We start from the raw sequence: 72,089 nt of genomic DNA, 5'->3' as shown, positions 1-72,089 counted from the left end.
CTGCCTCAATATTCTTTGTAGAAGAAAGCAAGATGCTTATGAGAACACGTGAATGAGAAATGTAGGAAACAGAGATGGTGAAGGGCTTTAAGTGTTAATTAAAACATTAATTATGTAGATAAAAGATGTATGGTGATTTAGATAAAAAATGTATGGGTGTTTATGCAGATAAAATTGATTAAACATTAATTATGTAGATTAAATAAAATTATTGTATTAATAATTATTCTCAGGAAGAACCTAGGTACGATTGAATTTCCTTTTTTTATGCAAGTGAGGAATTGTAAAAATAATTCATTGGTTTTAAAATATAGAAAAATAAATCCTGAATAGTTGAAAGAAAATAATCTTTAGAACTTTTGTGCATTTTCATTCTAATGCTTCGAATGAACCCATATTTTTATTGAATATTCTTTTCCGTGACTTATATAAGGTTAACATTTGTTGCTTTCTTTTTTATTATTTCTTGAATTATCTGTTTTATTTGAAAGCATATAAAAAAAAAGAAAATAAGAAAAGCTTTCATTTCAATACCTTTCTACTTTTTCCATTTTAATATTGTAATTTCGGCTTGAAAGTAACATAAAACGTTTCTGACCACCTGACGCATTGTGTGACTTTCCTGTGTTCCGTATATGAATGAAGTAGCTGGACCGTAGATTCAAAAGAGTCAAATAATAACAATAATATTTCGGTTCTCCCCTTTGCTTTAATCGTGTCAATCAAATATGGCCTCCAACTCATGTTTACGTTGATTTCTTTTTTAAAAATCATGTATATATGCTTTAATCATGTGTTTGAAGTTGATTTTCAAACTTGGGAACTACGATAGTAAACAGATATATCAGGTGCAGAACTTATAATGTATCTCTTATAATTTACTATTTATATTATAATAAACTTTCGTTTGCAATTGAATTTATTTTTTTAATTAAAAATTCTTAATTTAAAGTTTCAGTTCGCAAGTTGCATTAATATTAACTACACTTTATTATTTTGTTAGTTAACTGATTTAATATTATCTACAAAATAATATTTAATTAATAATCTCATTATTATTCCCTATTTTCATAATTTATATTTTTATTTGGTTAATATAATATTTGATATATATATAATACTTTTTAAGCGTATTTTTATTTAATATATCAAATTATTCAACGCATATATTTCTTGTAATGAATTTAAGATATATTTGTTTGTAAACGAATTCATTTTAATTTGGTTTCTGGAATATTTTTAAATTTCAGTCAATTAGTTGAAATTATTTTAATTATTGTTAATAATTTTAATTTTTTTAACTGTATTAATATTCATTTAAAAATTTATTTAAAAACTTGCAAATCAATGCATATATTATTTTTACCTGTATTATTAATGTTATTTCATTATTTTTCTTAGATGGAGAAGCTTTTGTTAGTACTTTTCCTTGCAACAGTTGGCGCAGCCATACTTTTCCCGATAAATGTATGTTATTTTATTTTTCTCATATAAGATAAAGTTACAAGGTTAGACACACAATACTTTACAAACATTTTTTTTATTTCATGTATATATCATTAATTAGTATTTTAATTTTGAATTTTATGCAATATATTAGTATACAAAATGTATAGTATAATCTGTTTAAATAACTCAAAAAGAAATAAAATGTATAAATAAAAAAGATTGCATAATATATTGAAATTTAGCATATATAATTAAAACATATAAGTACTGAGATTAAAAAAAAATTGCAAAAAGTGTGGTTACAAATTAAAAGTTAAAATTTAACTTCCTTTATATTTTTTCAAAAAGTATGATCTTAAATTACTTCTTTAAATTATTGCATTAAATTGATTTTTCTATGCAATATCTAATTTTATAAGAATCTGATAGAAAATAAAAAAATAAGATAAGCGAAAGAAAAAATTCCTGAACTATCTCTGTTAGCAATTTTAATGCTTTGGTTATTAAATAAAGTAATTATAAATATTAAAATTTTCATTCAACGATAGCAATAAAAGGTTCGCTAAAATTCTTTAACACCCTCGCTCTATTAATTTTTCTTACACAAAATAACAATTACCTTTTGTTTCGATTCCCCAAATATTTTCCGAATTATACTGACATGTCGTGTATTTATAAATATTTTAACTCAAAATAAAAGTGCAAGATTTCAACAGTTCCTTTTAGGCTTGCAATTAAAATTTAACGTTTAATTAAAGAAAAACGGCAACAACAGAGGATGCTATTTAAAAATTTAGAGAAACAAAAATCTGAAAAAACTCATATTTAATAGCTTCAATATTTTTTTTTGAAAAAATTTACAACAGTATGATATATTTAGCATCTTTATCCATCGAATTGTCTCCATGCAGTCTTCGAAGATGATTGCCAACACTCTTTGGCGGTAATCCAAAAAATGTGCAATTTTAACAAAAGATCTAAACAGAAGAAAAGGGGAATACAAAAGAATTATCAAGACCGAGAAACAGAGTGCCATGGATTATGCTATCAGGAACTCTATTCTCCTAGTGAAATTCTACAAGCGAAGATTACTGCTACAATCATTTTCTTTTTTTATACTCACAAGCATTGAAAATCACGTTTTTTTTCTCATATTTGTTAATGAAATGCCAATTTAAACAAAAAAGCTTATAAGGCAGCATTAAACAGAAACATAATAAATTAAGGAACTCACGGCTTAAATCAACGATAAATTGTATATAAAATGAAAAAAAATGATGAAATTTTCTTATTATACCCGAATTATTAATGTATAATTATTTCAAAATTTTAGTTGCTAAATAAAAAAAAATCATTGAGTATTTTATAGTTGATGTACTAATTTATAAATAAAATCTTTATTTATTATCTACTAGGAACCGAATTGAGTTACTGGATATGATATTCCAGTGTATATAAAGCCTAAATTCACTTTTGTATCCATTGAATTCAAGTGAAATGGGAATTATTAGTTATTTGTAATCAAAATTATAACTAGTATTCAATAACGGATAAAATATGTTTACATTAACCGACTGAATGGGGCATGCAAATTAATGATTATTTGCAATAAAATAGTATAAGAGTGGAAATGCACAATATAAATTACGCTATTTAATTACACTTTTTTATTTAATAATACTAAAAAATAACATTAATTAAAAACTTTTTATGAAATCATCAATTTAATTGTTCAATCTTTCTAATGAATAAATTTATTTTCAATCATACGTATCTAAAAGGATTAGATCATAAGTAGAATGTAATAGCTGAACTACAAAGAAATTTAATAATTTGTGCTATACTATTTAGTATAATTCCAAATAAAGTTAAATTTTTTTTAAAAACTGAATGATCTGAAGACTGAAGCATGTGCAAGCACTGCTCATCTTAGAAAAAGAACAAACTGCACTTGTTAGCTTCATATTTCCTTATAAATTTATTATATAGAATTGAACTTATAAAAATTGACTAAGTGAATATTTTTTAACATAATGAAGCAACATTCTATAATTTTTACAGTTTATAAAATCTGTTGTATTTTTAATATAAACATAATAATTATTTATTGTATTTTAAATCGATAAGTAATAATTATTTATAGAATTTAAAATATATAAAATGATGTATTTCTCTCAAACCTTTTTTGTTTATACTGTCTCTCAACTATCAGTATGTTACCAATTTCTATTTTTATTAAGAAGGTCATTAAGCAACCTACAAAGTTTTCAAATAAACTTTTCCTATGAAAATTGAAAGCAATGAAATATATATTTATATGTAATTCTTTTTGTTCAACAAATATTTGAATAGTATTTCTAATCTAATCATAATAATGTATTCCTAGTCAGTTATTTTTATAAAATATTATCGATTTAAAATTTTATTACATAGGTCTTTCAGAAATCTATGTTTTGAAATAGATTTTGTAGATGACATTACAAAACATATTTTTGTATTTTGAAAAAAAGTCATTTTCAAAATCGAAATAAAAGGGTATTCAAACAATGTATATTTACACTGCTTCCATTTATTGATCATTTGATTTGATTTGATTGTTTTTCAGTTAAATTTAAAAAATAATCAAAGAGTGATGAACGTGTGCATCTACTCTGTTGATCCTTCAAGATATATGGTAAGCTTTCTTTTATCCTTTAAGTTTTTCATATATATATATATATATATATATATATATATATATATATATATATATATATATATATATCTGTGTGTGTGTGTGAATATATAATTTAACTCATTTTTATTTTCTAGACAGCATTGCAATAATTAAAAATTTTCGGAACTTATTTATAAGCTATTAAATTTCAGTTAAGATAAGAATAAAATATAACCTAAAGCCAAAAATAAAATATAAGAATAAAAGAATTATGGTTTTTAATGAAAGTGCACTTATAAAAACTATGTTTTTTTCCAATTGAAGACGTTGAATATATTTAATTTCATCAAAGGGAATTTTCTTATTGCCTTTAAGAAAATTTATTGACAACTCAGAATCAATAAAAGGAAACAAAATAACTCTCTTTTTTTTTTCTTCTCGTTACTGGATCAGATTTTCTGCCGATATGTTAATATGCAATTATTTGCTATCAGAAGCAAATTTTTCTCAGTTTTAATTATATTATTATATTGTTAAAAATTATAAGATATTGCATATACTAGGCTGTAAATGGAAGATTTTATTTCTTCTTAGATAAAATATTTTATGGAAAGGAGTGTTTCAAAAATTTAAAGCTTTTTAGCGTAACTTATCTTAATTTCAACGAAAAAAAGTTATTCCTTCTAGCATAACTGTTTTTTTTTACAGCCCAATTATTTTTTTTAAAAAAAAATATTATTCTTTCTAATATGCAAATCTATATTTTTTTTCAGCCAAAATGTTTCCTTTGCCCAACTGATTCTTATGCTAGTGTGGTAAGTTTGAATGGATGTAAGAAATTAATTACTTTGAATTCCTCTAAGTTACACAAACTTTGTTAAATATATACAGCGGAACAAAAATAACCTTTTAGAAAAATGTAAATTTATTTATTTTCCTAATGTACAGTTTACACTTGAGTCCATGAATTTTAAAATCAATTAAAAAGTTTTTCATGATTTTAAAAATAGTAATAAATCAATAATAAAGTAGATTGTCGCATTATACTTTTTCCTTTCGCATTTGACAATAAATAATTAAATATAATTTTAAAAACTACTTTTTAAATGAATCAATAATAACAACTTCACTTGTTTCTTGCTTTATATTCGATCCTTGATTGTAATTATTGCGAACTTTAAATTTTTGTAAACAAAAGTAATAGTAACATTCTGGATAAAATAAAAATGTTCGGAAGATTTACTACTTTATAATCAAGAAATTTATTCGTGATATTTTACAGCATAATGTGCATATATTTAATGAATATTTCTAAACAATTGTACTATTGCAACAAAAATTCAGAAATGTAAAAATAAAAAGAACTAAACATACCAACAATTATCTTTTTATCACCATTCCGACCTAATTTCATGAATCATCCGGTATATTAACAGTAAAAAATATAATAATAGATTATGATCAATTTTCATTTAAGCCAATATGTTGGATTCAAGTTTTGGTGACAGATAAAAATTTATGCATATTCAGCTGCTGTTGATTCAAGCTGTCATTCCTTTCTTTTGTATTCATTTCTCTCTTTCATGGTAATAGATGCAATTTCAGGTGAATATGAAATCGGACATTTTTTTGCATTAGTTTCAAGTATGAGCAATATATCTGTACATAAATCTACGTAGTAATTATTTGTACACTGTTTATAAATTAAGGAATTCCTTGCTGTCCAAGGATTCGATTCAATAATTTCCACACCTTCACAATACCTATTTTCAAGCTTTTCCTTCACCTCAATACTATACAGATCAAACCGTATTTTGTCGGTTGTTATTAACTAACTTGCCACATTTAGAGACTTGTTTAATAGCCCGCTTATAGACTTTTTATGCAGTACAACAATTAATACCGTTTTTTTTTTTAATTTGTCAGCGTATTTTTTAATACAACTGAGATACATCATTTAATCTAATCAATCTGCTTCAAATTATTGAGATTCAAATTTTTAAAAAAAATGTATACACTGCGAAATAAGTGCAGAAATGAAAATCCTATTTCGAAGTTAATGTCCAAAAAATGCAATTTTTTAAAACGAATTTTAACATAGGCAAAAACATGCGATCGAGTGTTTTGATGAAAGAATTTGAATTTTTCCATAATATTGCTTCAGACTGAAACCGAAGAAAATTTAAAAAATATATATTAAAAGAAATAAAATATTGCACGAAAATAAAGCTGATATTATTAAAAAGTTAGTTTTTTTGAGTTTTGTGATAATGTAAAAGCTTTTGCACTACAAGAAAATTTTTGGAAATCTACGGTACTGTATAAACAGAAAGCTATAAACGTTTTCGCATAATACAAGCATATTTACATAACGAGTGCAATATATATTTTATTAGTTCAAATGCAAAATATTAATTTAATTAGTGATGTAATAATATTGCGAATTATGAGATTATATGTTATGAATATATGAATTAATTGTCCCCTTACTTAAGTTCCAATTCTTATGTAAGTCTGTCTTGCCTTTGCATTATATCCCACTCCTTGTATGGGGAATAAAATTAAAGTTATAATACTATACAAAGTTTAACAAAAAAATTTAAAACAATATTCCAATTTTATTAATAAATTGAATAATTATGTATTGAACAATAAAGCAATCTAACAATTATTTCTCTTAATAATTACAAATCTCTCATATATAGTGTGTTATTTTTCATAAATCACATTTCATTCTTTTGCTCAATTACCGAATAAAAGTTAAATTTTTAAATTTTTAAAAGTATATATTTTTTTTCTTTCAATGAAGTCTCCGTTGTTTATGTTCAGATTGTAAAGAAACAATTATATGTGCAACAATATTTGTTTGTTTTATTCTAATTTCTGAATATATGTGTTGATTAAGCTGTTCTTGTAATTAAACACATTGATAGTCCTTAAGCTATTTCAGATAAAGTGCTTTTATATTTGTTATTTTAATCAATTATTTAAAATTTATTAATAATTTATTTTTATAATTTTCAGCTACAAACATGCGTCCAAGCTGTAAGTATAATTTTAATATTCTTCAGTCAGAGCTCTTGATTTTAATATAAAATATTGTATGTGGAAGATAAATGAGAACTGGGATACAAAAATTTATTGAAATAATGCATATAAAAATCTCTATAAAATGCATGTCGTGAAAAACATTTTTTAATCTAATTTTAAAATAAGATTATAAAATCAAATTCTAAAATTAATATATTTTACTGTATATCAGTATATTTCATTTTCAAAATTTTGAGAAATACTGCTATTTTTATAATCTAGCATTTTATTTAAAAAATCCATGAAACCCTTAAATGCATATCTGGATCCCTTGCAACAATTTATAACAAATAAAATATGAATTCTTATTTTACACAATTAACGACTCAAGAGTGCGAATTGCTCAATAATTTTTATTAACATTCTTAAATGATTCCTATACTAGATTCCTGTAAATATATCATCATATGTTAAGTACGAAAATAGGTTTAAAAAAATATTATTTTTATATTTGCAATTTTATTCTCTTAAAGAAGTCTGTGTAACTTAAAGGTAAAAACAGGAACATGACTGTGCAGCCTGCATTAACGTATACTTATCTCATAGATCTCTTACTTAAAGGCTTAAATAAACACATTTATAAAAAACGTACTTATAGGTAAATAAAAAAAGTTGTCAATTTTTATTATTTATTTATTCCTAAGTTTCTGCAAGAATATTTTTTGATCTATCAGATTGATGAATTGTGTCAATACAGGATTCTTTTTTTTATTTTTGATAAATATACAATAGTTTTGATAAATTGTGTACAAGTAGGCTGCCTATTAACATTTATATATTACTACTCTTTATAAGGCGCAACTATGATCGACGTAAGCCCAGAAAAAAATTATAAATCTGATTAATATTTATTGCTCATAACGCACTGAAACTTTTGTGAGCGTAGATTGTGATCGATTACTCTGATATTTTTTATCAGCTTTAGTATGGGAGTAATTTCTAAATGCGAAATTTACTAGAAATGAAAACTTATAATTACAATAAGAATAAAAAGAATTAAAAATCAGCTTAGTATGATGATGGTATGTTTGAATGTTTAGTAACGTTTACAGTCGTTATGTAGCACTATAAAATATTATAACTTTAAACGAGCAAACTTTATAAAATTTTCAATTTAAATAAAGTTTTGCTTTTTAAGTTTATATCTAAGCTTTTTAAGTTCCTGAAGAAGCGAGATTTTATACACAAAAAAATATTTTCTAACTATTAGGGCTCTTTTCTATCTGCTCTCGTGCTAACAATGTCATTAAGAGCCATCTCGTACATTTTTGTGGTACTTGCATTGATGCTATTGGATGTTAACCTATTGGAGCCTCAAAACTTTGTGAGGTGACACTGATGAATGTGAGATGAATTAAAATTGAGAAATATCATATGTAATCAATATATGATTTGTATCTAAATATTTTCTCCGAAAAAACATGATTTTTCAAACCTTGCTTATTCTTGTGTTTAAATGTGAGTGAAACATTTCGCTACATCTTTGTAAGGACGTATAATTATACTTTAAAGGAAATTTTATATTTGCACCAATAACAGAAAAAAAATGTTATAAGAAAGCTTGGAAATAGAGAAATTATTACAGAAAAAAATACTCCAAAGACCAAAAGACTAAAAAAAAGTCAACATTTTAAGAACTTCCATTTAAAAGGTTTTTACAAATATTAATTACAAAAATGTCAAGTAATTGTTAATTTGTATGAATAGTAATAGCTATATACGCCAAAATAAATGAAGGCAATAGATATTTACAAATGTCTCTATTTAAAAAGTTAATATATTTAATTTAATTAAGCCGTTCCTTCATATAAAAATAATAATTCTTAGATATAGTACTATATTACAAGCTATAGATCAGGATTTAATTTTTTCAAAGATGTAAAAATTACATTGTTCTGATGATATGTTCCAGATATCCACCAAAGATTATTCCATCTAGTGTTATTTTATTTTCACCAACTCCATTATGGGGCATTTATTGCACCGAAAATGTCGCAATGCTCAGTATTGTTTTCATTTCATCCCTATTTGAAAAATATTTATGTCATTTTTTTGGCTCGCGAGAGTTTTCAGACATATATTCCTTTACTAAATAGATATGACCTTCAATAATTCAGGGAAATTACATAAAAAAAAATTGTAGCCAGTCTGCAATTCAGACGGTCAGATCATATCCAATAATTATTGTTATTCCGCTCCATTATGTCATTTTTTCGAAACAATTGTTATTGTATTACGGTGAATAAATGTTGCTTAATACAAAAAAGAGCTCCAGTGGATACAGGTAATGAGATCTTTTTATTAGTCATTCCGATTGCATTTGTATTTATATAGCAATTGTGTATTAATATAAAGCTAGAGAAACCTGGAGCATAATTTCCAGAGAAATATCAACGGCATGACTTATTTGTATATTGAAACTTATTTTATTACATAAGCCACCAGGTTTCATGTAAATGAAAAATACAGGGTAATTATTAAAAAAAAAACATCCCGACATATGAGACCAAACTATCATACCGTTCATAGGAAAGAAATAAAATTTTGGTTCAAGATATATTGAGGTGTACACTTAGGAATCATACGGAAAACAACAATTAAAGTCACAGTGTTAAAATTTAAAAAAATTTCAAATTCAAACATCAACACTTTTTATTGGGCTGAGTTTTCCGTAGCAAAAAACAATAAACAGCTTTGGAACGGAACTTGTAGTACGAAAGTCATCAGCACTAAACAGGCTAAGAGAAAATAACCTCAGGCAGTAGAGAAGCAACAGAAAGCAAACCATTTCATTGTGTTTCACAAATTTTCTACTTAACTTTCTGCAATCACGATGGCATTTTAGATGCGGCAGATGCTGCTTAGAACCGAAGCGCGTGCCATATCGAAGTGAATCTGTTGGATTTCACGTTTTTTTTCATACACCATAGTTATTTTCTCTCTTCTTTTTAGTCTGTCTAGAGCTGGTGATTTTCTTGCTATAGATACAATTTCAACGCTATTTATTGCTTCTTGCAACGAAGAAAAATAAAAGACAACAACACCAATAATTAAAAATAGTTGGTGTTGCCATTTCAGAATTTTGAAATTTTATCATTGTAACCGTAGAGTTTAACTGTTGTTTTCATATAATTGTTGAGCGCATATCTCAAAATACCTTGAAATAAAATTGTATCTCTCTTCTGTAAATGGTATGATAGTTACGACCTCATGTATCGAGACAGCGTTTTTAACAATAACCTTATATTTCGTTTAGTTTAGCTAGAATAATATGCAATTTAAGAATGTTTTAGTTTTTGTAACAAAGCTAAGATATAAGTAAAACGCATCTCAATAGTTGTAAGCAATATTCAAACTAAAAATTCTTGACTTATTTTAAGAGAATGGATATGTTATAAATTGACAAAAACGGTAAAATATCGAGGTAATGATCTTCAAATTCCGAAAACGACACCATACAACTAGACGAATGAATTGGTTTAAATGACAACAATTCGTAAAAGAAATTTCAAGCACTATTGAGCCTCGTGGCCAAGTTTTGGCTTCAGTGCAGAAAGTAAATTTTTAAAGGATCAATACTCATTTTGATAGTAAGATTGAAATATTAGAGGCAGGATACCTATTCATTTGTCATCCTCATCATCCATTCATGGTTCAATGTTATAAAGATAGTCCTATTATATTTTTGGAACCTTAGATGTTAACAAACTAAATCAGAAGTTATTCTATCTTAACTCGCTATCTAGTTATCCAATGTTAATCTAACTAATCATGCTAATATGTTATTAATTTTCGTATTTCAGTTTAGAAATCAAAATAATAGTGATTGATATATTTCCTTTTTGAATTATTCAATTGTTTTCAAGATTAATTCGTTATTTTCAGTTCCAAGAATCAAATGACTGTCTTTTTTTACAAAAAAGCGAAAAATGGCAAACTGGCAATTTAAAGAAATAGTTTATTCATTTTAGTAAATAATTCATTTTTACTAATTTTTTTTTTCTCTTTTCAGGCTGCAATTCCTTCTAATGTATCATATACCCAAGCAAACTGCATAGAACAAAATTGTGCGGTATGTTTATTTTTTTAAAATTTCAAACAATTATTTCAACTTTAATAATTATTATTTATTATAAGTTAAATTGAACATTTCTTTGTATTATTCTCAAAAAGTAATAAAATAAAAAGCAATGATAGATTTTATGAAAAAATTAATTTTGAGACATTATAAGACTTCAAAACTAGCTCTAAATTATTTAGAAACAAAAGTGAAAAAAAAATGCAATCTATAAAAAAAAGTCAATGTTTGTATATATATTCTTTAAATTATGATCATTTTTAGTCATTTAATCAAATATTAAAGAAAAATCAATCTTATTTAAGGTATCCGAATAAGTTCAAAGAGGAATTTTTGGAAAAACAAATATTTTAATATTTATATGATATGTAAGTATAAACTGATGAATAAAAGTGAAATTATTTAAAAATATATGTAAAAAAATCCTATTTTAATATGAATTTTACACATTTTTACAAAATCTAGAATTGTTCTAGAGTAAAAATTGTTACAGTTTTTTCCTTGTAACATTACATGTGTAACATATTTTAGAATATAACTAACTATTATCTAAGAATGATATTCAAAAATATTTTTTTTTGTGTAATATATGAAATTATCTATGAAATTTTTTCAATAATATTTACACTAAACAATTATAAATCCACTTCTAGAGTATTCAATATCATATCCATTGTTCATTATATTTTGCGTAATATAATTTAATTAATGAAAATTATAAATAATAATAAAAAATTTATTTAGATTGGTTGATTATTTTTTAGAAATAATGATGCTTATACAGTAGAATTATGAAAAAAAAGACTCATTCTTCTGAAAATGCATTCAAAGTTTTTAAATTTTCACAAATAAGTATCATTTACATGTCAATGATTTGCTATAAGTTGGCTTCTAATTTACATAGAGACAAATTTAAGATAATACTGGTCACAGAAACGTATCTCTTTTTTAAAACTGCAAATAAATTAATTAATAAAAATGCGAATTTTTATTTTAATTTGATCAAATATCTTAAGACCTTACATTAAGCGCGGTTTTAACTCTAAGCAGTAGGCTAATTTTTAATTTTTCTTTGTAACATTACATTTGTAACTTATCTTAGAGTGTAATTAACTATTATCTAAGAAACATATTAAAAAGTAACATTTTTTTTGTGTAATATAGGAAATTATCTATGAAATTTTAGAATTTTTTCAACAATATTTTTCATTAAACAATCATAAATCCACTTCTAGAGCATTCAACATTATATCTATAGTTCATTTCATTCTTTACAACATAACGAACAGTAATTATAAATTTCATTCAGATAGGTTGATTGTTTTTGTTTTTTTGAGATATGACGATACTCATACAGTAGAATTATGAAAAAAAAAAAAAAAACTAATTCTTCAGAAAATGAATTTACAGTTTTTAAATGCTCATAAATACTTATGTGCCAATTATTTGCAATAACTTGACTTCTAATTAACATAGAGACAAAATAAAGATACCACCTGGACACAGAAACGTATCTATTTTTTGACACCTTAAATAAATAATAAAAAAATTCTAGTTTTCATCCAAATTCATGTTTTTAACTTAGTCGGATATCTTAAGGCCTTACAATAAATACGGTATTAACCCTAAGAATTAGGCTTAAAACTTTTTGAGGTAACTCAAGGAATCGAAATTTCGACACTACTGAGTATAGCATTTGATAAACAGTTTCTTAAAAGAAAAAATCGTTTGATACCAATAAAATATTCTTTCATATGGCATCATATGAAAGAATGTTTGAATTTATTTAACAAAATTATATTCCACTGAAATCTGAGTAGTGTCTAAAAAATAAAATATCTATCATTTTTGTTTTATTATTACACAGCTCAATTCAGTCCCATAAATATAGTAGTCTTTTGTGGATGCGTTTTATACAAAGAATGACCTCCAAATACCTGCGTATGTTCTTCCTGTGGCTATTTACTGCAAATTATTCCACTAAGACATATTGTATTGTTTCTAATAGGAGAAAGGGTTGATTTATTTGTCTATCGAAATAGGAAGTCCTGCTCATTCTGTTTTATCTTCGCATCAAATGAATAAAAAAGCCTCTGAACAATCTGCATCGATGTATAAATGCGTAGGAGCTATATTTCAGAAATACAATAAAAATCTGTGACGATATTTCCGACACTATATTTTAACACCATGTTTATGAGTATGATTTCCACATAGCGCGGTGTTGTCCATGACAGCTGTAATAAAAATACTTCTTGTTTAAATTTTTAAGCTTTTTGGAAATTACATTATGAATAGATCCTTTATTTATAATATTTGTATTATTATTATGAGATTTTCAGTTCATTGGCTTACGACAGAAGAGCAGACTATGCTTAATATAAAGATCGGAAAAGGCCCAGTTGACTTACAACCATCTATAGCCTTCTTTTACATAGATATAATAAAACAGCAGTTCGAAAACAACATAATTCTATTAAAATCGCATGATATTTAATATTCTATATTTCTATCCAACTACAAAAAAGGAAAGAAATATGTTTCGAAGCATTGCAATCTTTTAGCATTGCAATTATATTTTGAGGCATATCGCAATTATTTAGTAGTACATGTTTATACAAACTTTGCATAAATGAATTTATCATTCATTAGAGGTATCTCATTTACTCAATTATTGAGATCAAATTTATTAAATTTAATAAACGTTTTTTAGAAACGTCATTTGCTATGAATAAAAATAAATAAATAAAATAAAAAATTAAGATATCTGGTATGCTTATTGTCAAGTAACTGTAGGGACCAACAAATATATTCATTTAATGATGTATGCATGATGTGATTCCAGACATGAAGATCAGCAAAATCGTTATATATCTATTAAAATTTATTTAACATATTGAAATTAAGATTTTTTTATTAAAATCTCTAATTTCATCTTCAGTCTATTTTTAAAAAAATGACAACATATATTTTGACATGTGTTCCTCTCTATTCTAATGTATATTCTAGAAAACAAATTCTGAATTATATTAAATTTAATTTTCATTTATACCAAATATATATTGTTTTATATAAATAAATATACATATCTGATTTATATTAAATTAAAATACTAGAGTTGTCTAATTTAATAAAATTAACAAAAGAAATAATAATACGAAAATTTAGCTGAGAATGCGTATTGAGAAATAGTACATAATAATTTATATAATACCTCTAACTTCAAAATTAAGGAGAAGGTGATAATGAAATCATTAATGCAGCTCTTTTAATAAAAATGATGATTTTATGCTTATAAAGTGATTGCATTTTAATGTTTATGCATACTCATTTCAGAAAAATCTAACTCATTTTTATAATATTGAAAGTGAGTAAATTGAAATTTAAGAAAATTAACTGAAGCTATGCATATATTAGAATGATCGTATAATTTTCCAATGGGTTTATATTTATCAAGCATTTTATGCCTCAAATATTTAAATATAATTATTGCATTAAAAATTGAACCTATTTAATAAAATTTTTTAAAACATTTAATAATTTCGAAGTAAAATATGTCAAGCAGATTATGTAAATATTCTGTAATAAATTCATTCAAAGTTAATTTAAATCTAGGAAAATATATATTATATCAAAATGTATTTTCTGTAAGATGGATTTAATTGGTTACTTTTAATTATTATTAAAAATCTTCATTAATTATTTATCAGTTGAAAATTACAAATCATTACAAATCAGTTGAAAATTTGTATTTAGAAACAGCACATAATATATTATATAACACTGCAAACTAACGAGAAGAGTAATGAGAATAGCATCTCCATTGACATTTTCTCATATTTAATGAGAATATGATAATGAAATCATTAATGAAGCTCTTTTAATAAAAATGATGCATTTTATGCTTATGATGTGATTGCATTTTAATTTTTATGTATACTCTTTTTTGGAACTCATTTTTATAGTATGAAAACTGAATAAATTGAAAGTTAGAAAATAAATTGTAGATAATCGTAAATTAGAATGATTAAAGAATATATAATTTTTCATTGGATTTATTCTTATCAAGAATTTTATTTCTCAACTATTTAAATATGGTTATTGTATTAAAAATCGAACGTATTTTATTAAAACCATTAAAATATTTAATAATTTCGAAGTGATATGTGTCAAGCAGATTATGCAAATATTTTGTAATAAATTCCTTCAAAATTAATTTAAATTGAGAGAGATAAATTTTATCAAAGCGTATTATATTGTAAAATGGATTTAATTGGTTACTTTTAATTATTATTAAAAATCGTCATTAATTATTTAAATTTTGTCATATCACTAATATTTTCGTTAATCTATAATTGAAAACAAGGGTTTTCTTTATATGATAAAGAATAAACACAGAGAACAATAGTTTATATATCCCGTTTCTTTATAACGCTCAAGAAAACAATTAAATGAAGTTAGCTTCTTCTAAATATAAAAAAGAAACGTAATATCTCGAGATATATTTAAGAGATTAATTTAACACCCTTTCGAGAAAACGAATTCCCACTTCTAGCCCATGGGAACCCATGAATCATACTTGCTGCCCCGACTGCTAAAAATAGCAACTAAGATATTACATTTTGTCCCCTTCATTTTTTTCCCACTCCAGATCCGGCGAGGGAAACGCAGCATCAATGATGAAGGAGCTGCAGATAATTCCTTCAATTTCTCTGAACCAAGTAGTCCTCTGATCGAAGGAGCACAGCTTCACCAACTAAATCCCAATGCATCGTTCTATTATGGTCCAAATAAGAAAAGCTATAACAAGGATTTGATTATCGAGGATACTGTGGAAGCCAATGCAATGGACTTCGATGACACGGAATTGTTACTGGAATATGATGTGGCTTAAAATGATGGATTTTATATCATGATTTTATTTTTTGTACTTAAAACCAGAGATGGCAGTTTTTGAAAGTTATTCTTGTATGCTTTATTAGCTGAAAATAATTTAGAATCTTAATTGTTGGTAACAAGAGTGATCGATTGTGTAATATAAATTTGTTTAATTTTTAGTATATTCATAGATAATTAATGTATGTATATATATAAATATATATGACAACATATTTAACCTTTGCATTTGTTTAATAAATAAAGTTTATTATATATCCTTAAATATTATTTGTGATATATTTTCATTTTGATGAGAACAAAGGTAGCATGATAAATTGCTTCATATTGCAATTTGTAAATTTTGAAGTAAAAACTATCAGCAGAGGAACATGTGGGATAATCCCTCTAATAAATAAAATATTCATTTCTGATTTTCTTGGCACTATAAATAAACTTACAGAAGCATCGTGAATCAGAAATTTTCAGTACATACAATTTTTTGCTAAATTATATTGTTTTAGAAAGAAAAAAAAATCTTGACATATTTACTTTATTAATCACATGTTGAATATATTCCATTCTTTAGGATGAAAAATTATAGAACCAAATCTGCATTTCGAGGGGATTAGAAATTTTACGTTCATAGAACTTTTTTTGTTTCTGAATGAAAGAAATTTTAGGCAAAATATTTCCTTTATTAATTTGTCATCCGAAAGAATAGAATGTATTGGCCCTACAATTAATAAAGGAATATTTGAATTGGCCCTACAATTAATAAAGGATATAGATCTATATCCTACAATTTGTACACTTCGTTAATAATATTATGTATTATCTATTTAAAATTTAAAAAAATATAATCAGCGTATGTGAATTATCTGTAGCTGTTTACAAAATGGTTGAAATATTTTGTTTATATTAAAGGATGTCTATGAAGGGAGAATAAAGTAAAAGCAAAAAGAGAAATTAAAATGATGGCACAGAGTTGCACAACAATGAAATATTCTTTTTTATAGAATATTTTTTTTGAATATTTTATAAATATTCTTTTTTACAGAATTTTATAGAATAAAGTGCATTTAAACAAAAGTATGCTAATTTTCAAACATTGAATATATTTCATTAAAAATAAAAGCCATATTTGTAGATATTTCAAAAATATTCCATTAAAAAGATTCCTATTTATTTTCATAATATTGTCAATGTTAAAGAGCTATTATATTAAGAGTGATTTATAGAAATAAATTTTCTTATTATTTTAATTCAATTGCATGTTGCATGACAATATAATTAAACACTCGAATAAAAAAAAAATAGTTTGCATTTAAAACAATTATTTCTCTCTAATTTTATTATCCTATTGTTTTGGTATAATATTAAATAATTACAACCATTTTTAACACTTTGATTTGCTATTGAGAATGTAAAAAATGTGCCAGCCTATATGTTTGTGACAATATTCCTACTCATTTTTTTTTTTAATTTTTCAATATTCTTTTTTTTTTCTATATTTTTTTGGCATAACAGAAAAATACAATTTTTAGAACATACTGTCCCAATTTAATCTAAAAAGGTAAACAAGAAACTGTTAAATGTCTTTCTGAACCTCCCTCGTATGCAATGGTTATCTTCATAAATCTGAATATGAGTGTCACAAAATTTAAAGATAAAGAATTTTTTTTTTTGTTTATGGTTTACATTAAATTATTATTTTATGGCGATGAATTTAAGGCAATAAAAGAAAATATTCTGAAATAAAAATTATATTTTATCAAACAAATATGAATATTATTGAAACAGTTCAAGAAATATGCAAAATTTTATTTAAATAGCAAATACATTTAACTATAGTTGAAAATTAATGAAAGAAACTTTTATTTCTAATTTCATCTCGGTTATTGTTCTTATAAAATATAAATTGAGATGAATACAGAAACATTTACAATTTGATCATCTATAAATTGAATTGTGTATTTCATTGAAATATTTTACTTCTGAATAAAGAGTAAAAAATGTTGAAAGAATAAAACACACATATTTAGACTTCAAATATTCATAAAAATATTATGAATTAGTTTTGCCATTTTGAAGTCTATGAATATCTTTTATTAATTTAAAATTGCAAATTCATCTACACATACGCAAAGTTGGTATCAAATGTATTTTTAATTTAGTTTGGAATAACTCTTACATAATGGCAGAAAAAATAATTTCAAAATTGGAAATAAAATCTTGTAGATGTGAAAATAATTAAATGATTATTCATGTGAACGTTTGAAATATAATTTTGAAATAATTATTATTTATGAAAATTTGCAGTGCAAGCCATCATTCATTATTGCTTTTTATAAAAATCCTTCACTTCAATTCCCAAAATTGGTTTTTTCCTATGTCAGTTCATTAACACGAAAAATTTGATTTTTTTTAGTAATAAGAATTCATTTACTGTAGCGAAATTTTATATAAATTTCCCATTTCTAATGAATAATTAGTGTAAAACATGAGAAAATCTTATTCAATCATTTAAATAATCTAAAAATTATTTATATTTCCAGAATTGTTCGACTAATAAAAAGTGTGGAAAACTTTCACAAATTTACAAATCTTAAATTAGCCCATAACGCTGAAACTGAGATTGTTATGAGGGCTTTTGCTAAGAAACCGCAAGCTTCTTATTCCAATATCTAGTATTATAAATTCGGGAGGATCCTATACAGGGTTAATATCATGAAAGTTTGTTTTGAGCTTCCCATATACTTAAAAAATGTATTGTGATCCGGTGACATATACCGGCCATCTTATTCCTCGAATAAGTTTTAGCTTCATAAGATTAGTCAAAAATTGAGACTTGAATAACCATATAAAAAAGAAAATGACACCAATGCTACTAGCGAACACTCAGGAAACTAATCTTTATAACCTTGTGAAGGTCAAAGACATGGAAAGGTGTATAGATCATCACATATCTTTTCATATCTTTTTTATATCTACATGATTCCTTCTCTCATAAGGATTACACTTCCACAATGGTAATTTATTATCTTCATAACAATAGAATTTTAGTGGGAACTAAACTCTCGAAAATCCTTCTAATTACCACGTTTTTTTTATTCACTAGGGAAGAGGATATGTTCTTTATCTATAGATTCCAAGAATAGCTTTTTTTGTTTCCCACACACACGCACTAAAAAAACAAACACATTTTTTTTTTCTCTATTTTGTTGTTGACGGACAATTATTGTTTTGAATTAAATTTTTTGAGTTTTCACCATTTGTAGAAACCGTAATTCTTTGGGGAACTTGGAAGGTTTCTTAGTGGTAATCCAAATAGTATATGTATTTAAGTTTGTAATATAGGTATCATAATTTGAACAGACTGCGATAAATGATTCAGATTGTTTCATTACGAAAATTAATAACCAATTGTCTAAATCAATTATCCAAGCTAACCAATATATTTTGACTGTAATTATTTAGCTGCGAGTTTATTCTTCTAAAAATATCATTTCCGTAGGAGAAAAAAACAGAAGAATAGAAGAAAAAAGTTTTAAGAAGAAAGAAGAAGAAAGTTACATAGAAGAATAAAATATATAATCAATTTCATATTTTTGGCATTTAAGTTCACGAAACATTATTTTTAAGAGCTAGAAATAACACCAAATATCAACTAGATGCAGATATTGCATTAACCGTTTTCTAAATTATAGACAAAGATCCTTTTTTAAATACTATTGATTGATATCTTGTATAATTAATGATTTAGGTATAGCTTTAAATAATTATAGCTTTAGCTGAATGGTATATGCAAGGAATATAACAATAAAATGATAGCTTTGGAATAGATCTCGTAATATTGAATCATAACCAAATGATGTGGTTGATGCTTGATCCAGCACTTTTTCTTTAATATTCTACAAACCAATACGTGTGAAGACATTTGGATCTCAGTAACAATTTTAATTTTATCTAAAGAAACCTATAAGACTTGGAATAATTGGCTATCGAAAACGAAACCCATCGGACCTTCAGCTGAATCCGTATCACCAGAACCTTGGGAAACTGAGGAAAATATTATTTTTATAGAAAGAAAATTAAACACCAATTGTTAAAAAATAAGAATACTTCGTTTCTTGGAAAAAGAATCTTTTGTCATTTAAAAGACTTTATGTATTGAACTTTTGCAAGCTTTGAACATTGACTTTATCATTTTTCAAGGTAAAGCGAAAAAGCACAGGGCATTCATTTGTTTTCTCCTTTGAAACGTGACTTATATGTTTCCGACAAAGAAATGGAATATCCTCTTAGTCACGTAATACGGAGGAGAATTTTTATTAGGAAGTTGAATAAGTAGAAAATTGAAACTCTTTGGATAGAATTTTGATTGCCTTTTCTTAAAATCTATTTAACCGTTGCTTCAGATCTCGCTCTTTTGTGACTTCCTTTGATTCCAATATACACACAGTCAATATTATTATATATCTTTCTTCAATGCTCTTAAATATTCAGTATAATCATTTTAATCATAATTAATCACGGTGGATTGCATCTGATCATTAAATAAACATGGACTTGTGTACTGATATATTATTCTAGTTACTTTCAACCTCCAGGTTAATCAGGCAGAATGCTGACTTTCTGATATCTAAAATATCAGTAGAAGGAGCATTTAATTAAAATTTCATTTAATTTTAATAAGACTGAAACATTTAAATTTAATGAAATTCACTTTACTGTAAATTATTGCGAGGGCAAATAAAAAAAATCTCTCAGCAAATTATCAAAAAAAAAAGCATTCGGACACTTGTTATTGCTCGGAATTCATAAAAATTAAATTCAAGATAAAGTGCCATTCAATTTAGAAAAATATTTTCTTTTAAAATATGTAATTCACATTCAGATAAGGGGCCATCTATATATTTATTTTTGTACATTCTTCGAATTTCCCAATTTCAAACCCTAATTTTTCACCTCTTAGATGACTCTGCATAATAAAAGAAATTCCTAAAAATAGGAGTTTCAATAATCGTCTGAAAGATATATGAGAAAAAAGATGAACGCAAACTATTATATTCATATAATTTTTCAATTAATTGCAAACTTTAAAAAAAAATTACTCAATTTATAACTTCCCTTATTGAAGTTTTCGTTGCAATAGCTAATACGAAACTTAGCTCTAGAATTACTTTTTTAAGAATAATGTTATAAGCAATGGAAGATTAAACACAAATTCTGCCGGCGTCCTGGCATAGGGGCAGCGCGTCTTCCCCACGGTTCAGGCGTCTCGGGTGCGATTCAGATTGGCGCTACAGAAAAAACAAGAGACGCTCACTCGGTTTAAACCACTGACTGATAACTGTCAGTGTCATAAATAACAACAACAATTAAGAATTCGAAATCCATGCTTTTATTTGTTTATATTTAATTGTAAATAAGTAATAGACATGTATTTATTTATTGGCATCATTTAAAATAATAACAAATTGCTATTAGTTTAGAAATAAAATTTAATAAATTATTTAAATATATAAATTATAATTAAAATAAAATTTTATAAATTTAAAATTTTTGCAGTTACTGAAAAATGAAAATCAAATGCTTTTCTGAATCATTTCTTCATGATTAAACCATAAATAAGTATGATAATAGTCGATTCTAATAAAAATTCTTTAAATCATTTTTACACATGTTTTTATAATTCGTATCTTTTTCCCAGAAAGAGTATTAAATAAAGAAAATAATCATCGGAAAGTATATAAGTGTTTGTTCCATTATTAAAAAAAAATGCATTTCGTTAGATTTTTACTCAATGATGATTTATAAAAACACTTCTCCCTAAACTTTGTACTTTGTACAGATTTTTGCTTCTGCTCTTTTTTTATTAATTAAAAATTTACAAATCATTTCTCCAACTGTAAACAGTTCTCATTTACCCAAAAAAAATTATCTTAAAATGTAACCGGATTAGAATCTGCTATATTTGTAACTATTTTCCTTTTATCTTATCTTTCCCTTATTTTTATCTTTATCTAATTGCTTTAAAAAATTACTATCGTAACCTTAAATAATGTTAAAAGACTTCCTTTATTTTCTGACAGAGAAACGTTAAAATGGCACATCTCCTTGAAAATTTGAAATTCGTAAGCCTCAGAAAGTGTATCATTATCGCTACATGTCTTAAAAATTACACTACGGAAATGAAAAAAATTTGAAATGACGATTTCTTCTTGCTGATTTGGTTAACATCAAAATTTCAAATAAATTGTTAATCAGTAAATACGAAAATTGATTAAAAATATAAAAAAATACTTTAATTTTCTTAAAAATGTATAACTTTTGACTTGCTTACTGAACGTTTTAATGTAATTCTAGAAATATTATCAAAGGATTTTAAAATATGTTTAGAAACAGGAACGCCATTTAACATTTGGAATTCAATATTTTTATTCCTTATAACTCACCATCCGCTTACTTAAAAATTGCAACAAGTTATATTATAATTTCTCTTCTAATATGACAATTCAAATCTGTATCAAAATCGGATGCTGCTATTCGGAAAAAAAAATAGTTTTGCGTAAATCTAAATATGGAGACGATCCCTTGCATGATAAAACATTCTATACATTTAAAGAGATCATATTTCAGCAGAGATATGGATGAACAATTTTATTGTGCCGTAATTGTTTACGGAATAAAGAGAGGTTCCAAATAATTTTTTGACGGGCTGTGTCAAAAAACAAAAATGGAAACGAAAATCCTACTTCGTAGTTATGTACACCGTTAAATGGCTTGATGAAAAAAGGAAATTAGTTTGAATTTTAACGTAACAATAAAAACATTATTGGAAATTGGCACCAAATTAAATTTTAAAACATTATTGATATAAGGAAACCGACTTTACATAAAGGAAAAAATAGGTTTTTAAGAAAATATTTGCGGGTATGACTGAAAAAGTTACACAATTTAATAACTTTTAATTAAAATATTTTATTTTTAGACTTTGAATATTTTCCTTCAATTCGAAATTTTTAAGTTCATATGTATCAGAAAGCGAATAGATAAATTTCTGTTATTTTTAGTAAAATTATTTGTTCTGTACAGTATTATGAAGTATTTTCTCTTTGAATTTCTTATAAAATTCTTCACCATATTGCGTTCTCGGTATTTCAGTACGACGCATTTTGTATCATCCTACATTAATAAGAACAATAAATACATTTTGTACTTCCTATTATTAGCCCATTGGTAGCAAAATTGCTACAGAAAATTTTGGTGCCAAAAACCGCATATAAATTTTCTCCTTCCTTTTCTATTAACCAATTATGTTATATCAAATTTTTCATATACTGATGTATGTTTTGTATATAATGATACAACTCTGAAATTCTTACTTCTAATTTATTGCTTTTCGAAATTTTTTACATAAACGAGAAAGATAATCCAATGTTAGTTTAGAATGTGATATAAATGTGAAAATCTGTAGATAAATTTATTTATTAAAATTAAAATTAGATAAAAAATCAATAGAATAGATTATTTATAGATAAAATTATTACTATAGAACAAAGTTTATTCAAGTGGAGCAAATTTTTTTTTAATTATTGTATTCAAAATTACACAACCAGGTAGATAGACGAACTCACTTTCGATAACTTTCATCCAAAACTGAAATGTTTAAAGTTTTAGTATGAATCTTCAGTTACAGTGCTACTTCAACTTCCTTCAATCCTTTCGTTCACCTCATTTATTGTGTTTTTGCCGTGTTCTGTTTTCGCGATATTAATTTCCCTTTCTCATTTATTTATTTATTTTGGCTCAAGCAATTTAGTTCTTCAAACTTTCAATTACAGTTATGCGTAGTTCATTTTGCATGTAAAAATGCAAACACACAATAATAGTTAAACATATCAATAAAAGATTAAAAAAAACCCGTCATGTTTTAACCTTTGCTAAAACAGCAGTTAAACGAGATTAAATGATGAATACAGAATTTCTTATATCATCAGTTAAAATATTGTAGAATTGCTTCAGCAGATTATAACATTATAGTAACTATGAAATTACAATTATCGAAATAAATAACAGTTCTTTTTTTTACAAAGTAATTTAGACTAATTCACAAAGTAATTTAGACCTATTCTTAAAATTTGATCAAAATTATGATTAAAGTAAATAGCTACATTAGAGATTCTAAGAATAAAAATGTTTGAAATTACTAGAATATAATATCACTTATATCGAATATAATATTATACAAATTCTAAAATGGTTTCGTCTAGATTTCGATTCAATAACTGAAAGATAACTGTGCATTTTATGTACTCTTTTTCTGCGGATAACTTAGATAACACACTTTTATAAAAAGTAAAATGAAGAAATCTAATTCCGTTTCTCCTACAAAAGGCAACAAATTATTTAATTTAGAAGAATTTGTAATTTTGAAATTAGTTTAAAAATCGTAAATTTATTCCAAAACCTCCAAACTGATGCTATCGCCACCAAACTGATGCCAGTAAATATGTCACTTGAATGTAAACATCCACATTTGATTTAAATTTGTTAAATTTTTATTCAATTCCCTTTAGAAGCAGAAAGATCTTTAATCATTTCAGGTAACATATGCCATCGAATGTCGTTACTAAGCCCAGTTCCAATTTTTAAAATTGTATTTCTTTTTTGATATTCTTTTCCGCAGAAAAGAGAATCGTTTTTCAAAGCAATATATTCTTTTATTTTGTTTCGAGCTTTCATCTTTTTATTCTCCCTTTCTGTCTGTCACCGTTATTGACAAGCCTGATTCGAGATTTCACTTTTGGTGAAAGGTATGAATTGTTCACAGTTTCGGGATGTAATAAATTCTCTTTTTTGAAAAGAACACGCAACGGAAAATTGAGGAAATTGGAAAAAGAGAGGTTTCGTCGAGAACTAAAGGAAGCTTATTTGATTAAATTGATGATTCTTACTTTCTGGAATGAGAAATTCTTCATATTCAGAAGAAGAGTTTTCAAATTTTAAACAATTCATTTGTTCGCGTTTCATTTTAAAATGCTCGTGGTATTTTTTTTTGTTTATTATCTTATTCCTTTCAAAGACGATTCAGACACCTCTGAATGTTTTCAGAATTTCAATGATTTGTGTTTTGAAGAATGTCGGGTTAAAACATTCGTAAAGAGCTGTGATATTGAAAATTCATCTTGTGTTATATTTACGTGAATAAAGAGCAAACAAAAACATTCGTTTAAATATATTTTCTGTTTATAAAAATGTGTTTCTTTATTTCCTTACTTTTGTTTATTTGGACCCAAAAATCAAATAATGAGGTAATTTTCCTTATAATTCTTCTAAATAAATGCATAATTTTTTTTCCTAAATTGTTTTGAAAAAACATTCAAGAAATAAAGTATTCTGAAAGAAAAACGTTTTTTTTTCTGACTGGAGCTTCAAAAAATTTTAAGGCAAAAAGAAAAATGTGAAATAAACGAAAAGAATGTCAATTTTAATTTAGTGTTATGAACTTTTTAGAGCATACAAAAACATGCAAGAAAAAAATCCATAAGTTAAAAAAAAACTTTCTTTGTTATTTTAACAATTTCCCTTTATATATTCATAAACAATAAAAAAAGCAAAAATTCTTCCATCATTAATCCATAAAAATAAAAACATTAAAGTTTTTCAAAGTATGTTAAACAACGAGCAACGAATAAAAACTGAAATATTAATGAAAAAGAGACAATACATGTAAAAAATGGTATTCTATGAGAAGTAAGGGAAAATGGCCATCACTGTTTTTTCAATGTATCTTTTAGAATAATTAATTAAAATATAATATATACTTTACTTTTTTCAGTTTCTGTATTAGTATTTTAACCTTTCTTTCGAATCGCCATCCGGTTAGTATTGTGATTGTGCAAATTGCTTCATTCTGTGAGTAATATTATCAGTGACATCAAACGATGACTTAAGCTAATAAAAATTAGAATAGCAATGAAAAATGAAAAGAATGCCCATCGCAAACAAAATGGAATGATCACAGCACAAAATTCCATTCTTATTATTGTTTATTCTCAACAAATTACTTTCAAGAAGTTTGTTAATATTAATAAACCGTATATCTAAATTCTCTTGTAGAATTGTAGTCGAATGCCATAAAGTTGAATAAAGAAACTGCTTCATATGAAAAAAAAAATTCAAGCAATTATTTTTAAAAATTTTATATTAAACTGTAGATTATAATATCCACAGCAAAAAATTCCGTTGACTAAGAGCATTTTGCGTTCCAACAAATCACAAGTCATGTTTGTATATTTTAACAATAATCCATTCAAATAGATAGTACAAATTGTATGGAAAACATAAAATATTCAAACGACATAGGGAAAAAAAACAGGTTTGATTAGAAAAATTTATTATGCACTATATTAACAGAAAATATAGCTTGCAATTGTCCTATATTCTAACATTTTTGTGGCTTTAAATAAATTAAGATTTAGTGACTAAAGATAAAAATTCCTCTATCAAATATGAATGCATTAAAAAATAAATCTTTGGTAAATAAGCATATAAATTATTTATAATACAGCCAAAATAATAATTTTTAAAAATTTTTCGCTGGAAAAAACATATCCTTATGCAGATCAATTGATTACAGAATTTAGACGTTTACAAATAATGATTTTGTAAAATCTATCAATTATGACATCAAATAATCAAATAAATTAAATGATTACATAATTTAGACGGATATAAAAAAATAATTGTGTCAAATAAGTCCATTTATAAGAGCATCGGTTATGACATCCAATAAATACAGCAACGACAGAATTCTTTTATTTACTCAATAAGGAAAAATTACTTTTCTCTGGAGTAATATTTATTCTTTGGGTGGATTTCCTTTCCGGTGAAAGTGAAAATACTTCCACCAAACCAATCAAGCACTGTGACCCGATTGACTCAACACTTCCTTTCCCGTTTAGTTGAAACACACGAACATAAAAGAATCAGAGAAAGATGTCCTGCTAATGACAAAAGGGACTGATAGATATCCGGTTGAAGTCAAAAGAGTCTATTGGAAGCTTGGTTAAAGGTAAGTAGAACTTCAGATCTTAAATTGAAACGCTTTTATAAAGGATAGTTAGTTAACGATACAGTTGTTACATTAAATAGTTTAACCAAAGAATTAATTTTTATTAATGTCAGAAGTGTCATACACCGGCACAGAAACCATCGGTTTAACCATTCCTATTGTAGGGGACATATATGAAGTGCGAAGTTTTATTTAATAATAATTACGATCTTTATTGGTTATTCTCGTTATTTTAGAAGAGTAAAGATTGTGAAATTCTTCTCAAGTTATCTATCTACCACGGCTACCGCCCACCCGAAGCCTAAACCCCATATATCAAATTTTCACGAAAAGTATATTATTTCCAAATCTCTGTCTTTATTATAAAGTCGCATCCAATTTAACTTTCTCGAATGTGTAATTTAAAGAAAGTATAGTAATCACCAGAAAATTCCAATTCGAGATCACCACGTTCCTGACCTCCCTCACTTCTAAGAATACATTTTTGGAAAATATTCATCGGCCTGTCTTCCACAAAAATAATTCAAAAACGGTTTGATCTACACTGAGGGTATTAGTTATAAAGTTTTTATGCCAAATTTGTAGAACTCTGTCAAATTTTGAGCCAAATTCGCTTAGAGGAAGTCTGTTCATCCGGATATTCAAATATAATTAAACACGAAAGCTGTAAAATGAAGAGAGCCAGAAAAATAAAACTCAATTCGCAAAATTAACATCCATAATCTGTCTTTTGAGCCAAATCCAACTTGAATTGAGCCAAATCCAACAAGATATTGACCGTCTGTAGGTCTCTATTTTCAAAAACATGTAAACATGACAACTCATAAACGCGATGGCTTAAATGTATCAAATTTGTTACGGGATTTTATGACTGCAACTGTAGCAATGTATCAAAATTGGTTAGAAAACACGCGAGTACAACACAAATTGGATTTTTGATGCTATTAACCACATGCCAGGGATTAATGGCCAAATAACTAGCCAAAGATCACATGGGAGATTCAATAAAATAGAGATAGTCAGTCAAAATTTAATATTTCGTAAATATTGTATGCCAATGCCATGCAAAGCGTTATCTCGGATAACACCTTTATTCGAGAGTGAGAAAGTTTTGGTTAGACCACTCCCTCTAGTTATATTTAAATATCTAAATTAAATTAAATTATATAATATATAATTATATAAATATCTAAATTAAATTAAATTATATAATATATAATTATATAAATATCTAAATTAAATGAAATTATATAGTATATAATTATATAAATATCTAAATTAAATTATTTGTACTTATTTCTTTATTTGTTGCCACAGTTTTATTCTCCCTTGTTCCTTGAAAAATTGCTATAATTTTTAAAAACCAATATAAAAATAAAAATAAATAATCAATATTAATCACACTTATTTTTGTCGATTGTTATTTATTTCCAAAAGACCTTAACTGGTCAAAATTAATTTATTTCCAATAGTTGATTGCAACTGTATAAAGTTTAAAAAAATAAATAAAAAATAACGAGGAAAATTCTTAAGAATTTCTTCTCGGAAATTCGATTCTGGCCGTTGGAGAGGAGCATCTAAATAGAGATACCGTAATTTATCTACGGTTGCCGCTGTAAATGGTTTTAAAATGGAACGCAAAATAAACTCAAATCATCTGAAAGATCTCTAATTTATCAGCAGATTTAGTAGAAATGTTAATTCTCAGAAGATTATAAATTCTTTACTAAATTAAATATAACGTTTTTTTTAAAGTAAATGTAACATTTGTTTCTCCCGCTTAATTTAGTTGTGAGTTCAAGCAAATATATAAGCAAAATTCTTGAATTTGGTTTCACAAAAAGGAATGCAAGTTTTTATTACATACATGGTTATCATATATGTAAATGCTAATACATCTATTATATTATTATGCATCAAACTTTTAGATGTTAAAACAAAAATCTAAAAGTGTGTGGCCCAGAAAATTAGACTGTAAAGTCACATCGAATATTGCAAAAAAAAAAAAACCCAAAAAAGAATTAAGCATTTATTATACCAGAAATAATTGTATTGTAAATATGATTGAGATTTCAATTTATTCACCGTTTTCTATATGGGCTTCAGTTTTTTTGCCAATTTTTGTTTTGTGTTTGCAATTTTTGATATATTTTTTTTATTATATTGTTTAATTTTTATATTTATTATACAAGGCTGAATTACAGACTGATTCCTCTGAATAGCATTCAAACTTTTCCTGAATTCTGAACTTTTGGGGACATTTTTTTTTTTTTTTTTTTGTCAACAGAAGAATAGCTTAACTATTATGCATTTATTACTAATTTCATCTTCTATTAGTTTGCTCAATATGAATATTGACTGTGTTTAGTTACAGTAAAATTATGGATAAATTAGCATTGAGTATTCTCTCAATAAAATTACTGGTGTTTAAGCGATATTATTTCAGCAGCCTTACATTGGGATTGCTCTTTATATGCATAAGTCTCCTTTGTCAAGTCTAGTCACAATAACATGAAAAAGATACTTGCTTCGTTACTTAAAAGTGAAATTCTGAGTTGTTTGAGGTGGTGTTTCCCCTTCTCTCTCTTCATTTCACAGTCTAATGCATTCCCATAATAAAATCACACCCTGAAATTTATTTTCATCTGTTCGTTGGCTTAAAGTTTGAATGAAATATTGAAGAATAGTATCATCATTTAGCTAATTACGATTGTTCGTCAATTTGGTTAATCATTTTTAAATGCATTTTTATAGATTATATAAATAATGATAAAGCAAAAAAGTGGCTTGGTTATAAAAATTCAAAGAATATGAAAAATTAACAGAATTTTAACTGTTTAGTTTTCAAAATTTATATGCATTAAAATTTATTTTTAAGACTTTCAAAACTGTCCAATTGGTAAATATATATCTTTAAAAAAATATTATTGAATTTTGAAATATAAGTCCTTTTCATGCCATTATTTTGGAATATTAGAGAAGAAATTGCCAAAATTCTGCTTATTAATTTAGTATTTAAAATTTCAGAAAGATCACTAATTCCCATCCTCCAAAATATGTTTGTCGAATTTCGTTGTATTATATCAAATAATCGGCCATGCTTAGACAGAACGCAAACACATATGTTCGCTTTTATTATTAATAGAAATTATTAAAAAAAATGATTTACATCGTTCACATATCATTTCACAACAGCCTTCTTTAATTTTAACATTTTTTTTATTTACAATATAACGGCCATCATTGCAAGTAATTACTTACAAATAACTTAAATGAGTAAATGGAGAGTAATTAAATCTTGAGAAACTCTGCAAACGTTTCATTTAATTAATTATACTGTTTCAAAAAATCAAAGCATTTCAAAAGCTTTTACTAATTATTTTCTAATCATTAATACAAAATAAAATCTGTAAATTAAATAATCTATTTTATTCACTTTTTTCACTTATATATATATATATATATATATATATATATATATATATATATATATATATATATATATATATATATATATTAGGTATATTCATATATATATATATATGAATGTACCTAATATTTTATTTTCCGAAACAAAATAGAACAAATTTTTAGCAAAATCTTGATGAAGAGCAATTTATAAATTCATATATTAAAGTAACATAAACATTACTTTAAAAAACAATTGATTCTCAAACATTGAATACGTAGAAACATAGAACTAGATCTATAGAATAGAAATGATATTCTTTTATTAACATATATTTTTTTTTATTTGATTTGTAAGTACAAGTCCAAAATACTGTTTAAGGTTAAACGAATATTAGGCGTGCCAATAGTTTGCTGTAAATTTCTACAGTAATAGACTTCCGAGACATTAGCTATTTCTTGACTTTTCGATAAAATTTATAAATTTCCCAATTTCAACTTCCTTCAGAAACAATATATTCTCGTAAAATCCAGAAATATTTTTTTTTGTATTCTAATAATTGTGTAAATGCTGTTTTACTACACGCTTTACATACTGCATTGAGTAAAAATTTCTTTGTCAAAATCTGTTAACAATCAATATTTCAAAATTAAACTATTAGTAAAGATTTTGTGAAATGTTACTTATGTTTAGCTTGCAGTATTAGGAGTCGTTGAATTTATTTCATGATTTTCCTGGATTATACGATTTAAAAAACAATGTGTTGCTGTGTGGACAAAACACCAAAAATTGTGAAAGATAAAAGGAATCAAATGCAAAATGAATTGGGAAATAATTTGATAAAATTATAGTTATTACGCAATTTAAAAATTAAAATAAATGTCAAGAAGTTTCCTTATGACTGTATTGATTGAGACAATAACGAATGTTAAAAGACTTCAGAAAAGTGTATAAGATGATAATTTTTCTTAAATTTCATATATCACATATCATATTTATACAAACACATGTTGATTTAAAATTTAAATAAATTTTTCTGCAAAAATATAAGTTAAGATAATATAATAAATAATAAAATAATATATAATAAACAATATAATAAATAATAAAATAATATATAATAAACAATATAATAAATAATAAAATAATATATAATAAACAATATAATAAATAAATTTATAACAATATAATAAATAAATGTATAACAATAGAAAAAACCATGAACAAAAGTTAATATTCTGATTAATGAGTTTTGATTATAAAAATGGTAACCGCGAATGACAACAACAACAAAAGGTTTTAAAACTTAAAAATGCTTAATTTATGCATTTAAATTCCCCATTCCCTCTTCAAATTGTCACAATATCGTGGTTGAGAGATCTTTTAGATTATTTTATTTAATTTCATAGGAAATGGCCATAATTTCTCTTTTCCGCGATTAAGCCTTTTAGAACAAGTAAATTCCTCTCAGCTCATTATAATTAACAGCCATGGTTGAGCTCTTCCTGGCGCAATCAACTATAAATTTTGCCTATTCAGCAAGTTTTGAAGGGAAAAGGTTAACTTTCTCCATGTCGGCCCTTTATATTGCTAATTATCACTAACTTTACTTCTTAAATCCTTAATTCTTTAATTCTTAAGCGTTCGTTTATTTGATAAGAAGATGATTATTATCAATCACCATTTCTTTTATTTTTCTCCTTAAATTAATTAATTAGTCATTTGTTTTCGTCTATGACTTTCATTATCAATTAAAAAAAATAACCAAAAATGTGTTACTTTCATACTTAAATATATTGACTTACCTAATTGCGAAAATGCATTAGTTTAAAAATGTTTAGTATCTTAAAACTTTATGTATGTGTTTTTAATTTTATAAAAATTTCCTCTTCTTAAGGAAGCATGCAATTTTTTAAGCATTTGGTTGAATTATTATTACATTTAGAAGTCTGAAAGAATAAAGTTTTTTTTATATATCTATAATTTTCCTGATAGATATATAAATTATCTGCATGTTTTAGAATGTTGATAGTTTCAATTCTTAGTAATCTGTCTACTAATTAGAAAGGAAAGTATAGCTATGCATGTTTGTTTGTTCTCTTAAAGTTCAGTCTTTTGATTAAGGACAAACTAAGAAAGCACAAATATACTTAAAAAGGTAAAAGTGTGTTAGGTTTTTTTTTTTTTTAAATTTTAATTGGTAAAAAAAATAATGCGAAATTTTGAAGTTTCTCCGATACAGCTTCCGAAAATATGTTTGCACAGAAATGGTTAAACAATTTTTTAAATAAATTATACTTTACTAATATGAAATTAATTGCGTTTCATTTGTTTGATGAATTGTTGCAAGCTTAGAAAGATTCTGTTTATTATTCGCGCAGCTTGAGTAATACGAAAGTGAATGCAGAATACAGTAAGAAAAAAAAACATGCCAATTTAAGCTTAATTACCCGAACAATTATCCTTTTAATGACATTATAATGACTTGAATTCGTTCGAATATATGTACACAATATACAGAATAGGTCCCAGACTATTAGAAATTATACTGTTTAAATTTATCGCAGGCTTATATTTAAAAATGCTATGTGTAGTTAACCATGGAAAGTTATGCATAAGAGTTTGGAAATGTTCTCTCATCATCATCATATGTCACATATTCTATCATAAACCCTTTATAATCGTATATATTCCATTAATTTGTAGTAGTTATTAAAATATACAATATATACGATTATAAAGGCTTATGATGGAATATGAAGGATTAATTATAAAGTCAGAATAATTTAATAATACAGTAAGAAATAATAGTAATGTTTGCCAACGGATTCTAAAACTAATTCAACAGATTTGCGCATGCATTATGATGGGTTAATTCGTCAAATGGGGATGAGAGAAGAGATGAAGACATGATTACATTTAACAATAAAGTAAATTCGGATTACTCGCAGACTAATTTAAAATAAAATAATAAAGTCAAAAACTACATGATACTCACATACACGTGAAAAAAAAATGAACGAAAATGGGGGGTGGAGGAGTCAAAGTCAAAGAATGACAAAGAATTCCGGAAATGGACTCATCCCTTAGTGAAATAGAATCGAATTATAAATTAAATATCTTAATTTCTAATTAATATCTTAATTTTATATAATTTAGTTGCCTTTGGAAAATTTATAACCCGATTGACTTAATAAACAAGATCATAATAAATTGAGAGATATATGACTATTAGCTGGTGTATATTTTCTGCAGATACTATGCTGCATCACTTTGAAGTGCTTAAACCTTAAATTTCAAACTTCAAAGTAGCGTATTAATTTTTGGCTTCTTCCAAATTCGATAATAATCTTTTAATTATCAGAGATTTAATTTAGAATATTGATCGGTTTAATATTACATGCACCTATTTTAAACCTTCCCTGGAAGATAAATATTGCCCAACCATACTTAATGAATCTGAAAAGTATTATGGAACCTAAGCTGCGTTCTTGCAACACAAATATGCATGCCAATTTAGCCATAATCCAACACATAAACAAGCGTTTTTAATCTTCTGAACCCTTCAAATTGCAAACCATTTCCTTATTTAATATATTCCTTAATTCTTGTTACAGATTATAAATCTTCGAATATGCGGTTGTTATTATTCCTTGTGCTCCTATTTTTCCTGGCTGGCGGACTTTCATGCTTTCGTTTGGTAAGTATTATGGTAAATCCTTAATGCGTTAAATTAATGTGCTATTTTAAAAGTATCGAATTCTTAAAATCGGTTTAAATAATGCACGTTTGTCAGAAACGCAGTGCATGGAATTACAAATTTAAGAGACCGTTATTTATGATAAATCACAAGAGTGGCTTAAATTGTAGATTAATTGATTCGCTTGTGTTAGATGATGTAATAACTAACATTATCTAATACAAAAGATAGAAATAGCATGATATTGAATATATTGTTATTTCCATGTTGTTATGGAAATGTACAATGGATGTTTGAAGAAAAGTGCAATAAGTTCGGCACTGTATTTCGCAGAGATATACGAAGTACAGTAACAAAATTCAGTAGAATCATATACTAGGATAGCACTTGCAATAATCAAGTGGACACATTCTACATAGAAAATGCACACATAGCAAATCTTTATTAGACAACTGCATTGGTACAAAATATTCAGGGATAACACGCTGGGTATCAACACTTCAATAAAAGAATTCACTCGCCTGATTCGTTTGAAATTCACTCCAGTTTTTATAATTTCTGATACATGGTGTGCGATATTCTAGAAGAAATATTGGATTTCGAGTGTAACAGTGATATTGTAGAATCTCATGTACATTTTAGAAATTCATCTCTTTCTTCATCGACAAATTAATCTCCAAGACCTAGAATCAATATTTTTTTCTTTTTTCAACAACCATTAAAATATGTAAAATTCTCTTCTATTATGCGAGGCTAAATGCACAAAGATGAAATAATACAGATTCATAACAATATTTATTTAGATGCATCTATAAGAATCGCTTTAAATGCCGAGTCACTTTTCATAGCAATAGAAATAAGATTCGAAAAGCGACCTCTAATCCGACTTATTTTAATATGGTTATGTCACGAGCTTAATCCTCCTATCTTTGCAATGTTTAGAATATCTTTGTTTGTAATGAATAAAGCTTAAATAAGACAATTAAAATACCACGTCTTCAGTGTCTGACAATTTATTAGAATCATGGATGTTAAGTTATATGTAATTGATTTAAATAATATTAAATGCAAATAATATTAGTGGTGAACCAGCTGGTCATTAAAAGCTATTAGTGATAAAAAAGAAAAATAAGTTATAGTGTCACTAAATACAACTTTTATTAAAAAGTATCGAGAATCTGGTCATTTAAGTATATCATGACATTTAACTGTAATTGTACTTCACTAGAAATCTTCATGTACTCAAAAAAAGAAATAGATCAAAGACTTTAAAAATATATAACCTTAAACTACCGCCTCCATTTGATACTTAAAAATATTTTCTTCAGAAAATCATGAACATCTACATACCTCCAAATGAAATTCAATACAAACAATATTTGAGTTAGCACAGCGAATACATTTAACTGGCACTAGTGGTAGCCAGTTAAATGTATTCGTATATGTATATTGTTTTAGAACAATGCCATTAGTTTAATATTTTTCTGACAGAAATATTAAAATCCATCATATTTTATAGATAACTAACTCTACTTGAAACTTTTGTAATTTTCATAGCTTTATTGAATGAAAATGCAATTTTCTTTAGAAGAGTATTAGAAAAAAAATTAGTTATATTATTCATAAAAATTATTCATTATTTAGTATTACCAAAGTGCATATACTAAGTATTCTAATGATAACATTCTCATTTAATTTCATTGCAAGATATTCTGAGAATAATATAGAAAATCAGGACATTTGAATTAATGATAATCCTAAAAACCAATCGAAATGAATTGCCAATATCAAATTAATTTCGAAATTTGCCTTGATATTATTTTGTTGATTATCTCTATAGAAATTATACGATGATTCTAAATAATATTGTTACAAACCTGTGATGCTGCGTCACAACATGTTTAGTTCTGTCACCGGAAAGACCAATTTATAATCATCTGTATTGGATGCTGCGCGGGTGCCTAGCCAGTAATCTAAGAACTTGGCGACAAACTTGGCGCCAAGTTCTTAGATTACTGGGTTTGGCAACAAAAAAATTGGCAACTGGCCAAATTTCGGCTTTGGCAACAAAATAGATAATGCTGGAAACTTTGAGAATTTCAACGATCCAACCATTAGGAACTGAGATGAGCCTGATTGCCCCAGAAGGTTCTCGGTCCGCTTCCCGGGAACTATAAAAGGTTGGCAGCCTCAAGCTGAAGGCAGCGTTTTGAGTTCAATTCTGGTTAATAGTTGAACGAGCTCTCTCTCCCTGAGTGCTTCGACCAGCTGTTGTGCTATTACGCACTGCTGTGTGTTGCTTGTGTGCGTATCAGTGACTTCGTGTTAAATAATGTCGTCGCTTGTCACCGAGGCCTGTTGACTGTGCGTCTCCATAAATCTATTACACGAACCCGTTAACTTTGCGAACTTACAGGCGGAAGTTCCGTAACAATATATAAATTACATGGTAGATAATATTATTAATATTTTTTTAGTTACTTTGAAATAAGCGATTATTTAATTTTAATTTCATAAATCAGACGTAATTTTTCCTTATGTGTTACAAACTAGCTCCAATTTTTCAAGAAATTCTTAATTCCTATAAATTTAATTTAGAATTATATCCACGGTTTTCTTTTGATTTTGAACTTAAACAGTTTGTAACTTAAATTTCTGAACATCTTGCATAAAAGAAAGATATATGTTATCATTATTTCTTATTTTTTCAGTTAAGACAGCCTAGTAAAGCAGCTTATTCAAATAAAAAAAAACTATTAATCTTTAAGTATTAAATTTTCAACTTTTATCGTATCAAATAATTTTTATTTTTTCGTTTGCCTTAATGAAAAACTTTAAAAAAATGCTGAAAAACAATGATTTAATAAATATTTTTTTTATTTATCAAATTTCAATATTTAAATTATTTATTGGTATGTATTAAATTTGCAGATTATTTTAATTAAAATGTATTTCACTACAGCTTTTTTAAAATTTATATCCTTAGATAAGATGATTGAAATCTTTTGTAACTAAATATGGTTTTATCGTTTTACATCCAAAACTCCAATTTTTTTCCAACTCTTATTTTTAAAAATTCCCCAAATTTCATTAAATCTCTGAATAAAATTCTAATTCTTTATGGATTTTGAGCGTTGAAACAAAATGATAACAGATCATCAACTATTAACTATTAATTTTAAAACCTTTTGGACAATGGAGAGTGATTTTGAGAGAATTAATTTTTCTATATTGATGAGAAGTAATATAACTCTCTTCCTACAACTCAATAGAAACAATTGTTCCTGGAAGCTCCAAATCCGTGGAACACAACCAAATAATGGAAATCAAATAAAGGAAACCTGATGGGCGTCTTTGTGAGACTGCATTTCGTTGGGTAGAGGTATTTTCCAAACAGAAGAATTTTAGTATTAATGTAATAATTTATAACCCATCAGCAAAATTGATAAAAACACTTTTACATGGAAGATTATTCCTGGTGCAATCTATAATGCCTTTTTAAATATAAAATTGTGTTACAAAAAGTGTGTACAATTTTATTCTAGAATTCTAAATTTTGTTTTGAACGAATATTTTTAACCGAAAAAAAGTAACTTCTGTAATGATACATGAAATAGCATTTTTACATACAATATACAAAATAGTATTTTAGCTAATTAATGATATTATTGTTCGCATTATTTAAATTAAATTATTCGTACCAACAGTACACTGAATTGATTTTTATTGAAAAATTAAAAGACTATAATCCTAGATTTAAATCGAGATTACAAAGGTATGATAAATTTACTTGTAGCTCAATTATTAGTAGAGTTAATTTACCTATAGTCAATGCTGAGGTCTTCGAAGCAGTAGAAAGCAAAAGCCTGAAAGGACGGTTTAAGTACAGAGTGATCTAAGTGATATCCCATTAGAAAAAAAAATGTGGGATATTAAAGTATTAGAAAGATCCCCTGTCTTATTTAATTAAATCCCATTATGCATAATATAGTTATCTTGGTGATATATTTGGGTTGTTAGGCGATGCCCGCTATAGCTTGTATTTACATAACAACCTTTCATCACAGTTTTTACCGAATTTGTTAATTATTATAGCGGCTCAATCTTTAAGCATCCGATATGCATCATCAAGATTACTGCATTAAGCATTATGGATTCCGGTTATCTTACGCATCCTAAGTAAACGTAGTAAGCTCGGGAACCGCTAACTTACTTAAGTACTGATTGTAAATGAAAAGGATTGTGTTAAAATGTTTTTTTCACAAATGGGGAATAATTTTTATTGTAGATTTTTTTTTGTCCAGAAAATACATTTAAGTGTTTCGGGGAGCAAATTTTATTGTTATTTGTGAGTATTACCGCTCTAAATTGTATTTCATATTATAGATAAATCAACATGTAAAATCCAATCAATGTAAATATATATATATATATATATATATATATATATATATATATATATATATATATATATATATATATATATATATATATATATATAATAATTTAAAATATAAGCTTTAATGGAAAGTACGAAGGGTGAGCCCCCCAAAAAAAGGTTATAAGAGAAAGGAAAAATGCTTTATTAACAATAGACAGAAGATACAAATGATAATTAAGAGACATATGTGGCGGTCATTTCTCTTCATAATCATCAAACCTGTTGAGACATTTATCACACTTTATCGCACTGCTGGACCAATTTATTTAACCCGTTTCGGTAATAATTAAGTCCCTGACTGTTGAGCCAGTTATCGGCAAATTTTTGAGCATCACCGTCTGACATGAACTTTGTTTCGGATAAGTGTTTCTTCAATACCGGAAAAAGGGAATAGTCACTGGGAGCCAAATCGGGGCTGTATGGGAGGGGGTGGCTCCAGACCCATCACCTAAACGTTTCCATCAATATCTCTGTCCGCTTCAAAAGAACGATACCATTTCGCCACCTGTTTTCTACTCATTGCTTCATCCCAGTACACTTCAACGGTTTGTCTGTGAATGTCTACTGGGTACAGATTCTTGGCCCACAGAAATCGTATCACGGCTCGCACCTCTGTGCGAGACCACTTCTCTAGACGTTTCAGGTCTCAGTACTAACACTATCTGCTCGAACAACAGGTCTAAGACAACTAGAGCCATCTATCTCCACTCTGGGTAACAATATTCCCATCCACAGTTTCTACTTTCCCAATACTGCTGCTTGTAAACATATTTTTTTGGATCACCCCTCGTAATATATGTTCAAAATCGGTTTCAACTCAAGTTCCGTCCCTCATTATTTAGTTTACATAAAGTGTATTGAAATATTACTTAAAAACAAGATATGTCCATGAAAATACATATAGCATACACAATAAATGATAATGAAAGCGTAATTCATTCTTTAAGTGATTGGAATATTTCTTTATGTACGGATACAAACTCAAATTTATGTATTGGTGAATTCCGATGCATTAAAAATAATTTTAAAAGACGCTAATCGTGTCTCTTCTAATATACATACACACATGCTAATTCAGCATATGATTTAGCATGTGTTATTTTCAATAATATATGTACTTTTATATTCACAAAATGATTCGCAAATGCACATTTCTCGAAAATTGATATTTTAGAAATTACTAAATAGAATTAAGGGAAGAAACTCTAAGATGGCCCAATAACTATAAAAGTGAAGTGCAACAAACAGTATACGATCGATCTCTAAAACTTTTGTCTGAAAAGACAGAATTTCATTTAGAAGACACTACATCGAGATAAAACCGGGAGTAAATTTTCCACTTCTTCACCATTAGTTCAAGCTGTTCGCTTATATCATTCCTTTTACCATTTGCTTTTATTCTTCTTCTCCAAGTTCAATTTGTTGTCACCGCATCAGGAAAAAGACTGCTTTACGTCCTGTGTATTGGTAAAGGACGTGATCTTGCCTTATTGGAAGCGAAGCTTGTCGTCAGGATTAGACGACAAAAGCAGTGACGAATTCTTCTCTCGATCTAGATCTGGTTTCCTGGTAACGGTGAAGAATTCAAGGATGTATCGGGTGGACTACGTTGAAAGAGTGTCCTAGATTATTTGCGAGAAGATAAGGTGCTGAAAAGGTTTCATTTGTGTGTTCTACAAACGGAGACCGGTTTTCGTTGAATTGTGGATTTGTGTGCAGGAAATTTATTCAAATACTTTATTCAAAGTTGTTTTGTTGTTATTTATTCTCCGAAGGTAGATTCTTTATAAAACAATGGGGGATTTAAATATATCTTTACATTAAAATGTTATAAATTTGAGTAATGATGAATATATAAATTCTATTTTGCTTCTAAAAGAAACATGAAGGCAAATTGTGTTGATAAAAAGTTTTGGAAACTCAATTTCTTAAAATCAGTCAATATGTGACGATTAATTTTTATTTTCATCTTTGTATTTCAGATAAAACAAAAATAACTATAAATCCTAATGCAAAAGAAAACTATAAAATCAAGAAATCTAAAACAGTTTAGGGTGTCAAAATATAATTATACATACGGGTACATTTAACTTTCATGCTAATTATAATTAGAAACAAAATTCACAATATAATTTGTTTTACGTAAAATGATAAATGTAAGATATAATTATTTATTTGAGTACATTTAATTTTAGATATTAAAATTAACAAGACAAAACATAATATCAAGGAATTTAAAAATATTTTTAAAAGCAAATATTCTATTATTTAAGTGAGGATAGTTAATTTTCGATATATTATATTTTGCCTATTTATAAAATTTTCTTTAAATTTCTTAAAAGATTGTTTCAAAACAATTTCCATAAATTAAGTTAAAATTTGTAAAAAATTAAAATTTTATTGATTTTTCAAAAAATAATGAAGGAGTCTTGAATACTTAAAAAATATTTATTATTGATTTTTAATAAAAATCTATAAAAATTCTACAAAATACTTTGATTAGTTAATTTTGATAACAAATTCGATATGAAGCAATCAGATGAAAAACGTCACTTTTTTAATTTTGATATGTGAGAAAAATGTATGCTGCCTTAATTATATTTCTTTGTGGGACATATTTATAATAAAAAAGTTTTAGAAAATGAATTAAATACTTATGTTAGAAATCGAATATATAATTACAGACTGACAAAAATTCCAGATCATAAAAATCAAATTAATATTATCAACGTACATCAACTTAATACTATTAATTGCAATAACTTATTTCATATTAAGTATATTTGCAATTCGGTATTCTCTTAAATAATCTGAGAGGATACAAGCACTCTTTTTCGGAGCTTTTGAAAAGATTTTTTAAGCTATATTTTAGGTGCAATAATATATTACTACACTCTTGCTTTATTTTTTTAACAATATGACGAAAATAAAATCTCTAATCCGGTTTATTATATGTTTTATTTAAATGCCTTTAGCCCATAAGCCCGTATTTGATTTAGCTGAAAATGAAACAAGAACAGAGTATGAAAAAACAGAATTCCTGTGGAAAAGTAGAACAAGTTGAAATAAATATTAAAATTCATACTTTTTTTAGCCAAATAGAATGTGTTAAATGATTCAATCTGAGTAGTAATCATGTATAAATTATTTGCTCATATTATATTCAGAGTTTAATATTATATTCAGTTTAATATTTTATTTTGAACAAGTGACAGTTTTTCACTGATTTTTCTGTTAAGCAATTTTAAGTAGATCAAGAGATTTTTTTTTTATGTTTAAATGGATGTAATTTTATTTAGTTGCTGTTCTTTTCTTTTTCATATATTTATATACAAATTTCTACAGAAAAAATTGCATTTCTGTGTTATTTTTTCAGGCTATTAGAGTTTGTTTTAGAGATACAGCTACAAATACTGAGGTAAGACAAATCTTCTGTTATTTCATTTGCTTCAAACTTTCAGCAATCAATGTGTATATTTTTTGAGAGATCAATAGTATAATAAGGATTCATTTGGTAATAAAATAAATCCCAAAATATATTTCTTCCATCTAATATGCAGTTGCTTATACCACTAAAAGATAACACATCTAAATGTCTATTATTCCATTTAATAAAAAAATGAAACATTTTCTATAGTAAAAATCAGTAATATTTGTTTATTATTAATTACTTAGAGGACATACATATTCATTCAACCATTTAAAATTATTTTAAATACTTGTTAGCAAATTAGTTTCTTTTAATATAGGGCGGGGGGTATTTGATCAACATATCCCAACCCCTGAATTCAAATTCCAGGGAAAAATGTCTTATTCAAAACCAATTTATTTCACTTTTGTATAATGTAAAGGAAAAATATTCGAAAATTCGTTTTCAAAGGTTAATATAAAATCTCATCAATTTTTAAAAAATTATGATTAACGGGTCTTATCAACCTCGACAGACAATAACAATAAAGTCTACTGTACGGGAAAACTGATTTTATTGTCTTATGTATAGAAATTGTAACTGTTCAGCATAATCGAGTAAAGATATAGGCAGCTGTCATACCCGAGGATGAGATACCCGATCCTCTCTTAGATTGTCGTTGCTGAAAGTGATGTGGGATGGGCTTTAACGTTCTTTTGTTACTCTTCCATATTTAAGACTTTTTTTTAAAGTTTCTTTTAAGGAAAAAATATATCCAGAATATCTAAACATTCATCTTTCAAAGTCAGAATTTTGGCATGTTGGTCATCCAGAAGATTATCTGGGACTCCGTGTCCGCCTTTTTTTCCGTGCGGTATGATCAACTCATGAAAATAATCTATTGTTGCAACAAACTTCGCCTTTGTCTCTTTTTATCAGGAACTGTGTTTACCACGCGTTCTTCTTCAAAAAAAACGAGCGATGTACATTTTTCTTTGAATTGAAGAACTGACTAGAACTCTACTAACACACACATACTGCACATTATTGTATTCTATCGACTATTATTTGTAATATTATATAATATTGTTGAATATTTCATAATATTATATAATAATATACAATATTCGGCTTTGTCTACGTTTACCAGGAACGCGTTCCTCTTTGAAAAAATGAGCGATGTTCAGTTTTCTTTGAATTGAAAACTGGCTATAACCATAGTAACACACACATACTGTATATTATTGTATGATACAAAACAGTATTTGTAATATTATATAATATTTTTGAATATTCTAGAATATCATATAATATTATACAACATTACGCAGCAGGCTGTGCTACTTGTGAATAGCAAAACAGTAATTCCAGATTGATAAAGAGCTTCTAAATAGCATTCAGGCCCATGTATATCAATGTCGAAAAAATGAGCTATGTTCATTCTTTTTTTAATTTAAAAACTGGCGAAAGCCCTGTTAACGCATATATAATGTCTATTATTGTGGTATATTGAACAATAATTACAATATTATATGATATTTTTGAATATTGTATAATATATGTACAGTATTGCGCAGCAGGCTGTGTTACTTGAGAAAAACAGTACAGCAATCCCAGATTAATAATGAACTTCAAAAGAGTCTTAAGGCTATGCACATCAATGACGGTAATATTTTTCGAAAAGGAAATCGGAAACTTAATCCACTGTTAAGACAAATGCCGATTTTATCTAAAAGTAACCATTTTGTATGTAACGTTTGAGGATAAACGCTTTTGTTCTCTTACCTTTCCTCCATTTTTATCGCCTATCGGAGCTCAATAAAATAGGCCCATTTGTATAATAGCTGAAAACAAAATTTATAAGCCTCCAGAGCAAGAATAAAGAATTTATAGCAAAATAATTTAACATAGCAAGAATAACTATTTTATAGCAAAATAATTTAACTTAACAAGAATAAAGATTTTACAGAAAAATAATTTAACATAAACTTTTAAATTAATGACAAAGAAATAACATATTATTAAAATAATTTTCCAAGTACCATGTATAAATAATTTTTCAAATTTTATTCAATATTTTAATTAAATGTAGCTTAATTTTTGTTTAAAATGTCTTTCAATTTACAGAGAACATTTTTTTTGTCTTGAAAATTCGTAAATTATTTTTTCCTCTAATAAATTGACCTAGCTGAAATGATCTTAAATAGTACAGTTTGAGGATTCCTTTTCATTATTTTAATACTACTTTATTATCATTTATTTTATTTTTGTATTGAAAATTTTATTTTAAAGAATTTTTTTATATATATATAGATAAAGAAGTTTATTTGTTATGGAGAATTTTAATTATATATATATAAATGCAAAATTATTTTCAATTAAAAATTTCTTGCAAAATTATTTTTTTTCATTTTGATTTGAAAATTATTGTGTTAAAAATAAATAAGAATACTTATTGCAAACAGACAGATATTCTTTACTCTTTCTCCAAAAATAAATGAGTTTCCTTGAATTTAATAATGAATTTCAGTTATTTAAATATAAAATAGATTAAAAAATTAATCGATAAGATTTCTTTATTTTTATTAAAAAATGAATAAAAATAATCTTGGAGAATCTAAACATGTGTGCAATTTAATCTGTTTGTAGGGTTGTGTTCCTAGAAAACATTTTGATTTTTTTTAAGATTAATAGAAATAATGATTTGTTAAACGAAGTGAAAAAATAATTTTGCAATTAAATATAAGAAGTAACACAAAGCTAGAAATACGATATTTCCCGAATAATTTCCATTTTGCCAATTATTTCAAATATTAGTAGGGCATATAATTAAAATGATATAGTATTCTGATAAAAATATAAGAAGTTTGCTTTTAAATTATATTTAATTTTATTAAAAGTTTTTAATTTTTTGAGACCTATAATTTTTTTTAATATTTAGGAAGCAAATTTCATTTTGCAAAAATATAAAACTTTAAAATAACATAATAATACTAAATAAATAATATTTTTCTGTCATTGAAAGTCATAAATAATATTAACAATAGATTGGTCGAAATGAATCCATTTATTCATTAGTACATTTTTCTTTATATACATTCATTCCAAATATTAATTATATTAAATTATTGGTATTTAATAAAGAACTAAAATTAACTGCAAAACATAAAAAAAAAACTTTCCGCTTTTTATCCCTTTCATATTTTTAAATTTTTCGTCTTATTCAAGAAGTGATTATTTAATTGTATATATCTATTACTAATATGAACTCTAGATGTTTTATATTGCATAAAGTTTAGAATATTTATACTACTAATAGATTATCTAAAAAGAAACTTATTAGCAAAATACATTTTCTAGAATCTTATAACGACAACTACTGAGAGGAAGATAATGCTTTATTTATCTATTAAAGATTTATGCTCCATTAATACATTTCATTAAAAAAATTATTTTGGCCTCTACACAAGTTAAAATTCACTTTCTGGAAATATTTTGCAATTAGCAATGAAGAACAACTGTAGAAAAGAAAGAAATCTCGAAGCATATAGTTTTTAAGGAAGCTTTACAAAAGAGTGTGTTAGTGACACCGTGTGTGTTAGACCGCCGTATAACAAATATTGCATACAAAGAATTCATAGCAGATTTCTCAAAATACTAATTTCATTTTGAATGTTTTCAATCAACTAATACAGGATTTAAAAAGATATAATATATGTATAACTAACCTTTGTTGTTGTTTTTTATTTTTAAAAAAGTGCATTAAAAATAGATTATAGATTACATGATAATTTCACGCATTTTTTTTCTGTACGAAACCAGTTTTTATAGAATGAATTATATTTCTCTAACTGATTTTCATGCAGGTAATGGATTTCAAACAGCATTTATGAGACTTGCGTAAATTAATGCTTCACTTATATCAAATTTTGTTTCTTTGAATACAGTCCATCAATTTAGATATCCAAAATAATTTGTTTATTCATTTGATAATATTTGGATACCTGGTTAAAAAATATATATTATTTTTATATGTTTAAAATATTTTGTTTAATAGGATTCTTTTTCCAGAATTCATAAGAAAACGTATTGAGATTATCAATTAAACTATTTCAGATTCTAAATAATATAGAAAACACATTAATGTATTTAAACACAATTAAAAGTAGAAAATTTTATTTTAATTATACGCCCAAAGGAAAGATATCTTAATTATTCATATTTTTGATTTCTCAAATGCTTATTTTAGTAGTAGACAACATTTTATTTCTAATTTTAATTTTGGCAAAATTAATTGTGTTGTTATATTATTAACCAAGATTATTTTGTGTAAAAAATATTCAATTTTTAAGATGGATATTGGTTTAGAACTTTTATTCTAAAACCGCCTAAAATTACATTTATTGCTTAATTTTTTTTCACAAATAAGTATATTTTTCTCCATATAAACAGATGATATTATTCAAAGATTTGTATTTTTATTGCATTTCCAATGCTGCAATTCTACTATAAACCTTCTATTAAATAAATGTATCTTACAGATTCTTAACAACGTTGAAAGAATTTGTTTTATGAAATTACAATTCTTATTCTTTTTCATAAACTTTTCAGTTGATAGACCAAGTTTTAAGAATCTGAAATCAAAATTTCTTAGAATATTAATTTTATTTTAATTATTTTGAGGAAAAAAATCTAAATTTTTCATTTTTATTTGAAGCATTATAGTTCATTTTGATTTTAATTTTTTTCATTGCTGTTGGTTCTATTTGCAGCTTTTATATTTAATTCTTTATTTACATACTTTTATGCATTTGAAAATAAAATTTATTCAAGCTTGTCTTAATACACCCCTAATTATGTTAGTATTTTTATTATTTGAAAGCACAGAAAATATAATTTACGTTCCATAAGGACGCTTCTGTTAATGAAAAGAGAAATTCCTAAAATTATTCTGGCAGTAGAAAAATTTAAATATGTACCTGTATTTTGTGCTCTTTAAATTACCTAGTGTTTACAAAAAACTTTTATTTTTATTGTATATGTTTTTTTAATACAAAAAAGATATGTTTAAAAGTTACGTAATAATGCGGGAATGTTTTTGTGGGCTTTAAATCCCATTTCGAATACCTGACTTTTTATAATTCTTTGCTTTCTTTTTCAGAGCGAATGTGCCTTTTGCAATCCAAGAACTTTGCAGGTCACGGTAAGATGTTGCAAAATTATATTAGAAACAAATTTCTTTTTTCTAAAGAATAAAAGATTACATAAAATAACTCCCCTTTTTTCCATATTACAAAAAAATTTGACCATTTCAAGAAAAGTATTTTCTCTAATTTAATCTAAACATAAAACGATTTTAATTAGTTTGCTACTTGCCATACTGTTTTCAAAATAATTTAAGCATTCATTATTTTATAGTAAAGATAGCATGTATTTTCAAAACATAAAATTAAAGCTATACAGTATATATATTTTCCATATATTTGTATAGGACTGAGTATTAAACTTTAGCTTACAGTCCGAAAAAAAGTTAAGAATTTTTTCTTCTTTGATTTTGTCATAGAAAATGCCAATGTCCGTTTCTTATTCAAATGTTTAGGTGATAAGATCTGCGGTTTGCAGCGACAGTCCATTGAGTTACTTTTCTTGTTTTCTCTAACAGTAACCAAACTACTCATTACACAAGAGAAAATCAAATAAGACAGGGAAGAAAATCGTTCAGTTAATTGATCTCAGGATAAACGGTTGAATTAACCGCATTTAATTAATTAATAAATCAAATATCTTTAACGAAAACGTTCACCAATCTTCTTTTCAGTTTATTATAGCAGGAAGAATTAACTGAATTTTAGATTTGGCTGTAATATCATGGCGAGAGACAACAGTTTTTGATAATATTTTTTTTCTGATTCCTGAATTTATCATAAAGAAGTAACTATAATCAAAATAAGAATTTTATAAGTACCTTTAAAATAGGGGCAAAAGTATTATCTCATTCGACCTTTTATAGATTGAGATTGCATTTAATAAAAAAATCAATGACAGAAATATTGATCAAATCTTCTTTAACATAATTTTATTATCATATATATATATATATATACTTATAAGTATATATATATATATACTTATTACACACACACATATATATATATATCGAACTTTCAATGAAATCAATATAGCTCCTTGCAATCGGAGTTACAAAATGAATTGATTCAACCCAAGAACCAGAAATTTCACATTAGACACTATTTGAAATAAAACAAGATATAGAAGGATATTATTGATTCTTGCGATACTATTTCAATTAATACTATCTCTATGATACTACTGCCATCTTAATTTCCTTCTAGCGAAATCTGTAGATGAATTTCTGATTACATCTTTCTAGTCACGTCTCTCTTGAAGACGCTCATAACAAAGTATCGGAGTCTAATTCTCTCTAGCAAAGAAAAAGAAAGTCAGAATTGAAAGAGAAAGAAAATTTGTTGTTTTAAAATCAAAGGACCAAAAAGTATTTATTCTTAGATTATTAAAAGTAGTAGTAAGATCCATCCCAACATCCACAGTAAAAACGCAACAAAAAATAGCTTTCTGAAAATTTCCTGCAGGAATCTCTTTAAACAAACCTTCGACATAAGAGACTGATAGTAATATTGAAAGGAAATGGACTCTAAATATAAGATCAAAGTCAAACTTGAATTTATCTCTTTCCATTAACGGCTTCCTTGCAGAACTTTGTCGGTTTTGCATTTCTTTCCTGAAAGACAATTTATCTTCCCGATTCTCTTAAAAAACTCCTGATAAAACTGATGTATTTGCTTTTAATATAATTGGAAGAAAACATTTTTTTGTGTCTGTTACAGCAAACAAACCTAAACATATAGTCCCTTATTTGTTAGATTGAGAATTGTGTAATTGAATTTTCAGCTAATTTTCTGAATGAGTTATGGTGAACCTTTGTTGTTTCCAGAGCAAAGTTGCCTATGAAACGATTAATTTAGCTAAATTTCCCTTCTATGTAAGTTTTGCCATCTGGGAGTAAATTTTTTAAAAAAATAACGTGATACTTTCCAGAATAATATTAATTATTATGAATTATAAATGTTGAATGAATTATAAATGTTTATCAAAATGTTGAAAAAAAAAGTTAAAATAAAAAAATTTTTATTTCCAGAGCTTAATTGTCAATGAAACGATTCATTTAACTAGATTTCTATTCTATGTAAGTGGAGCCATCTGGGAGTGAATTTTAGAAACTAATGAAACATTTGCCAGAATAAATAATATTGTGAATTGTAAATTAAAGATCAAAATGTTGAAAAGAAAAAGTTAAAAGAATAAATGTACCTAAAAGTAAACTTTTCCATAACACATTCACACTGCTTCACCTACTTCCGATTTATCCCTACTGTCTAATTAGCTCATACCGTATAATTTGATAAACATTTTTGTACTACTGTTAAACATTAGCAAACAAAAGATCGTGTTATTAACCTAATTATACGAATCTCATGAGCAAGAATCTGCAGTGAAAGCGTTAAATTGTTTTTATTAGTTATATTCCTTAGTAAGCAGCTTAAAAATAACTAAGCTATCCATCTTGAGAATCTGATAAATAATAATAAATTGTTTACTCAATCTATGTCTGTTAAATAAAAAAAAATCCTTTTACTCTAAAGAGGATAAAATTGATTTATTTTTATAACTAATTTAATATTTTGAAATTGAAAGCAATATAAAGTATGTTTGTTTTCATAATGTAAACTTATACTCCCACGTTATATAAAAATGTGGATTTATAAAGATATCGCTTAGTAAAGACTGGATACTGAATACTGTATACTAAGATATGTGAAAAATATTTAATCAACAGCTTTCAATTAAATAAGGAAAAATTAAATAATGAAAAATGAAAAATTGAAGTTTGCAAGATGAGAAAATTTCACAATAATTAAGTAATTATAAAAGTATTAAAGTAAATATTTTCATGTCATTCAAAAATTTGTTTAAAAAGTACCTATATACTATTTCAAAATTTGGCGCTACTTTGAAAACTCAAACATTTATTGTGTATCACAATATATTGACATTTAAATATTTGATAACAATATGAAAAGGAATTTTTCTATTTCTTAATTATGTTGAAGAATAATTGGCTTATTTTATATTTTTCAGATGAGAAATTGTACAGGTACTCAGGTAAGCTGTTTTCCATTGTTTATATCTCTCTCTTGTGCGATTTTCAGTTGTTTTTCTTAAACATGTGCAAACAACGTACTTTTAATACAAATTAATTAATTCTGATTTAAAAACTATGATTTTATGCGATGAATTATGAAACTTTTCCAAATAAATTTGTTCTTCTATAAGCAAATATTTTGAAACATATTGCTCATTAATATTCTTAACAATGGCAAATATTTCAAAAATATGTATACCCAGGAACCTCAATTAAGGTCCAAAATATTTAAAAATTAAAATTCTTTATTCCTTAATGTTGAGTGATTACAGCGAGAAAAACATGTTTATATGCAAAAATATGAATACTCCACGCAAAGGATATCAGCAGTTTTGTCGATAAAAGATTTTCGCAGACGATAAAAGATTTTTCAAATGATTTTTCTATAATTTTTATTAATAAAAAAGAATTCTTGATACGATATTTCGATATGGTGATAAATCTAGAGTATCTATAATTAGGTGAAATAGAATAAAATGATACATGCAAAATTTTAGGAAAATAAAAAAAATAGTTATTTATTTATTTTTAACCTTTAAATTATAAATTAAAGATCATTTAAATTTAAACATATTTATAAATAGCTACAAAACAACGTGATGCAAACTCTTAAAAATATCATATTAGATATAAATTAGAAAGCTGAAAGATTATTATTATGATAAATATATTCAAGACTAAAATTATTTTTGATAAATTGATGAAAGAAAAACTAATTTTTAGGATGGCATCCCAAATAATTTGTGGACTGAAGTGCAGAAGCGGTGCATTCTCAGAACATGTCGCCAGGTAAAAATATTATATAGTTATTTACAAATACATTTTTTGAATTTATTATTATGTAAATGAAGTTATTTGATGTATAAACAAAAAGTTTGTTTACAAAAATTTTACTTTACATCTTTTAAACATACAAAGCAGAGTCAAGACATTTTGCCCCATCCATATAAATTACCAAGAATAAGTTTATTCTGAGATTTAAAATTGCATATATTGAGATATGCTCATTAAGGTAAAACAGAGTAAACATATATCTAGTATACAAAATCAAAACTTTATTCTAAGAATGAGAGTTTGTTATCCGAAGTTTTCATCTTTTATTCTATCAAGATATAAACAACAAATTAATTAGACTTTATCCTTTACGACGGCGCATAAACTTTTTGAAATTAATCATTTATTTATATGCAAAAGCTGATTTTGCATATAAATAATGAAGCATTTCATTTTACATTTCCTTGGGCTAAGTGAAAACTCTTTCATAAAATATGAAAAGAGTAAATTGAAAATTAATATTTTTAGTATCATTTATTTAGGATTTTAATATATATGATGTATTCATTTCTTACGATATATAAAAGCGAATAAAAATAATAGAAATTAAACATTTTCATCTTTGTTTTAGAAAGGCAGGGAAATTACTAACTTAACTGTAGTCTCACCATTCTTAATTCATGAGATGTCTCAGTAATAGAAAGCGATCTCTTAAATGAGTTGTAAAAAGGCAGTTATCAAATAATCTGACTTTTTATAGATATTGTTGGTGTTTGAGTATAGGTATTTGCATACGCTTATAGTAGGATGTACTTACATGATTTGGTACTTCTTTTGTTTTATTAAATTGTAATGGATTTCGCTTGATACAAAATTAGTGACAGAATTTGTATTTGATATTAAATGGAAGATCTCTTTCATTCGCATGACTAAGCATCTTTTGAAACATTTTTTGAAAGTTTTGATTAATTTTTTTTAAATCAATTTCGGCTTCATCAGTCACTATTTTTGTAAGTGTATCTTTTCCGATAGAAATTGATATTGCGCATACGATATGTGAAGAGATATCTTGAATAACACAATAAGAATTCAGTTTTCATATTAGTTCATCTAAATACTCTAGAAACAAATGATATTTTCGAGCTTTTATTAACAGAATTACCTATGGATGAATCGGTAATAAATTGTGGCAGGGTAGGTAGAATTATTATAAGTATTTGAATTATTATTTTTGGAGAATTTCACGGTGAAAATAAAACAAATCATTTACTTCGAGTTAAAAATATCATTACAGTATATTCTAGAGTATCCGGTTACTAACTATCCGACTTCCTTACTATCCGACCTAGTTTTCTTTATTGTAATTTATAGAGGAAGGCAAATCGTTGCATTGGCAACATTGCCAAGGCATTGCAAGCGGGCGTTTGCTACGATTCTCCTACGTGACGTGTGCAGAATACAAGTTGTGACAGGAAAGGAGCAGCGTTCAGTTTTGTTGTTCATTGTTTCGTCAGTGTGTAACAGACCTCAATTATTGCCTCTGTTCCTGATTATAACTGCACAGTACCTACAGTATTCATAATCTGCTCTTGAGGTATGCTTAATGTTGCCTTCATTATCCATAGTGAAATGTACAGAATTCCTGTTAAGATATGTACAGCTTATATCTTTTAACTTATTTTTTTCTTTAATATATTCTTACAGTGCAATATATAAACATATATAAACTACCTGTACAAAGCTTTCTTTTTTACCTCGGCACGTTATCGGCAACTGCTTCTATGTTTCACCGGGCCGCTTTCACCTTCTACGTGGCTTGAGATGAATGGAAGGCTTAGTACTCAATAAGAAGGGAGAAAATACGTATTTTAACAGTGAGTTTTGGTATAAAAAATTTTGTCTTCTGATATTGACGTGTACAGAAGCGAGTTCGTAGAACTCCAGCTCATCCAGTTTTTTGTTAATCGGTCTGTCCTTCTGCCAAATTAGGCCGCGTACTCGGGAATGTACTGTATTTTTGGCTACATTTTTATATATTGCTATATTTATATATGCATTTTTAAAACAACCGTATCTACAATATCGAGGTGCAGAGAAAAGTCGCTTTACAACTTAGACGGATACCTTAAGTATATATAAAGGAATTTTATAAAAAATATTTTGGTCTTCAAGCCTCGATTAAACATCCACTCAATGCAATCACGGGACTTCAATAAAAATTAGATTGTTAAACTATGTTTTTGCATAAAAAGTACTTTGATTTAATTTCCCAAACTAAGCAATTTCATAAATATGAAAATTATGCAAATATCGGTTAAATTAAATATATTTAATAATTTTTTTAGGAACTCTTCAAATTTTACTTTTATAAACTCTATTAAATTTGTTACATTTTTACAGCAACATCCAAGCCAAAAAGTGCTTCCAACAATATTTCCAGTGGGAACAAATCGAATGGTTAGAGAAGAAGAATGAAACGTGAAACAATCGGATGAATGATGATTCTTCTGTTATTACACATTTACATGATTTAAATAATTATTCTTTATTTTTTTCATTGCAATTGTAATTTTGCATAGTCTTTGATAAATGTATGTTTATTGATATTTTGAAATTCTAAAATACTTCCTTTCTATATATATATATTTAATTAAAGAGTATAATGAAAAATTTGCACATATAGGAACTGAGAACTAAAGGCTTTAATACTCTAATTTTACAGATTAAATACTTTTTTGTTTTTAATGTTGAATGAGATGGATGTCGTTTTGTTATTTAAAACATTGCAAATATATGTAACCTGAAATTATTTTGTAACGTCTTGTAATAAATGATATTTCTGCTGGTTTTTGCTGTATTTTTAAAATATCAGCGTGGTTAAACTTTTAGAAAACAAATTCATTTTTTCTATCTCAACTTTTTAATATTTAATATTTTTGTGTCTAAATTCCCCATTTTTTTATTTGTTTTTACACAAGTATTTTATTTGTACTATATCACAAAAGTATACAGTCGGTTGTATTGTATTTCTTTCTTATAGGAAAGATTGTATATCCTAGCTATCGTTAACTTTAAAAAAATGTTAAAATATGCCGGGATTATTGAAGACTATCATTTATAACTTCTGAAGTAAATTAGTCATAACTCCCCATTCAGCAGCAATTTAATTCTATCTAAAAATATAATACACATAAATTTAGATAAAAAATAATAAAGAGTAAAATGCAACTTTGAAGTTAGAAATCGAGAGAATTACTTGAGCTGAAAGAAATAATTAATTCTCACTTTTCAAAGATTTAAGGAAATAACTAAAATAATTAGTAATTTCACAAAGAGAAACAAACTATTATCTCGCGATCTGAGAGATCAGCCATACCTGACAGAATATTAAATGATTTTGACCGAAATATGTTAATGAAGAAATGAAGAACTTTCATTCAGTTTAAAATTTCTTATCTATACATTTCTGTTGTTAGCGAGAAAATGAAGAATTAAAACTTTAGCTCAATACTTTTCTATTGTTATGAATAAATATGTATTTGTTTTTATTTTAAAATCTCCATGAAAAAATTTTGTATTTAAATAGTATATTAATATTAGCTACTTTCCTTTCGCGGTTTAATAAATTTATTTCATGTCTGATTCAGCTGTTTCCTGTGTCAATACGTAATCACTCTCTTTGTCTTTTCCATATTTTCACTGTTGATGTCTCATTAATAATTCATTAACACAACCTAATGAGTTTAATTTGGAGAGATATGCAATATATGTATGAATTATATATAAAATATAAACAATAAAACAAGATAGAAACCTCTTGAAATTGTTTGAAAAATTAAAAGACTGTTATTCTTTTAATTAATTAAATGTTATACCACTAATCCAATTCAGAATACAAATTTCTGGTATTTAGATTCTTGAAAGGATTTGTTTGCATTTCTTTTTTCTGAAAATTGATTTGCTTAAGCAAAATATATATAAAAATAACAACATAAAAGCGTTATTTCCAGTCTTTTGTACATTTCGGGTAAACTGAAAAAATTTCACTGTGTTAATGCTCGGACACCGAGGGTAAAATTCTAATAGCAAGCATTCATCACAGCCCAACTCCGAACATCATCAAAATGGAGATAATTAAACTAACATTAATGTTATACCCACAAAAAAAAAACGTACTCCTGCTACTTATGCAGCAACTCCCCATACAATTTGCACTCCGATATGAATTAACATAAAAAATGGAATAATTTCAACATCTCTAACTATCTATAATTCTGTAGACATAATTTTAAAGTGTACATGAGATCAATTTTCCCAAAATCAAGTTTCTATCCATTTTTACTAACTTTAATATACTCGGAAATGTTATTAGGAAAAAATTTAGAAAAGAATGTCATTAAAAATAGATGAAGAGAAATAAAATATTTCAAATAGACTCCAAAAAATAACTTCAACAAAACTGGAATGTTACATCACGGATTAGATTATTTTCTGCATAAAAAAAGGTGGAAAGTTTTTCAATTTACATAGGTTGAATCTTTTATATAAAAATAATCATCTATATTAATCATCTAATTAAAATATTCATCTATATTAATGCGAAATCTTGTGCATTTTTATCCCAGGAACACACGTCTTTACTTATAATATAAATAAATGTTTAACAATAACAATTTTTACCAAGAAATGTTCTGGAAACAATGCATAAACATTAAAAAAAGCAAACGCACAAGTATTTTGCATCACAGCAAATGTTTATATCGTAATAAAGTATTGATCTTCATAAAAGAAGGAAATTAAATGTCAAAACTTCTTTTTGAAAAAAAAAATTACAAACAGGAATTTCTAATTTTTTTTTAATAAAGTAAGAAATCTAATTATAATTCATTCTATGCAACATGAAAAAGTTTCTTTTATAAAAACACTTCCTATATTACGAAATCAAAAAAGTAATTCATGAATTATCCAATTCATGCAATAAAATGTAAGTGCACTTATATTTGCTAGAAAAAATAATTATTGAATTCTTATTTCATTTCTTATAAATAAAATTAAAAAAAAACATTGTCATTCAGCATCCTATGTAATATCGGCTTCTTAATTTCTTCAATAATAATTTTCCTATCATCTTCCATTTTTTCATTCTTTTGATTTTCTTAAAAATTGCCTCTCTTTTTAATTAAAAAGCAATATTTCATACTTTTTCCCTGCCTGTCAACGTTATTGACAGCTATAATATGAGATTTCACATTTGCTGGCATGTATGAATTCGTTATTATAAAAGGATGCATCAAGTCTTCTTAATGTACAATGTGATTGGATGATTACTTGATAGAAATAGGATGACGATGATTGGGTGTTTATTTCACTAGATTTTTCGTTTATGCTCTAGAAATTCTTTACATTAAAAAAAATTCGATTATAGAAGAATATGTCTTCTTAAATCCTTTTCTCATATTTAAAATTAAAATAATTAATTCTTTTTTGTCTTGTTTTCAAATTGGTTTCAAAAAAGTTACGAAGTTTTTAAATGGAGGAACATTTAAGAAATAACTAAATTTCGAATAAAAATTGTTCTAAATCCCAGTTCAAATTTTTGAATTCAAGTTTTGCAGACTCCTTTCATAATAAATGTGTCGCTTTTATTTAAAATTTACATGTCGCTTTAAAAATTATGTAGGTGGTGAAAAATTTTCTATTCAATCGATGCAGATGCTTACTGGTGAGCATGTAGTTCTAAAAATGAAGATAAATTATTTCAATGATTTGAAAAAAAAACCAAAAAAAAACTCGCTTTTTATTAGGCGATTAAAAAGTTGATTTTTTACATTTTAAATAAGTTAAACTTTTTAATCTTTAATTTATTACTCATTTTATAGATATAACGATATTTTGATATAGATATTTTCACAAATATATTTTCAGATTATTTTACTATCACGTAATTAAATTACAATGAAATTTAATTTAATTGATAAGGACATTTTTAAATTAACACGATAATGTAATTCCATCAACAATATTTAAGTGTTAATAATTTCAAAATTTAAAGCAGTAGCTGTTTAGGTTATGAGGGGAAAATGTTCGAATATATTGCTACGTCCCATCACTATATTATATGGCATTCAGAATTCTAAGCAACAAGTAGTGAAATCGAGCAACAACCAGTATTAATAAGGAATGTTGAAGTGTTTCCTGGAGATTTCCCAATGATAACAATAAATGTAACATCAGAAATTTTTAAATAACTCTTTAAAGTTTCCTAAATCTGTTTACTCTCTCATTCCCATAAGACAAGCAATACACAATGTTTTCTTTACAATACACAATTCATTCGAGAAGACAATAGGTTGAAAAAAGATTTTTTTTTTTTTAATTCATCCACCTAAATGTTTATCAGGATATTTACAAGAGACTGATACTTCCATTTTACATTAGGTAGGCTCTTTGAAATGTACCTTAAGGTTTTAGTTTAATATAAAATTAATTTAATATAAATGAAAATTCAGTGATTATTAACACTTTTATATAATTCTTTAGCCTGCTCAAGCTTTTCAAAACTTTGAGATAAAAAAAAAAAAAAGAAGCCTATCTAAAATATTAAAGCCATTGGATGACTGTTGGTAAACACATGGGATGCTTAGAAAGAGGATAGCTCAAAGGTTTATTCATTTAATATGAGCTATCATATTAACATACGACAATCATCGAATCGAATGTCTATTTACTGCCACACATGAAGCAACTTGCTTCTATTTATTAACCCTCTGACTGCGCAATTCTTTAAAATCACTATTTAGATGAGATGTTTGTAAATAAGTTCAAATATTTTTCAAAGAAAGTAAGCTGATACTATATGTTGCACGATAATAATATAATATAATATAATAAAAATCTGTCATCCTAAAAATAAACACTCTAAACTGTGAAAAACGCGGATGCAACAGAAAATGAACTGATTGCCAAATCACGGGATACGCCGTTGGAGGATTGAACTAACTGTTATAACAATTCCATTCTCGCAGATCCTGATGAGTAGCAAGCGTTGGTAGTACATACAGTTTGACTTTTATGTACCTCCAAAATAGGACTATGTTCCATTGAGCGCCCTTGAAAAACAGTTCGGATACACTCAACAGTTTTATCTGACGTGTGAGAATGCCCAATGATTTTTATTTGCATATGCAACCATTTTTTTTCGAATTTCTTGTTCTAATTGTAAATTTATTTATGATAGAACGGCTCTTTTTTTTTTTTTTAACTTACTACTTGTTCCAAAACGATAATGAATTCCTTCTTTGTATGCGGCAGCATATAAAACGATTTTTCTTGGGCCTTCACCATTTTTCCTTATAGAAACCACAATGTCTCTTTTAGCGGGATGATTTGAATGCATAGAATTAAGCTTTGAGCATTCTTCGATTCAGTGATGTATCGTCCATGTATTTATATAATATAGTTCATTAGAAAATATTTTTGAATAATCTCATTTAATTACCTAAAAAAATTCAGTATATAACTACAAAAGAAAATTTTACTTTAAATACGATGAAAGCATATGTTTATTGTTTCAAATATTTTAAGTTAGATTATCTATCGAAGTTGATGTTTTCTTGAGATATCAAGAATTGTCAATATTTATATGGTTGGGAGTATGCTGAAAAAAGCCCCCAGAACAGATTTAAACTTTACTCACAATATAATTATACTTGCGATGTAGCTTCAGCATTGCTTGAGCGTCGCTCACCCATTTTGTACGTCAAAACTGTGGTAGCGAAATCACAAAGATAGTAAGTAACCAGATATGGTGTTCTCGAAATCTTTTTATATGCTGTTCTATAAAGATATGCTCAACCCCCAGTACAAAATTCTGGAGCTTGGGCAAGGTAGCAAATGGCTTTCATGAATACAGAGCATTGAAGTAAAAACAGCATTTAAAAAAATCTGGCGTACGAATATATGTTTTGGACACCTTTTCACTGACCATTGAAACAAAAATTTGACACGAAATTACAGCCATATTCTCAAAATAATTACTAAGTTCCATTGATTTAAGTCATTGCGTTTATATGTTATTTCATTTATTTGCATTAAGAAAGTACAGGCAGACCAACGGTCACTCATTTAATTGGTATGATTCAAAATTTTATAAGAAACTATGTCTTATATGCTAAATCTGTGTACAAAAATTTATCTATATAGCTCTTTGTGTTTCGTATCGAAATCACTTGTACTCAAACCCATGTACCAAATTTCATTTGTTTAGCTTAAAGTATTTTTGAGTTATCGGGTTCACAGGCAGAAAGACATATGCCAAAAGAACCATTTTTGAACTCTGAAAGGTCTGAAACACAGATATTTGCTACAATCTCGAGGCCAAATATTTTCACGATTACATTACTTCGTATACGAGAGCATAATAAATGGTTATCATGTTCAGCTAAATACCACCATTCAATTGAATTGATGCGAAAAACTGTACGACATTTGTAAATCAACAGTTAACATTTGTAATCTATCATCTGAATTTTTAATGCTAAAACATGGCCAATTTTTAATCGACTGTACTTAGTGAAACCGAAAAGTATTAAGAAGCTCCATGTAAACGCATTGATAGCCACGAATTTCAACTGCCTCAACTATAGTTATAATCCGTTAGATAAACAAAAATTTTTAATCGGTTAAGCATAACAGCTTTAATAACTCATTTCAATCCCTGAAGGCGTTCTGTTTTATGCCACGGGACTTTGCTATGGGTCTTGCATACTTTCGCTTGGTAAGTATTCCCAACTGGAATTTATTAATATGACGTCAGAGTCACAGGGGAGTAAACAGTCTTAAACAGGTGATTGAATAGTTTATTTTTAATTTCACACTGGCCGGGCATGCTTTGAAGATCATATGACTGTAATCATGGGTTATAGTTGATAATAAAAATAATTATCAACTTGACATTAATAATTTTCCAACTGCAATGTTAAATCAGCTAGTAGCCTTTTCGCCAAAAAGCAGTCTATTGATATAAGCAGCACGATTACCCACTTTCTCCCTAAATCATAGCTATGTTGCTGTATCATCAAAGCCCATTACTGGATTTTAAAGTGATTCATTCAAATTTTAAATAATAAGTTTCACTGCAAATTTTCTTTAAAGTGATTCATTCATTCAAAAATTAAATAATAGGTTTCACTGCTAAAGAGATTCATTCACATTTTAAAAAATAGGTTTCACTGCTAAAGAGATTCATTCACATTTTAAAAAATAGGTTTCACTGCTAATTTGGAAAAAAAGTTATTTTATTCCCTCAAATTCACTATTTTAAGTGAATGACTCGACAAAGAGCAAATTAATTATTGTAAGTAGTAAACAAAAAAGGAGAAGTATCTTGAACATGCCCATTATTGTAAGTAGTTAAGAGAAGAGGAGAAATATTCTGACCGTGATCATTATTGTAAGTAGTAAATCGAAAAGCAGAAGTATTTTGACCGTTACTCCTGAGAGAAAGCAAATGAATGTTAGAATGTGGGCTAATCCATTCCTAATGTGGCTAATCCATTGTTCCATTATAACGAGCATTCTAAAAAATATATGAAACACATAAAAACTATATTCCGACTTTCTAAACGAGCAATGTCCTAAAATTGGTGAAATACACTGACCATTAACTTGATAGAAAGAGCACCAAGACCAAGGGAAAGAAGGCCAAAACCACATTGGGAAGACTAAGTGTAACTAAGAATGAAGGAAATATTATTACGGTCATTATTTTTCAGAGTGAGAGCCTAATGGGTGGCTAAGGTCAACAATCGCGAATAAGTAGTTTTTCAACCGACTAATTAGAAGAATGTGGATTGCAGATTTTGTCTGAATCTATGTCGCATTCATATCCATAATTGTTTCAACAATTGAAGATTTTACCAAAACAAAGAAGAACAAAGATTTTACCAAAACAAAGAAGAACAAAGATTTTACCAAAACAAAGAAGAACAAAGATTTTACCAAAACACTTGTCAGAATAATTAGATCATACGAATTGTAATGAAATGTGTCAGGTAAAAATATTGAGAACATACAGAATATCTCTAAATAGTCGACATTATAGTGAAATGTTCCAATTTTTAATAAGATACTAGTTTTTTATGATCATACTTTTTGAAATGAAGCCCGATGGCGTAGTGGGAGCTCTTTGTGCTCACAACACACAGGTCGGAGATTCGATCCTCAGTCTGGACAAGGTCGACTCAGCCTTTTATCATTTCAGTGAGTCGATTAACTGAGGACCAAGCATGCTTGGGAACTAAACACTGGGGGTTTCGCGTTAGGCTGACCACCCAACCGGGACATATGCCTTAGCCCCAGGGTCCTCGGTCAAGAAAGCAGATATGGGCACTGTAGGCCTTGACCCACATTGGCTGCCGTGCCACTGAGTTTAGTTTAGTTTATACTTTTTGAAATTCATTGGATTTGAAATTTGATGATATTTTGTTATTATATGCACAAGCATGTTGGGTTTTCCTTTTCTGCTCTCACGCATTCTCTTTCAATATTGTTTCTAAAACTTTTGAATTTATTTTAATGAATCTACTAAAAAATGCTTTATATTTCAGCATCCTCTTCATATTGAAAAGTGTGCTTATTTGATCATATAAGATTCATTTTGAAAGATAAATTTTATCCAACAAAGTCTTGAATTAATTGATTGAAACTAGTGAGAGTATCGGATGATCTTGCAACAATATATGCATTCACAAAAAAGAAAATAATTCCCTGCCTCTTCTTTAAGATGAATAACTTTACTTCAACTTTTGAATTTCCCTAGATATTATTCCATTTTTTTGTGTGAAGATTTTTCATAAATTATTAAAAAGCTACCGTTCAATCAAAGTATTTAATTTGTATTTTTTGGCTATATACTTCCTATTGTCCAAAATCATCCATTTATTCTATTAGCTTATACTAATAATTTAGCTTTAATCATGTTTTGAAAGCCTTATTTAAGCAAAAAGGGAATCCATTATATAAACAATTTCTATAAAAACAGCATCATTTATCAATTTGTTATTGAGAAATATTTAAAAATTTATCTGTTCATAAATTAAAAAAGTATACATATAATTATTAATCAAAAAAATTTTCTGTTGCCTTAATGTAAACAAAGGCATTAACTACCACGCTCTTAGCTCAATATTTTTTATTCTTATCGATAAAAACACTTTACTGCACTCTCCTTGGTTATGAAGAATGAGCAAAGTGATCAAATCCCAATTGCCTTATTTAATTTTTCCAAAAACAAAGATAACCCAAATAAACTTCCAAAATGCATAACTCAACTGAAAGTCATTGCAGCAATTTATTATTATTGTTTTTTGGATGAACTCATTTTGCGGTAGCTTTTAAAAGAGTTATGTTATTTAGATAAAACTATTAGACAGCCAGCTTATTTTCTCAGACAAGGAAAATTAATGGTATTTAATTGTCATTGGAAATGCTTTTTTTTCTTACTAAGCTTTAATTAAAATTGCAAAGGAATTTCATACAATCGGTCTGTAGAAATATGAAAATAAGTGTAAGTAAAACGAACTTTCAATACACGTAGCGATTTTAAAGAGATATTTTATAGTATAATATCCAAAAACTAAATAAATCGCTCGGATATTTCTTCGTTTATGTATTGATTAAAATTATATCTATAAAGTAAATTATATTACAATTTTCCTTAATTGCGAAAATGAAATGAGCTAAAGAGGAAATAATTTTAAATAATATTTAAGAAACTAAAGCATATATTGTTTAAAACATTTCCAATAAAGCTTGTTTTATGGACACAATTGAGAAAAACACCTTATTTAGTTCCTAAGGAAATGTATGTAAATTATAAATCCTGCATCTTATATAGAAACTCTCAATCGAAAAAGCAATCATTATGGAATTCAATTAAAAACAAATATTTCCTGAATTAAACTAAAAAAGATACACTATATTTAGAGAACTCCAAACGCTTTTGCTGCTACAACTAAAACACAAATGAACTTAACCAAATTAGAAATAAATATTGTTTAAATGTTTAAGTCAAACCAATTGAATCCCTGCCTGAGGGTGATCCTTGAAAATGTCTTCCGGCTACGTTCATCATTCCTTCCTTTGGTTCCTTTTATGCATTTAAACTTAATATGCATTTCTTAATTGTCATAAAATATAGAATAATTTTGGGAATTACAAATATGTAAACATTTGTCGATAAATAATACAGGTGTATAATGCAGAGACAAATGCTCAGAGTTTGTTCTGCTTACTGGTCCATTTTAGAAATTTTAAAAGCATCCTAATGAAAATTTTCACTTGTGAAAAAAAAAATTGTTTAGAAAATGAATAAGGCGGAGGAAAAAGAAGAAAAGATAAGGTAAAGTAAAGTATTTACAGTGCGAGTGAAGAATTTGAAGAATGCAATGCAAACTTTCTGCTTCGGAAAACAGTCAATTGAATTTAACGGTCATTTATAACAAAAGAATACCGTAAGAATTGTGGAATTAATGAGTAACCAAACAAGATAATGAATGGGTGGAAAGACGTACCTGAAAACTTGTTAACATTTAATGGCTATAAGGAAAAGCTAGGGACATTTTATTCATTTTATATATTATGAAAATTATGCAATACTAATGGAGTTGTATTTTTAATCATAGTTTAGTTGATGATACAATATGAAAGCTTACTTTGTTATAAATGATTACTTTTATATAAATCAGTAAATCAAGAGTGATTTTGCAGCAGAAGCTTACTGAGCTTCAGAAGTTCCTAATTTTCTTTTTCAATTGGGCCAGTATTGCTTGCCATTTCTGTGCATAAAACTCTTAACCTCAACATTGTAATACATTTCGGACAATATTAAAACATTTTACTAATATCGAGAAATAGAGAATACGGTTTCAATACTATTATACTATACTGAGAAATAACTTATTATTATTCTGCATGCTAATTGATTTAATTTAATTCCTCATAGATAAATAATGTGAGGAAAAATTGAAATATTATGGTGCGAAAATTAAAAATTTTTACTTAATAATTCTTATTATGTGTGATTTAATTTCTAAAATTTTATTGAAATGGATAGCCATATTATACGTTCTGAGTTTAACGTTGTTATAGCTATATTGTGAAATTTGTATTTAGCAGTTTGACAATGTATCACCATCTTATTCTTTTTCTTACATATTTTACCTTACATGACCAGACAACCTAGATACATTTGTACATATTCTGGTTTGACCTTTTTTTTAAAGCTTCCAGATTCAAAATTTTTCAGAAAAACAATAATATATTTTAAATAAACTAAACGAATGTCAATTCTCAAAAAAAATGATCTAGATATAGCTATGGAAAAATTATTTTTTTAAAACTCTTTATTCGAACTTTTATTTTATATTCAACAGCAATAATTATTCTATTTAACCAACTATCAAAAGCCATACTAAAGAACTCCTGCAATTTACAAAGTAGGCTGCTTCACCTTGTTTTATAATGTTTTATAACATTTTCATAATGTTTTTACTATGTTATTCTAATCTGCTTCTGCATGTCATTGTTTCGTTAGCCCACTGTGTAAAATGCGTATTCGCTAACCACTTTGTTACTCTTACGGAATCTTATTTTATGGTACGCTGTACATGATATATCAAGATATGAAATGCCGATTAATAGTTCCTCTTTTGAAGCAAATAATTTAATTTAAATTTTCATTAAAGTTCACAATCACAAAATTTGAAAAATTTAATGAAAAAAATTGTGTGTTTGCCAAAATAATAAGGTAGTTGACGTTTTGGATATTCGGAAGACTGTTACCATAATTTTACCAAATAATGGTAATAGTTTTAAAAATATAAATGGCCGTTTGGCGCAAATATATCGCGACTACCGCATCATGATGCAACTCGGTTTCGGAAAAGAAATTGTTACTTTAGCTTTGTCATCTAATTGTAGCATCTCAATAATTACTTAATTATGTCACTACGTTAAAACCAAACATAAACAATGCAGTTGAAGTAAATAAAAAACATACATAACTCATACATAATTTAAGAAATGCACAAACTGAATGGAGGACATAATAAAAGTTCCATAGAAGAAAAAAAAATCAAAATGTGATTTGTATTATCCTATTGCTATTTTACCAGCGGGATAGCGAATTTTAGTCATTCTTGAAGACCAGGAAAATGGCAAATATTCTGATAATTTAAGAAGGCAACAAAGAAACTATAGAAATCTAATACACGCACCTGTCAAAAATGATTAAATCTTCTGGAAGGCAATAATTGCAAGAAAATATAGTTCTAAGGTGTGTTTCAATTTTTAGGGACACCAATAAAAATGAAAATAAAAGCGTGAATAATAAATATTTGACATTTATTTCTGAAACAAGTTAGATAATAACAAGAATAAATATTGTAAGATAATTTAGATTAAATAAATAAAGATTACACAAATAAATTTCAACTTTGAAATAACTAAACAAAAGAGCAGCACAAATTTTGTGTTTCAAATTTTTAGGGACAGTGGAATTAAAAGCTTCAAAACTTCAAATTAAACTTTTTTACCGTTCAATATTAGTAACATTTTTTCTGATGACATCATATATTCTGTTTGGCATGGAATATATTAGGTTCTGAAGAAGTGTTGGATCCAGAGAACACCAAGCTTTCATTATTGCTTGTTGAAGTTGCATTTTCGAATAAAATTGACGCCCTCCTTCATAAACTGTTCTTGCCAAAAGACCCCATAGATTTCCAATGGGGTTTAGATGAGGGCTTCTAGCTGGCCAATCCATAACTTTCACATTGTTATCTCTAAACCACTTTTTTGTTGATTTTGAGCTGTGGATAGATGCATTATCTTATTGAAAAGTCCAATTTGGACCACATATTTCAAGTCCTGCATTAAGTAAATGTGTTTGTAACATTTCTTGGTATCGATCAGAATCCATTCTTTCATTCACAAATGCCAGTTCGCATGTACCATTGAAGCTAAACGCTCCCCAAATCATAACAGATCCACCACCCATTTGCCTTTTGGAGAAAATCTCCGGTTCTCTTCTTAGATCATGCCAGTAATATCTCCAACCTTCTGGCCCATCTAGATTAAACTTCTTCCCGTCGCTGAACATGACTTCTATCCACTCATCTTTGAAATGCATGCATTCCTTTGCCCAGAATAAAGGTTGTAATTTGTGTTGTTTGGCAAGTGGTGGTTTGCAAGTCTTTTTTGCATATTTCATATTTTTATTGCTCTTGATTGACCTCCAAACAGTAGTGTGAGAACATAGCAGTTTCAATTCTTTTGTTGCTTTTCGTACTGATGATTTTTCATTTACACATTTCTGAATAATTCTCCTGCGGGTACGTGAATCGAGCTTTGGCTTAGGTTCTCGCTTTTGAATGGCAGTTGATTTCACATTTAACTGCTACACATAATTTTCCACAGCACGTTTTGAACGTTTTATGAGGGCTGCAATATTTCTCAAAGACGTTTTTCGCTGTAATAAGCTTTTATTTGGCCTTTTTCAAGATCTGATAACCATTTCCCTTTAGCCATATTTCTTCGGCAAAAAATTAAGTACTAACGAGGACGTTTACAATATAAGATTTTTAAGTTATTAAAACAACTGGTAGTAAATGAAAATGAGCAATAATAAAGATTTAACTTGAATTTATATACCATCTCATCTAGCTGTCCCTAAAAATTTGAAACACAAATTTGGCATTTTTTTTGTAATTTCTTCTTTTATTAGCATTGATATTTATTTAATTATTTTAGATTTTTTTATTATATTTAATTTTTCATGTTTTTCAAAGAAGTTTTTACAGATATTAGGTAAAAATTATTTCGATTTTATGTTTTTATATGATGTCCCTAAAAATTTGAAACACACCTTAAAACAACAGCAAGGAAATATAATAAATTTAATAAAAGAAATAACAACTAGGAAGTATAATAGTAATAAGAATGGCATGAAACATTTAGGAAATTTGCGCTAAATAAATAATAATGAGGAATTCATTCAACGATTTAATGAATGTTTTGATATTATAGAAGAAAAGAAAATTATCAATAATAAGTAAATAAATCCACACATCCATAGTAATTTTTTGAATTTTTTTTGTATCTTTTATCTAACTAGAACTGAATATTACTTTTAACCACTTAGAAAATATCTACTTTTATAAATATAGCAACATACATGTGAAAAATTCATGCATCTTTTAAAAAAAAATTGTTATTTTATTATATTTATTCACTATATATTTATAAGAAGCATAATAAATATCTTACGAAACGTTCTCGTAGGTTGAGTCTCACATTATTATTTTTGCTAATCAAAACACATTTTTAAATAATTCATAAGAAAGCGAATATAGAAACAATAACCGACTTAAAGAAACAAATCTTGAAACTTGGAAATTACTAAGTGACATTTAGAAAACAAACTCCAAACACCAAATAACTACAAATATTCTAGAGTAAAAGTACAAGCGCAACAAACAGTTTAGTTATCGATCCTGGAAATCTTCGTCCCAAGTGTCTAAATTTCATTTACGGCACACATCCAGGAGATAAAATCACGACAAAATTTCCCACTTTTCTGCCATTAGTTCAAGCTGTTCATTTATTTCAGTCCTCTTACCACTTGCTATTCTTCTTCTTCTTCCCACCCTCACTTCCACCCTTTTTCGATTTGTTGCCACTGAATCAGTGAAAAGATTGCTTTCTTTCCTATGTATTGTTAAGGGACATGATCTTGCCTTATTGGAAGGGGGCCTGTCGTCCGGAATGCCTGACAAAACCGGTGACGAATTCTTCCCCAGAACTAGATTTGGTTCCTTGGGAATGAAGTAGAATTCATGGAGGTATTAGTGGTTTATTCGGTTCTCCTAGATTATTTTCGAGGAGATAATTTAGGGAAAGGCGTTGTTGAGGTGTATTCTTCTGAATAGACGTTGTTTAAGATGAATTGATAGCTTGCATTCAGAAAATTTATATAAATGCTTTGCCGCTTTTGAAGGTTTTTTTCACTTTTTTTATAAATATTGGAGAAATTGTATATTTATTTCCCACTTAAAACTAGGTTTTTACCAACGTTTACTGATTCACGCTAGAATAAATGTTACATAAAAGCAGAAATATGATTAAATGTAATCTATAAACTTTCAAAATGAAGAAAATGTGATTCCAAAGAAAGAAGGAATACGTTTCTTTCAGTTCTGACTATTCTTACATTCATCTTTTGTTAATTTTATTTATATACATATTTATCTTCTAATTACAAAGTTAGGATTGTATTTTGTATTGATAATTGTATTTATTACAGCCATTTTTTTTCTCTTCGATCTATTCTCTTTTCTGATCCCCTCTCCTCAGCTAATGCGATGGTCTATTTGAAATCAAAGATCCATTTCGCCTCTAAAAGTATATATTAGAAATTAACTTAATTTACTTAACAACGCTATAAAAAAGAAGGTTATTTGTAAATTATTGTATTTTATTTCCAAATCTGTCTGGTAAAATCTGTTTTTGACTAAAAAATTATAAATGTTGATTAATTTTAAAACAACCAAATATTTATCTTCTAAGAAAGAGGCGGCAATGTAGAATCCAAGAGGAATTTGATTTTTAAGAAATTCTTGGATCATTTATCACCATGGGACAAACGAATTGTGTTTATACCTTACTTTGACCGATTGAAGCCCAATAATATTTTTGTTATTATTAGCATAAGAATCAGGTACAAAACTTTAGATTTCCAAGGATGAATGTAAAATATAAAATGGTTTGTACTTCATGTTTTGTCTAGGCATTTAATACAATACGTTAATATAAAAGTGACTGAAATGTTTCAAAATACTCTAATTTTATAAAATAAGTAGTACATGTGCTTGAAGTATAATTTTAAGTTCCAATATGAACTCGGAATAGAAAAGTAGAAGATCGAAGCCCCCTTTAGCCTAATCAGAAAAGGAGTTTTGGTGATAATAGGTAATGTCCTGATTTGAGACTGGAGGGTCCCAGGTTTAAGACCCAGTTGTGTCGAAAAACTGTAGTGTAAATGGATATGGTTCATGTTAAATTCTTCGGAACTTCGTATTTGAAATTGAAAAACGACAGCAATAATAAATTAGTGAAATCTGATTCAAAAGGCGTTTTAATTATAATTTGGATGAAATAAATTACATGTATGAGAAAAAAAAATATCAGTACATTCTCCAGTTGTTACAGTAAGAGAAATTGTATTAAAAAAAACAACGTTTCAGTAAAAACTATGTCAAATGTCTGAAAATAATAAATTTGCATACATTAATTTACATACAGAAGTCTCTGCCTCTGCCTCTCTGCAAGTCTCTGCCTCAAAATAACTTTGAAAATGATATTCAAAAATCTCTTCGGCAGAATGGCATTTACTTTGTTTAAGGAGTATAACAGTACAAATAACATACCGAAGAAGATTTTACAAAATTAGAATATAGCTCTCTAATTACTTTCAGGATGTAAATATGTGTAAAGGAACATTACTATGAAATAACTTTATCTGAAAATACATACACGGATGTGCATCTCAAAATGTGAGAGCATTCAATCCGATTTTTATTTTTTTTACAGCCGTAGTTTTAGAAAATAAGAGAAGTTTTTAAAATAAGAAATTTTGTGCTTGTATTTTTTGCAGTAATACTGCCTGCGTGTAGATAAAGAAAATTGTGCATTTATATTCAGAATTCTTAATTAGAGGCAAATTATTTAGAAATACATTCACTAGAACTTGCAACAAAGAAGAGCAAAAACAAATTCTCAATTAAAAACCTTAATTGAAAATTTATGCCGGACATGTTAGAAAAAAAAAGAATAGCTCTAAAGATAAACGATGCATTAAAAATACATTAGTTTGCTGAAATTAACTATGAGTGAATAAATGAATTTTGCAAGTATTTAATTACATTTTGGCAAATAAAGAATGTTGGGAATAAGAATGAAAAAACAACTATTTTGAATGAAAGTTGAATCACATCTTAACAGCTAAGAAACAGCTGTCTTTTTAAATGCTGAAATGTATTGATTCTTACCGTTTAAATTTTTTTTTTTTTTTTATGATTTTCAAGCTAATTTGAGACAGTTTAATATTTCAGAAATGGAAAAACAATATTTTTTTATTTGTATTTATGATGGTGTATGAGAAGCGAATGTACTTATTTTGATTTACGATTTATCGCTTGCTAATCTCGTTTCCCCATATACTTTGAATACAAACCTTGATAGAAGTGCCATCTCGTAGCAAATTGTTGAACTATCTCAAGCGATAATTATGTTATTTAGTAGAAACCTGTTGCTGCTTACTAATGAAACCATGTTTATGATAGCAGCTTAAAAATTAATTCTACCATTAAAAATTTCTTGAAAATTAAAATTCCTTAATTGCAAACCTAGGATTTTTTTTAATGTTTTCATTATATTCAAGGTAGTGTGGAGTTTAGTAAGAAAATTCATATATTTGTTTGTACATTTCAATGTAACTTATGAAGAATGCCACGAATTGGAATTGCAAATTATGAATATATTTTTGACTTAAGATACTCAAATAAACATATAAAAGCAAATATTGAACACTTATAATATCAGTATGAAATAATTATAAATGTGAAACGAATTCTGTTTTCATGATAATTAAATATGAATACATTCTTTGGAATGAAAAAATCATGATGTCTATAGAAAAATTTTATTTCAGTTTTTTTTAATAATTATTGGAAAAAGTAGAATGGGGAAAAAAATGAGAAATTTCTACCAAAAATGTATTTATAGTATATTATTAGCGTTTATTACAAATGTCTTCAACATTTATAAAGAATATTTCATTAATTATCATTAAAGTTAATAATTGAGATATTAGAAATTAGAGTTATTAAAGACGATGCGCACATATTTTGATTATTGATTATAATTCTTTTATTTTTCTTTCAACAAAACTTTTCAATTAAATTCTCGCAATACAAAATATAGTATTTTTGGCATTTCATTAAAATAATAGTTAATCTTCAGCAAATTTCTAAATCACTAAAGTCTGTATTCTGAGAATCCTGTTATCAACTTTCCCCTATTATGATTTAATTTACTACACGCCTCTATATAATTTTTCCGAAGTCTGTTAGACACTCGAATTTGAGTCACCATTTCTTAGAATTTATATTTATCAAGTTTCTTAGCAATTTCTAGTAAAACTTCACTCCCTAGAAGAATTAAAATGTAAGCAAAACTTAATTAGTAGCATATTTAATTGGAAATTTTGTAAACATTGGTATGATGTGCCTTTATTTCTAATTATTTAGGTTTAGAAAAATAAAATTAAAATATATTTTTATAAGGATGTATCTTAAGAAAATGCATTTAAACCTAAATTTCCATTATTTTGCTATCAGAAATAGTGTCTTGGATAAATTAGGAATATATGCAATAAGAAACATCATTGTTACATTTTTTTTTATGATTGCAATCAATCTTGACACCCTATATTATTAAAATACTTTTTTATATATTTCATTAATTTAATTTCACATTTTATTTTATAATCATGACAAGAATTGCTAAACTTTGCGTTGTGTGCAATATGTTTTTAAACCTTTATTTGCATGTAACTCTTGAGATGAATCAATTATACTTTGTCTTCTGTCAATCACATTCATTAATATAGTAAAATAATTCTTAGATACATGAGTGTTTCAATTGCAGTCATAGAGTAAATAATAAGATATAGTTCATTCACAAATTATCAGATTTCATTGCAACTATAGTAGTCATAACTCGTCACAAAATTCGCTGCAGTCTTGATGACATTCTTCCTAAATA

The 72,089-nt window shown here is 26.6% G+C and overlaps 2 protein-coding genes across 2 annotated transcripts; both read left to right on the top strand.

Moving 5' to 3' along the window:
* Window positions 1–829: 829 nt before the first annotated feature.
* On the top strand, window positions 830–16,324 carry LOC129969174 (uncharacterized). Its single transcript, XM_056083613.1, has 7 exons — window positions 830–848; window positions 1,402–1,467; window positions 4,055–4,123; window positions 4,879–4,920; window positions 7,130–7,150; window positions 11,208–11,267; window positions 15,925–16,324. The coding sequence occupies exons 2-7, from the start codon at window positions 1,402–1,404 to the stop codon at window positions 16,165–16,167; spliced, it is 501 nt and encodes a 166-aa protein (XP_055939588.1). The 5' UTR covers window positions 830–848; the 3' UTR covers window positions 16,168–16,324.
* A 10,836-nt stretch (window positions 16,325–27,160) lies between these two features.
* Window positions 27,161–53,777, top strand: LOC129969686 (uncharacterized). Its single transcript, XM_056084355.1, has 7 exons — window positions 27,161–27,231; window positions 34,258–34,340; window positions 42,158–42,199; window positions 47,352–47,393; window positions 50,369–50,392; window positions 51,156–51,221; window positions 53,607–53,777. Exons 2-7 carry the CDS (start codon window positions 34,275–34,277, stop codon window positions 53,679–53,681), a joined length of 315 nt encoding a protein of 104 aa, XP_055940330.1. The 5' UTR covers window positions 27,161–27,231; window positions 34,258–34,274; the 3' UTR covers window positions 53,682–53,777.
* The last annotated feature ends 18,312 nt before the right edge of the window (window positions 53,778–72,089 follow it).

The sequence above is a fragment of the Argiope bruennichi genome, chromosome 5, assembly GCF_947563725.1.
Source record: "Argiope bruennichi chromosome 5, qqArgBrue1.1, whole genome shotgun sequence".
Taxonomy (NCBI): Eukaryota; Metazoa; Arthropoda; class Arachnida; order Araneae; family Araneidae; genus Argiope; species Argiope bruennichi.
The sequence above is the reverse complement of the archived record's forward strand: the minus strand, read 5'-3'. Positions and strand labels throughout refer to the sequence as shown.

Coding starts and splice junctions, on each gene's coding strand:
- LOC129969686 (XM_056084355.1), top strand. CDS start 34,275: ATGCGGTTGTTATTATTCCTTGTGCTCCTATTTTTCCTGGCTGGCGGA. Junction 42,200..47,351: donor ATACAGCTACAAATACTGAG/GTAAGACAAATC, acceptor TTTCTTTTTCAG/AGCGAATGTGCCTTTTGCAA. Junction 51,222..53,606: donor TTCTCAGAACATGTCGCCAG/GTAAAAATATTA, acceptor ACATTTTTACAG/CAACATCCAAGCCAAAAAGT.
- LOC129969174 (XM_056083613.1), top strand. CDS start 1,402: ATGGAGAAGCTTTTGTTAGTACTTTTCCTTGCAACAGTTGGCGCAGCC. Junction 4,921..7,129: donor CTGATTCTTATGCTAGTGTG/GTAAGTTTGAAT, acceptor TATAATTTTCAG/CTACAAACATGCGTCCAAGC. Junction 11,268..15,924: donor GCATAGAACAAAATTGTGCG/GTATGTTTATTT, acceptor TTCCCACTCCAG/ATCCGGCGAGGGAAACGCAG.